Source organism: Podarcis filfolensis (assembly GCF_964270895.1).
Source record: "Podarcis filfolensis genome assembly, chromosome: 4".
Taxonomy (NCBI): domain Eukaryota; kingdom Metazoa; phylum Chordata; class Lepidosauria; order Squamata; family Lacertidae; genus Podarcis; species Podarcis filfolensis.
In genome coordinates, this window is record NC_139607.1 from 83,032,558 (window position 1) to 83,102,888 (window position 70,331).

At 43.5% G+C, this 70,331-nt stretch overlaps 6 protein-coding genes across 6 annotated transcripts in view; 5 read left to right on the plus strand and 1 right to left on the minus strand.

Annotated features, from left to right (window-relative positions):
• The first annotated feature begins 2,650 nt into the window (after nt 1-2,650).
• On the plus strand, nt 2,651-7,579 carry LOC310762125 (vitelline membrane outer layer protein 1-like). The gene is made up of 3 exons (XM_083612609.1): nt 2,651-2,834; nt 4,615-4,718; nt 5,916-7,579. Exons 1-3 carry the CDS (start codon nt 2,664-2,666, stop codon nt 6,208-6,210), a joined length of 570 nt encoding a protein of 189 aa, XP_083468735.1. The 5' UTR covers nt 2,651-2,663; the 3' UTR covers nt 6,211-7,579.
• A 7,860-nt stretch (nt 7,580-15,439) lies between these two features.
• Nucleotides 15,440-17,881, minus strand: LOC310760562 (vitelline membrane outer layer protein 1-like). Its single transcript, XM_083609319.1, is given in 4 exon segments — nt 15,440-15,811; nt 16,630-16,724; nt 17,656-17,850; nt 17,852-17,881. Coding segments are annotated over 4 exon segments (600 nt in total). The 5' UTR covers nt 17,867-17,881; the 3' UTR covers nt 15,440-15,516.
• A 3,580-nt stretch (nt 17,882-21,461) lies between these two features.
• On the plus strand, nt 21,462-24,786 carry LOC310760584 (vitelline membrane outer layer protein 1-like). The gene is made up of 3 exons (XM_083609356.1): nt 21,462-21,635; nt 23,557-23,660; nt 24,473-24,786. The coding sequence occupies exons 1-3, from the start codon at nt 21,465-21,467 to the stop codon at nt 24,765-24,767; spliced, it is 570 nt and encodes a 189-aa protein (XP_083465482.1). The 5' UTR covers nt 21,462-21,464; the 3' UTR covers nt 24,768-24,786.
• An 8,126-nt stretch (nt 24,787-32,912) lies between these two features.
• LOC310760566 (vitelline membrane outer layer protein 1-like) lies at nt 32,913-37,086 on the plus strand. Its single transcript, XM_083609328.1, has 3 exons — nt 32,913-33,434; nt 35,809-35,903; nt 36,715-37,086. Exons 1-3 carry the CDS (start codon nt 33,225-33,227, stop codon nt 37,007-37,009), a joined length of 600 nt encoding a protein of 199 aa, XP_083465454.1. The 5' UTR covers nt 32,913-33,224; the 3' UTR covers nt 37,010-37,086.
• On the plus strand, nt 33,395-48,258 carry LOC310761825 (uncharacterized protein). The gene is made up of 7 exons (XM_083612022.1): nt 33,395-33,446; nt 40,151-40,359; nt 40,992-41,086; nt 41,922-42,207; nt 44,191-44,442; nt 45,992-46,086; nt 47,875-48,258. Exons 2-7 carry the CDS (start codon nt 40,186-40,188, stop codon nt 48,167-48,169), a joined length of 1,197 nt encoding a protein of 398 aa, XP_083468148.1. The 5' UTR covers nt 33,395-33,446; nt 40,151-40,185; the 3' UTR covers nt 48,170-48,258.
• Nucleotides 48,259-56,111: 7,853 nt separating this feature from the next.
• Nucleotides 56,112-70,331, plus strand: part of LOC310760569 (vitelline membrane outer layer protein 1-like) — an 18,317-nt gene continuing 4,097 nt past the window's right edge. Inside the window, exon 1 of the mRNA XM_083609333.1 lies at nt 56,112-56,203. The gene's annotated coding sequence lies outside the window, so the exon portion shown is untranslated. The remainder of the gene's footprint in view (nt 56,204-70,331) is intronic.

A 70,331-nucleotide genomic window follows, 5' to 3' on the forward strand; every position in this document is an offset into this window, starting at 1 on the left:
CTCTAGTGAATTTTCCTCCCATTGTAACTAATGAGAGGGTGGTGGCAATATCACCCCACCAACACGGCTCTTAAAACTGTGGTTGTGTTCACAGTTGTTATTGCAGAAGATCCAACTTATTTTGTGTGTCCTATATCAGACACCTGATCCCAAGGAGCTATTTGCTCCAGGGATATCTTTGAAGGGTCTTACTGGATCTCCTGCAGAGGATGGTTTATTGCTTACTGTGGCATATAAGGCAGGAACTGGTTTGGGGACTCAGTAAAGATAAATAGATTTATAGCGGGTGGATGTGCAATTTCTTAACCAAAAAACAGGCTATGTTTGCTTTTACTACAACTACTACAAATAGTCCAAATTTGCTTAAGAAACTATTTACTGTCCACCTTTACCCCCTTTTCTCTGGGTCCTGAGAGCAAAACCACCCGCAGTGTATAACTGTAGTCCGATAACCAATTTATTACAAGTTTTTTTTAAATCACCCAGCTTTCGAAATATACAGAGGTACCTCGGGTTACAGACGCTTCAGGTTACAGACGCTTCAGGTTACAGACTCCGCTAACCCAGAAATAGTACCTCGGGTTAAGAACTTTGCTTCAGGATGAGAACAGAAATCGTGCGGTGGCACAGCGGCAGCAAGGAGGCCCCATTAGCTAAAGTGGTACCTCAGGTTAAGAACAGTTTCAGGTTAAGAACGGACCTCCAGAACAAATTGAGTTCTTAACCCAAGGTACCACTGTAAATGCTTCCAGGCAGGGCAACTAGGTCAGGCTCTGGCTGTAAGGCCCAGTGACTCAGAAAGACCTCTTATTGGTCTGACCCAACTGTGCCACCTTACTGTCCTCTCAGGGCCAGACTAATACATTCTGGCACTTGAGGTGAACTACAGAATCATGCCCCATTCCCTGCCACCACTTAGAAATATAAGAATAGTAAGTTGGATCAGGCCAATGGCCAACTAGTCCAGCATTTGCTTCTCACAGTGGCCAACCAGATACCTGTGGGAAACAAGGGGGCAGAACATGAGCTTTCCAGCAACTGGTATTTGGAAACATGGCTGCCTCCAGCTGTTGGAAGAAATTTAGTGAGATGGAGGTGATGGTGTGGAAGCAATTCTACATGCTATTAGCCTTCCAATTCTTATACCAAGAAGCTCTTATACCAAGAATCCCAGCTTTCCCATAAAGCTTGCATGGCCAGCTTGAGCAAATTACAACTGCTCATCCTAACCTACCCTACTGAACTGAGTGGGACTTACTTCTGAGTAGACATGTAGACAGTATAAGGCACAATTTACAATAAAGGAATAAACACTCCACACGTTCCCTACAAAACCACCAGCTGCTGAACCATTGCAATTAAATAATTTAAAGTGGATTGGTTATTTTTCCCTTCAAAATTAAAGGGAAGAGTAAATACAAAGTGCTTCGTACGTCAGATTCACAATTTCCCTTCATTTGGTGCCAGTATTTTGTTTTCAGTATAAACAGGACTCCATTTTTGTAGCTGATTGTATGCAGCAATGCCCTCTTTGTGTACTCACATTGTGTAAACATTTCTGTTGTTTGTTAGATCCCAGCTTTAGGCACGTGCATGCATGCAAACACACACACACACACACACACACACACCCCTACACATACAAACACGACACACCTAAGCATCAGGGAGAAAATGGGGAGCATCTCCTGACATTGCGCAGGCCAGTGTGGCCTACTGGAAGACTGCACTAGCCTGCGTGGTGTTGGGAGATGCGTGTGACATCACAAAACCTGCAGTGTCTCCTGACATTGAGGGGGCCAGGCACCCTTCAAGCAAAGAAACCTCAGCCCCCTAGAGTCAGTGAGCCTGCTGTGCAGCCACATTGCAGGCAGCAGATTCCAAAGGCACCCTGGCCAGCAACAGTCTTTGTGGTCGTACAGCAGCTTAGTCAGTCAGGGCCATGGCAGTGGTGATGGTACAGGGTGGCCCTGAGAGCAGCAGATGGGGTGTGGGGTGGCACATGATTCACATGATTCACCCTAACCCTAACCCTCACCATCTTCCATCTAATAATTGTAGGTCAGTATGGTTCACGAGGGGACGCGGGTGGCGCTGTGGGTCAAACCACAGAGCCTAGGACTTGCCGATCAGAAGGTCGGCGGTTCGAATCCCCGTGACGGGGTGAGCTCCTGTTGCTCGGTCCTTGCTCCTGCCAACCTAGCAGTTCGAAAGCACGTCAAAGTGCAAGTAGATAAATAGGTACCGCTCTGGCGGGAAGGTAAACGGCGTTTCTGTGCGCTGCTCTGGTTCGCCAGAAGCGGCTTAGTCATGCTGGCCACATGACCCGGAAGCTGTACGCCAGCTCCCCTTAACGCCGTAGTTGCTATTGACACAATGTCACCAAGAGGTCATTTTCTTCTGGTTTACTTTGCCTCAGACCAGTTCCAGCCAAAAAAACCCTTGCAGCTCCGAGAGGTTTAGCAGAATCAAACTGCTTCCTTAATGCCGTAGTCACTACTGACACGTAATGCACATTCAATGCAAATAAACCTACTGGTGGTCTTTTACCTTTTACAAGTTTGGAAAATATTTCCTTGTCTCAGGATATGACCTGGCTCAGACCTCTGGGCTATAAATTCCCAAGGCTGCTTTCCTTCAGCTAGCTTCAGAGCAGAGATACCATGGATCTCACTGCCTCACCTGCGTTCTTCTTGATCCTCTGCTGCTGCCTTGGGTCTGTGGAAGCCCGAGACTTTAATTCCGTCCTTTCTGTGACAAATGGAGGATCTTGGGGTACCTGGGGGGCAATCCAGTTTTGCCCTCAGGGATATGCTTTTGGTTTCTCACTGAAGGTAAGGTTTCCTCCAGGGTTGCTGTCACCATTGGCTCACTTTGAAGTTCCTCCCTCCCTTTCTTTCTGAACACCTTCTGAAGATGGGGAAACAATAGGGAACTGATGGACTCTTAAGTCTATTAGTCCAGAGGACTAATATGGGCAATAAGGGCTTCTTATTGCCCTAATATGGGCAATAAGAGGTTGAGTAGCCAGATGGTAATTTGGGCCACCAAGTGAAATATATTAGCAACTTATGCAGCAGTGCTATTTTTCTAGAAAAAGAGGTGTCTTGTTCTCTTAGAATGGCAATAGTGCCCACTTGAGAGCTGCTGGAACTGAGTTCTGGCGAGTTCTGGCTGAAAAAAAAAAGCCCTGGTATGCGGGCAGATTATTTGGTGGTGGGGCAGTGCATCCTGTTTCACTGCTTGAGGCAAAAGGGGAAGATCCACTTCGTCCAGCTGCTGCTGTCACTTCCACCATGACCTAACTACTCCAGCCGACACCGCCTACTCTGCTTCCACTGTGCTCCCAGCCATTGGGTTATGGGGGCAAGATTATGCCAATTTGGGGTGATATCTTGCCCCAAATGTATGTGGTCTTGCTCAAAATCAGTGCCAATGGTGCTTCTCTGCCAATAGTGGAAACAGCAAGGGACGCGGGGCACCCTTGGCCATGCTACATGGGGGGTTTCTGGCACCTGAAGCAGCAGCCTCACCCTGCCTAATGACTGGGTCGGCTCTGTTTGGTGCGACTGCTTACATGTAGGATGTTTTCCAACATATCTCCAGATATGTTGGACTCCATCTCCCGTCAACCCCAGTCAGCATGACAAATGGTCTGGGATGATGGGTGTTATCATCCAAAACATCTGAGAGGGATCAAAGTTGGGAAGCCTGCAGTATTGGAAGTGATTGCCAGTCTTTAAAAAAAAACATCACTCAAGGTTGATAATTACGGCTGAATGCAGTGTGTTTCATCACCCACCCACAAAGAATTGGATTGTGCAATTCAAAAATAAGCAACAAGAAATACATACACTCACACACATACAAAACAATTGCTTTGCAGCAATGTCATGTTTTGGTTTGCATGGTGTGTTTATCTTTTAGATCTATTAGCATGATTCTTGTTCAAGGTGAAGGATATCCCGATTGAATTCCCTGGCAAGCAGTGAAAAAGTTGTAAAGAAGAGCACAGGACCTTTAACTAATTTTGGCTGTGGGGGAAAGGCAGTTCTTGGAATGAGCTAATTTGGTTTAACCAAGCTGATTGAGTTAATGCAAAAATCTGCACATGAAAGTGATCCCCATAATTGCCAGGAGAACGAAACATGAATTAAACTATTTACATTCCAGTGTTGTTTTTTAAAATGTCTTCATAGTTTACTGAAGTTTGTTTTATACTTCAGGACAGCAGCTTGAAACATTCTGAATGCTTATTTTTTTTTTTTTTTTTTGCTGATGGTCATTTCAAGGAACTTTAATTGAGTTTCACATGGGCTGTATGGCTGGTGTGATAGCTCAGTTGGTTGGGCATGAGACTCTTAATCTCAGGGTCGTGGGTTCAAGCCCCATGTTGGACAAATAATTCCTGCATCGCAGGGGGTTGGACTAGATGACTCTTGTGTCTTAAGAGACTTAAGAGAATGGATAATTCTAGCTGAAAACTGTTGCATCCATGTCACGTTAATTGAACTTAGAACTCATTGAATTCATGATTTACTTTTGACGTTGATTTTTGCAGTCCTTGGTTTATCTTCAGATTTATCTCAGTCTCTTTGTCTCTTCTCCCACCAGGTAGAGCCACACCAAGGTAGTGGTTTCAGAGAGGATGATACAGCCCTAAATGGAATTCGCCTGCACTGCACTGACAGTTCAGTAATTGAGTCTGCAACTGGACCGTGAGCATCTCTCTGGATTTCATTTCTTTTTGGTTGCAATTTTTGGGAAGGTGTTGGTGGGAGGGGCTGAACTGAAATTTGTTATGCTAGGTTAGACCAGCACAAAGAAACCACAGGGTTCACCTTGCTTTTTCTGACCTCTCAAAGGGCACCAACTCTAGCCTTTTGCTGGCTTCCAACTCAACTTTGCAGGACCCCAAAATTGATAGCAGGCCTGGTTTTAGAGGTTGGCACTGTTAGCCACTTGCCAATCCCTGTATCCCATAGGTGACCCAGTACGGACACCTTGAGCTTCCTTTCTTAGCTGCAACTCTTGCTATCTTTACACGTTCACTGAATCTCTTTGAGCAAGGGACAGGAGGAAGGACAGGGAGCAGCAGCATCTGGTTATCTTGCCCTCTCCCTCTTGATCTGCCATAGATGTTGGACTCAAAGAAGCAGCTAAGTGAGAGGGCAGTGATGAGACTTAAGGAGGCAAACGTTTACCCAAGACTAAACTTGGATTTGTCTCTGCCTCATGGAAGCCAAGAAACAAATAGAAATAAATGGAAACTCCAAGTCTGTTAAAGGGAACAAGGATTTTATTTAGAAAACACCTTATTCCAGTCAGGAGGGATCAGATATTTGTTTATTTAATATTTACAATCCCCAACATTTCAAAAAGTTCTATGCAGTATACAGTCTAAAACGCCAAACAGTATATCCTTAAAACATAAAACAATACCTAAAACCAATAAAACGGGAAGGTACTATGCCTCAGAAGAGTTCTCTAGCTCAAAATAAGTTGAGCCCCAATAAATGGATAATTGTGTGCTTTTTGAGACTCTCTCCTCTTTTCTAGTAAACAAATAATTGTTCTGGACCATTTCAGGCCCAGAAGATCTTAGGCTGTGTTGAGCAATATTTATGGGAAATGATACATTAAAGTGATAATTAACTGTTTCACAGACTCAGACAGCTACAATACCTGCTTCTGGGTTCCTGGAGAACTGCTTCTGCCCTCACCGGGAGCAGTGAGTGTTGGGGCAGAAAGGAGGGGCAGAGGCAATTGCTTTGTGAACCTTTGGATGCAACAATGCAGAGCCCTTGAGATATTGGGAGCATCCTCTTGGAATATTCACATGGAGCTGATCCATTTAGGTGTAAGCAGAAGGCTCCCCATGTTTTAATAATTAACACCAGTGTCTTCTTTGGCAGGTGGGGAACCTGGACAGGGATTCAGTATTGCCCTCAAAGCAATCTGATCTCTTACTCTCTGAGAGTGGAAGGAAACCAGGGCGATGGTGACGATACGGCCGCCAACAACATCCAGTTCACCTGTCAAGACGGAACTGGGCTGATGGGCCAGGGACATAACTGGGGTAATTTTGGCGCATGGAGCAATCGCTGCTCCTCTGGTTATATCTGTGGGATCCAGACAAAGGTGGAGTCTCACCAAGGCACTGGTGATGACACAGCACTTAATGATGTGAAGTTCTTCTGCTGTGATTGAACCCAATGTACCTTCGCCCCTTACGGCATATCTCTGCTACTTTTCGGTAGTCATGAAGGTTAACAACAATTAAATATTGTCTTGAGAATTGTGTGTGATTCTTTTGAACAGAATTCTACACCTATCACTTCTGGGTGAGAAGCAATGAAAAATACTAAAGAAGGGGCACAACTATGCAGGTGTTGATTAACAAACAAAGACACAGTGTGCTGAATCACAGTCTGAATCCTTTCTGTTGGCCCCAAGACTTGACTCAAAAAGAGGCCACAGACATAACTGGTTATCCTCCAAATCAAGAGCCAAAACCTGGGTAAATAAAAATGCTTTTGTCTAGCACCAAGAGGGCTTCCTTAGCCGCACATTGACATTTTGGGGTTTCTTTTTTTTGGCCTAGAACGGAACTTGTTTTTTGTGGGAGGGGAAAGCAGTGTCAGGGCTCTGCCAAGGCTTCGGGAAAGCTATTCCTCCCTTGGTTGCAACAAGAGCAGAGGAAACAAGGTAGAGTCCTTGTTAAATGAGTTTTAGTCAATCCTAATAGCGAGAGACAAAAGAAAGCAACAAGCCTCAATATGGCGTTACTCCAAACTGTGCTCCTCCTCCCACCTCCCTTACTGTGGCCACTTGTGGTCAAATGTCTCTGATTCCATTGTTCCTGCCCTTTTAACGAACATCGTGTTCTGGGAGAAGGGGGATCAGAAATACTCTCCAGTGACAGCATGTCATCTGGCTGCCCTGCTACAGTCCCCACCCCTTCTTCTAACACTGCCCAACTCTTTTGTTCATCTATCTCTGAGCTGTGATTTCCCTCAAGCTCCTCAAAGCCCTGCTGTAATTCAACGCTGCCTCCCCCTTCTGACGCTGTAGGAGAAAGGTGTGTGTGTGTGATCTCCACCACTCCTCCACCTCCATCTTGCCCTCTTGAGTCCAATCCCTGACAAGCAGGGAATCACAATGCCTATGTTTCAGATTTGAAAATCACCTGTGAGAGGATGCTTTTAAAGATGGCTTAGAAATGTGAGCTGGCAGAATGCAGCCGCCCGCGGGGAGCCAAGAAGTTGGCACACATAATATCAGTGCTGTATTTGCTGTGTTGCCATGACCTCCAACATTCCTCAGGTGAAAATAGAGACTTTTTTTCTACATCAGTGTGTCCCCTCCCCCGATGGAATATTGGGAAAGAGCAAGGCTGGCTCAGCTGCCCAAATGGCTGTTACCAAGAGGTGTATGTCACAATACCGTACTGGCAAATGTCTTGGTTATATGATGATATATGGTAAAACCACATGGTAAAATCAACCAGCTTTGGGTGTCAGAAGAGGCTTCGGCACCAGATGTTTCAAGGCAGCACTTCTGCGCCAGTGACATAGTCTCTATGGTCAGCAGCTATGACCCCTGCGTAATAATAATAATAATAATAAATTTTATTTATATCCCGCCCTCCCCAGCCGAAGCCGGGCTCAGGGCGGCTAACAACAATCAAATAATCAAACAATCAAATAATCCAACATTCTAAAAATATTCCATTATAAAAATTAATTAAAATCAAGTTGATGGCAACCATTAAGCAAAATTCTGTGCAGGTTGCCAGAGGAGGGAGTCAGGCTGCGCCCTGACCAAAGGCCTGGTGGAACAACTCTTTCTTGCAGGCCCTGCGGAAAGATGTCAGGTCCCGCAGGGCCCTAGTCTCTTGTGACAGAGCATTCCACCAGATTGGAGCCGCAGCCGAGAAGGCCCTGGCTCTAGTTGAGGCCAGCCTAACCTCTCTGAGGCCTGGGACCTTCAGGATGTTTTTATTTGCAGACCGTAGGTTTCTCTGTGGGGCATACCAGGAGAGGCGGTCCTGTAGGTACGAGGGTCCTAGGCCGTATAGGGCTTTAAAGGTTAAAACCAGCACCTTAAACCTGATCCTGTACTCCACCGGGAGCCAGTGCAGCTGGTATAGTACCGGATGAATGTGGTCTCGCAGCGAAGACCCCATTCTGCACCAGCTGGAGTTTCTGGGTCAGTCTCAAGGGCAGCCCCACGTAGAGGGAGTTACAATAATCCAGTCTGGAGGTGACCGTCGCATGGATCACAGTGGCTAGGTCAGGGCGAGAGAGATAAGGGCCAACTGCTTAGCTTGGCGGAGATGAAAAAATGCCGCCTTTGTTATAGCTGTAATCTGCGCCTCCATAGAGAGGGAGATATCGAAGATTACACCCAAACTCTTAACGGACGGTGCTGGCACTAATTGCAGCCCCGCAAGAGATGGGAGTTGCCCCCTCAATCCCATATCGTCCCGTCCCAGCCAGAGGACCTCTGTCTTCGAAGGATTTAACTTCAACCGGCTCCCACGTAACCATCCAGCCACAGCTTCCAGACATTTGGTCAGTGTGTCTGGGGCCGAGTCAGGATGGCCATCCATCAACAGATAGAGTTGGGTGTCATCGGCATACTGATGGCAACCCAGCCCAAAACTCCGGACAAGCTCAGCGAGGGGGCGCATAAAGATGTTAAAAAGCATCGGGGAGAGAATCGCACCCTGAGGCACTCCACACACCAAGGAGTGGCGCGATGACAATTCCCCCCCAAGTGCCACCCTCTGTCCCCGACCAGAGAAAAACGAGCGCAGCCATTGGAGGACTGTGCCCTGGATACCCACGTCGGCAAGGCGGTGGTCTAGGAGCTCGTGATCGACCATGTCGAAGGCTGCTGACAGGTCTAGAAGAATCAGCAGCCCCGACCTGCCTCGATCCAGCTGCCTGCGGAGATCATCTGTTAGGCACACATAGGCCTGTTGGCTAATTGCAGATTAGTTGTGCTGCAGAAGGCATGCTGGGGAGACCACACATTCAAGAAACGCAAAATAACTTTTGCTAGGTTTTAATAACAAAAACAAAAACTCCTTTTACACTAAATTACAATATATCAATAAGCATGACCCATCCACTACGGTACAGGGAGAGCTCCATACTGCTCTTTATATACCATACATCAACAGCTTAATTACCAAAACTTAACAGCACCTGCTATAATGCTTCACAACTGTAATACTAGGTCACATTATTTCCTCTGGCCTTTAAAGAAATACACATCTTGTGACGCAATAATGAACCCTCAAATTTAAAGAGACCATTCAACAAGGCCGGTCCTGCCACTACCATCACCCTGGTCGGATGCGTTGAGCGGTACCAACTGGTGGAGCTGAGAAGTGGAGCAGCAACAACAGCAGCTGATGCCCAAACTCCTCTCCTCCCTGCAGGTCCCAGTGGATCACTGTGAGGGGCTGGGCCATCTCCTTCCCACACACTTGCCCTTCCCCACTCCCTTTCCCTGCTTGTAGAATTTGGGACTCTGTACAAGGCTGGATTAAGTTTTAGGCAAAATAAGCATACACCTATCAGGTACTTCCTGATTCTAAGCAAGGAGGGATTCTAAGTCACCGTCTTTTGAGGACTCTGTGTTGCAACTGCTTCAGGAAATTAAAACAGAAGAAAGAGGAAATCAAAAGTCTATACAGGAATTAAAAAGTGACTTTGCTCAATTAAGACAAGATTTGACGCAAGTTAATTCAGATGTATCAGCACATGAGTCAAGACTGGCGCATTTGGAAACTGTGAGAATTCCTTACTTAGAGGAAAATCAGCGACAATCTCAAATTTCAATTGCGTCTCTGCAGCTAAAACAGAAGGAATGTAATCTGAGATTGAGGGGCGTACCCCAGAAAGAGTGGGATAATTTGAAGAATTGGTTAACTGAAGAATTTGCAGCGTACTGGGGCCTCTCAAAAGAAGAATTAAATTCCTGGATAGACAAGGCCTACAGATTTGGACCTAAAAAAGATACTAAGATCACACATGACTGTATGGTGATTTTTAAAACTAAAGAGCAGAGAGACATTATTTTAGGCCACCATTATAAAAAAGTTTAAAGATAGATGAGAAGGGAATAATTCTGTTTCCCGGAAGGACTATCTTTTAAATTTCAAGGAAGGAAACAAAGAATAACAACTGTCGGAGAGAAAGAAAGATTTTTGGAGAAAAACGCAAAAGAGCTCGGACTGGAAAGTTCTCCTTCATCAGGGGCAGGGGCAGTGGGCCCCTAATAAATCAGGATGTCACTGAAAATCTACTCCTGGAATGTGAATGGTCTAAATTCACGTTTTAAGAGGAACCAAGTTCATCACGTACTGGCAAGACAGAATTTGGATATAATTTGTTTACAAGAAACACATGTTATAAGACTTCATAGAAAAATTCTTCAAAATAAGAAACTTGGGCAGGAATTTATTTCAACCGACAAAGTGAAAAAAAGAGGCGTGATTTTTTATGTTAAAGAAAAATGGAACCCCAAATTGTTGTTTAAAGATGAGGAGGGGAGGTACATTGCAGTTGAAATTACGGCACAAGGCGATAAATTTCTTTTGCTGGGAATTTATGCACCAAATGATGGCAAAGTGGAATTCTTTAAGAATCTGGACTTAAAACTCATGGATTATATGGATTACAAATTGATTTTAATTGATTTTAATGGGAGACCTGAATGGAGTAGCATCAACATTAATGGATAAAACACAGGGACAGAAAAATCCAAGTTCTGGCAGACTACCAAAGATTTTCTTTGACATGACTGATAAATACGATTTCTTGGACATATGGAGGATACGAAACCCAATGGAGAGAGATTTCACTTTTTTCTCAAATTTAAATCGATCTTTCTGGCGAACCGACTACATATGGGTATCCAGAGATTTGGTTCCTAAGGTTACTAAAACAGAAATTGGCCCTAAGACTTGCTGAGATCATAATGCAGTGGTTTTGGAGATGAAATTATACCTGCAGGGTTCCTTTAGATGGAGGATGAATGATGAGTTGTTGATGAATGAACAGATGATTAGTAAGGCCCAAAAGACTCTAAAAGACTATTTTGAACTAAATATGAACACAGAGGTTGAAACAAGAGTCATTTGGGATGCAAGTAAGGCAGTAATGAGAGGTTTCCTCATACAACAGAACTCAATAAGGAAAAAGATACAGAATGAGAAAAAAGAGAAAATTCTGTCTCAAATAAAAGACAAAGAGAAAAGTTTAAGATTAATGCCAAAGAGTCAACAGATACCAAAAGAAATTAAAGCACTGCAGATTCAATTTTCTCAAATTATTAACCAGGAAATAGAATGGAAAATTAAAATGATGAAACAGAGAAATTTTGAATCTGCAAATAAATGTGGGAAATTGTTGGCTTGGCAATTAAAAAAGAAACAGAAGGAAAGTACTATTACAAACATTGTATCTGATGGAAAATCTATGGAAAACCCTGCAGATATAAGAAAATGTTTTCAGAAATACTTTAAACAGCTGTATAAAAAAGGTAAAGAAGATAAGGATAAAATTGAGCAATTTCTTGGGGCGAATGAAATGCAGAAAATTCCCGAGGATAAAAGGTTCCTACTAAATGGCATGATTACGAGACAGGAGGTTGAGATGGCAATAAATAAGATGCAGTTAGGCAAAGCCCCGTGACCGGATGGTCTTTCTGCAAAATATTATAAAATATTGAAAGATTGGCTAATTCAACCATTGGCAGATGTATGTAATAAGATTCTAAGAGGCGACAAAGCTCCCAAAACCTGGAAAGATGCATTTATCACTCTGATTCCAAAAACAAATCACGATAGATCCGATGTTAAAAATTATAGACCAGTCTCATTACTTAATGTGGACTATAAAATCTTCGCAAACATTTTGGCCAATAGATTAAAAAAGGTTCTATCAAATTATATACATAAGGACCAGGCCGGATTTCTGCCTGGGAGACATATGAAAGATAACATAAGAAATATAATTGATATAATAGAAAGGTTGGAAGCGAAAAGAAATTGTAAAGCAATGTTAATGTTTATTGATGCCGAAGAGGCCTTTGATAATGTTTCTTGGTTATTTATGATGAAAAATCTAGAAAGAATTGAGGTTGGCCAGTGTTGGGTTGAAATAACGACAGACAGGTAGCGAGCGTCATCTGGGAGGCATCTCCTGAGCAAGTCTCAAGGAGCCTCTTTTATTGAATATTACAACATTGCCACATATGTGCTTATTGCTGATTGGTTAACACAAGTACAAAGCAAAGGTTGCATTAATCACCAATACATTAAAGGCTGGGAAAGGGTGCACAAAACTAGACAGGCATGAAGACCTTCTAATTAAACTTTTACTAGTGATTGATATAACATTCATCCATAGATGTGGTCAACTATGCATTAAGAACAGGCACGTTACGGTGTTTCATGAACTCAATGTGAACTGAACATTCTGGGGTGGTGAGGGAATGTCTTAGTATTAGAATGACTTGTGCAGAACGATTTATGCAGCATGTACAGAGACGAAACTTAGAAGCAAGACTTTCCCAAACATGTCACAGTCATGTGCAGAATCAAGACTTTCCTTCATCTCCTCCTTTCTTTTTTATTTAAAAGTGAGTGGGACAAAAATACTTCGGGATACGTGGTTTGCCAGCGCATGCCCAAAATAATTCTGCCCACATTTCCCCTAATGTCTACTGTTGGTGCTGCCATTTTGCAAAGTAGGCAGCAATAATTTTATTGGGTGGCTGAGGAGGAGAAAAACACTGAGACCAAAGGCGTATGAGACCAGGGATGCACTGGATGAAACAACATAGCAAAATTAATATACATATTATGATAACAACATATTGAAAAAGATTGCGAAGCCAATTCATATTTGGCAACCAGCCAGTGAGCCACTGGGTAAACGAATCCCAGAGGCCAGAAAGTCCAATGTCCTGTTTGATGTGGTGTGTGAGATTTTGCAAATGAGAAATTTGCGCTTGAATAGCTTTAGAATTGTCCGTAATATTAAAACAACACATGCCATCCATTTGTTCACAACCATAATGATGAAGCATTAGCAAATAATCTATTGCAGCGCGATTCTGTAAGAGTCCGTGACGCAATTTACTCAAAAGGTGAAGAGCTTGTGAAGTAGAATTCAAGGCTTTTGCTGCGGAGCAAGCTAAAGAGTTAATATTCCTGCTATTCCGTACAGCCAATCCAGGGACCCCTAAAAGAGAGACAGCTAGAGAAATATATTCAGATCTGCTAGGGAGAGAAACAGAATCATCACAATCATTAGTCAATTCCACAGAACGTCGATATCGAGAGCGGGATAAATTATGCTTCTTGGGTAATATGATAGACAAACGGCTTAAGCAGCAAGGTGTGCCATGGCTAATATTTGCTGGAATATAATTGAATGTGTAGCCTGGACACGACCAGAACCAGCCTTCAGGCAGCTCTGTATATTTATATACATAGGAAATATTTACATAATCAGAGCAATTGAAATTATCCTTGCCCATTGTCACACAGTTGGGTTTTGTGCAATTGACCATACGGGCGCAAGTGATTGACTTTGGCTGGGTTCCAGCCCGCTCACAGTAGTTCCCTTATCAACTGGCATTCCAAGGGGGGCGGGAGCTAGCTCTCTCTGCTCTTACTCCTGCACGAGAGTTAACCCACTCTGTTCCTGGCTGCTTTCCTCAGCTGACTGCAAATCTTCACTGGAAGTTGGCTCATTCCTGACACCTACACACTGCAGCTGTCACAACACAAAGTTTGGAAAGCTCTTGTTTAGGGCTTCTAAAGGTCTTAATCTGGCCCTGACCCTGTATGACATAATGAAACTCTGTGATGGTTTAAGGGTTTTTGTGGTGGTCTCGGCATTTTCAGGGCAGTTGGAGACTGTGCATTGGTGACCTATTCATTTCTAGACCCCATTTAAAGAACAGGACACCAGCTTTAAAGCTCTAGTAGGTTTGGGACCAGGTTATCTGAAGGACTGCCTGTAGCCATTTGAATGTGTCTAGCCCTAGAGATAGGTTTCTCCCATTGAGATATATTGCATCCATGGGCCCATGCCTGTGGGATTCTCTCATTAGGCACTGCACTAGTGGCCCTAGACAAATTACCGTATTTTTTGCACCATAACACTCACTTTTTTCCTCCTAGAAAGTAAGGGGAAATGTCTGTGCGTGTTATGGAGGAAATGCCTATGGGTGGCATGCCTACGGATTTTCCTCCTCTAAAAACAACGTGCGTGTTATGGTCGGGTGCGTGTTATAGAGTGAAAAATACGGTATTTATAATTCGGGGGGAGGGGGAGAATTATACAGTGTCAGCTAAATTCTACATATCTTGTGTACACTTGAAAGAATGTATGGCGAATTTTATTGAATAGACTTGTCTTTGATTTGTACTTCTTTTCTTTTTTCAAAATACCATATATAATAACCTAATGTTGTCAAGCAAATTTAATAAAATAAACAAACAAACAAAAAGCAAAACAAAAAGCAAAACAAAAAATGGCTTCCTAAGACTATTGCCAGGCAATAAAATCTAAGACAGAAGAGAAGTCAAAACCTCATTGAAGGCTCATGAGGCTCTTTAAGGGAAGCACTCATTCGCATTTAGAAATGGAAAACAAATGAATCAATAAATGTCATTCATTGAGGCCCATATTTCATAATTTACGTTTCAGGACAAAATGGCTTCAAATAAATGAAATAAAATCAGCCCATGAGTACTGAATGAAAACGTTAAAACTGATCCAACTTCCCCTTGGTTTTTATTGTTAGAGGGTATGCTACTCAAGTTTCATAATCTGTATTATATTATACACTATATTCACACGCAAGCAGGAAGTATCTTCTGCAGACAATTTGTGTGTTCCTCCATCATTTATTATCTCTGTGGCTTGCTCCTCCAAACGCCAATCTGTGACGTTACTCACTGGCTAAAAATACTGAAAATTGGAAGCAGGCTTATTTCTCACTAAGTAGTTGGATAGAATAGTACCTCCACTTTCCCCCTCATATCTTGTCTTCTGGATATGCTAGATATGCTAGATCGGAATCCAGACTAGCTAATGGTCTAACAGGAAGTCAGTATGGCCATTGTATCAGATCTTCCCACTTGGCCATGATGCTCACAGCGTGACCTTTGGCCAGTCACTCCCTCTCAGCATAATCTACCTCACAGGGTTGTTGTGAGGATAAAATAGGAAGAGAGAAAAATGTCTGTGCCCCCTTGAGATACACGGAGGAAAGCTTAGAATTGGAGATACTGTGTGTGTGTGTGTGTGTGTGTGTGTGTGTGTGTGTGTGTGTTTCATTGCTTCCCACCCAGAAGTGATAGGTGCAAAATTAAGTAATTAAAATGAAAAGAATCACACACTACTTTCATGCCAATATTTAATTGTGGTTAACATTCATGACTGCTGAAAAGCAGCAGAGATACAGGGAGGTACTTTGGGTTCAGCCACTGCAAAAGAACTTCACATCATTGAGTGCTGTGTCATCGCCCTTGCCTTGGGGAGACTCCACCCTTGTCTGAATGCCACTAATGAATCCAGTGTAGCAGCGACTGCTCCATGCACCAAAATTACCCCAGGAAAGTCCATGGCCCATCAGCCCAGTACCATCTTGGCAGGTGAACTGGATGTTGTTGGCTGCAGTATCGTCACCTTTGCCCTGAGGTTTTTCCACCCTCAGAGAGAAAGAGACTAGATTGCCACGGGGGCAATACTGAATCCCTGTCCAGGATCCCCACCTGCCAAAGAAGACACTGACCGTTAATTAGAAATGGGACAGGAATCTGCTTGCTCCAAAAGGGATCAGGCCATTACTAGCATTACAGAAGGATGCTCATAGTGTCTCAAAGGCTTTGCATTGTATTCAAAAAGCACCTGCTGCTCCTTCCTTCCCTTCTACCTTCCACTCCTGGTGTAGGCAGAGAAACCCATGATCACAGAATCAGGTATTATCGGTGTGTGAGTCTACAAAACTGGTAAATTACACATTGATATTTGCAACAAAATATTGTTTGACACAACCTAAGATCTTCTGGGCCTGAGATGACCCAGAATAATTATCTGTTTACTGGAAAAGAGGTGGGAAACCTGAAATGGGGAGAAGTATCAGTTTATTGAGGCTCAACTTGTTTTGAGCTAGGTAGCTCTTCTGAGGAAACAGAACCCTGAGAGGATGTTAATAGGACATCAGAAGATGCAATGTGGGGCATGGGACTTTGGCCCTCCACTTCTTTCTCAAGAAGAATCAGAAACCAGCAACTAGGGACTGGGCCAGAGGGAGCAGTTGGTCAAATTCAGGGATCTCCTATCAACAGGATCTTGGAGAGGTATGGAATAGTGGGTAAGCGATACTATCTTAGGAAGAGAGGTGGTAGACACTTGACGTTGGTTGCCACTGCTCAACCACCCCCCAAAAGAAAACTGGGTAGCCATGTTGACTTGCCCTCCTATCTGGTGCTGATCTAACCCAGCCTAACAAATTTCAGTTCAGCCCCTTCAACCATTATCTTCCAAAGAATTGAACCAAAGCGGAGAAGAAAGCAAGAAAGCCACTCACGGTCCAACTGAAGACTCAATAACTGAACCATCCGTGCAGTGCAGGCGGATTCCGTTGAGGGCTGTGTCATCACCACGGCCTTGAACTGACTCTACCTAGAGGGAAAAGAGATGCAGAGAGTGTGATAAATTTGAACTGCTGAACTACTGACATCAATCTAGCATATATTTTGGGAAATGGTTTTTCCATTGGTATGCTTTCTATGAGTATGGCCGCCTCTTGAGATAGTGTCACCAAACCTGGCCCTAATCGTTCCTGAGGTGAGGGTCTTTGTGGAATTTCCGGTACCACGTGCCATTTTGAATCCAAATGGCAGACCAAACTATGACTTGGCAATACCGCATTACATTTTTTCTGTGTTCCAAAATTTGAATAATTTCCATTCCATTGAGTTAAAATAACCCCTTATATAACAGCTACAATCTTGTGATTTCAATTATAATAGGTAATTTATAAAGTTTCAAGTGAGGAACTTCAGCTGTAATCCTTATTCTTTCCTGCCTGTGACAATTTTTCCCCATGATGTTTTCCCATCCATATATGGTGTTGTATCCTTTATTCCTGCAACTGTTGGTTGTTCCTGTCATGTCTCGGGAGAAGCTGTTATCTTACAGTTTCCAGAAGTCACTGCTTCGTTTTGTCCTATGATTCAGCTTCCAGTAAACAAGCCGTCTTTGCTGTTTTTCCAGCCTAGGAAGAACGGTCTGAATCCAGAGTGCAGATAGTTAATCCAAAAACTTCTCTTCTTGCAGCTGGCAGACTCCTTTTCTCCCTGCCGCTTATTTATGGCCATTTATCCTTATCTCCTTAACACATTCCTTTGTGGATAACGGAGGTTAGGGAGCATTTGAAAGCAATTCTGGCCATTTGGCCTAGCATCTCCTTAGTTAAGGAAGCAATCGCTGTCCTATTGCTTCCCCACATTTCTTGTTGAGTTCAAAAACTGTGTTCTGGGGAGTGTTCAGACAAAAACGAAGGAAGGAGAGAGACATCTGATTGTGACAGCAACCCAACAGCAAACCTTACCTTCAGTGAGAAGCCATGAGCATATCCCCGTGGGCAAAATTGGATCGTCCCCCAAGTGCCCCATGGTCCTCCATTTGGCACTGTGAGGATAGAATTATAGTTCTTGTCTTCTGCATGGGCAGGGCAGCTGAAGAGGATCAAGAAGAGCATAGTAGTGATGGTGAAGTCCATGGAAAGCAATCTATTCTGAATCAAGGTAGAAAGAATCCATCGAAGAATAACAGCCTTGAGAATTTATAGCCCAGAGACTTGGGCTGGATAACATCTGGAAAACGCGGAAAATATCTCAGAAATAATAAACAAGGCGGCACCACTTGTAGATAGATTTGCATGAAATACCTATTGTGTGTCAATATTGGCTATGGAGTTAAGGAAATAGTTTGATTCTAATAAGCTTCTCAGAGTAGCAGTGTATTTGAGTTGGAACCTCTTCAAGCCAAAATAAACCTGCAAAAAGTAAACTATTCTGTCTTGATGACATCCTGCAACTCACTTGGGTACTATATCCATTCCCTTAGAACTGCTACAATGAGAATTCAGGACAGAGGAACTGTCACTAAATGCTGAAGTTAGGAGGTGTGAACGTTCAGTGGAGACAACCAGGAGTGGCCCCATCTTCAGTCACTTAGATGGTGGCAGACTGAATGGCCAGCCAGCCAGCGGATCATGGGGCCACTGTTGTTGCTGGCCAGTGTGTCTTCTCAATCTGCTGCTTGCAAAGTGGCAGTGCAGGTCTCCTTCAGGTCCTTCCACCCCATAATTACAATGAGAAATCAGGTAGGGGAGCAGTAGGATGTCCAAGACTAGCAACCTTTCTTAACTTCTTACATGCTTATATAGTGCAGCCATTTCGAGCCATTGTATATAAACACTTACATAAAGTGGTGACAAAGGCATTCTTCAGGGCGCCCTCACCCACAATGCCTCACTCTGAGGAAGGACCTGACGGAAACCAGCACTGCCACTTTGCAGACAGCAGATTGAGAAGGCACACTGGCCTACTCTTTCCCCCTTCTAAAGGTAGCGCTGAGTGGTGCAGCGGAAGCGGCAGGGATCTCATGCACTGTCTACCGTTCCCAGTGTAGATCATCCACCAAGGTCATTTCAGTTTGTTTGTGTGACTGAAAACAAGCATAATTCAGAAATCCCTGGAGTTGAGTCTTCACCTCTTGGTTGAACGCCTTCTCCCAAAGTGATATATTGAAGATTGGTCCTGCATAAGCCATGGCAGCAGTTCTAGCAGTAGAAGAACAAATGACATGAAAATGGTCAATTCTGGAGTCAATTTGGGTGTACCGTGGATTCTGTAAAAAGAGCATCTACTTTCTCTCCTCCACACCCTTCCCTCTGGCTGCCAGGAGCTGCAGAGGAGATGTCATTAGATGTGTCGTGCCAGCTGAATTTACAGGTTTCTGCTTGGTGTGCTAGCAGAGATCGTGCTGAAGCACAAAGGATCAGGGAACCAGGGAGCAGAACATGAACACAAGAGCACGCTCCTCTTCCGTGGTTTCCAGCAACTGGTATTTGGAAACATGGCTGCTTCCAGCTGTGGATCAAATTTAGTGAGATGGAGGTGATGGTGTGGAAGCAATTTTGCTTTATCTGAAAAAAGAAAACGAAAACCAGACTTCTACTACTTCTTCTTTTAAATGTTTTATTGATTTTACAAATACCATGTACAAATAAACACAAATTAGTAAAAACATATCTGTATGAGGAGATTCTCTGAATCTTGAGACTTCCCCCCATCCCATCCACGGAGTCTTATTTTAAGTATTTACAACTGCGTAGTCATCCGCCATGAATCCTAAAGACTAACTGACATAAGACAACTTTTACAGTGGATAGTACTAGCTTAATATTTGAACAACATCCTCAACAGGAGAGAGGGAGAAATATTATCAATTTCTGGAAAGATAAAATTATTGCACCATTTTCAGCTGTTGTGAAATATGTTTGCAGAACTTCCTTCCCCATTGAAGGGGGAAAATAATCTTATCAGCAGGATTGCTAAATATGTTTGCAGAACCTCCTTCCCCACTGAAGGGGGAAAATAATCTTATCAGCAGGATTGCTAAATATTTTTATTACTTTTTGAGTTTTGTAAGCCATAGTGACTTTTCATTTTGGAGCAAGCCTCTTAAAACAGGAAACCATGAGCATGATCAGGCAAATAGGGTAAAGGTAAAGGGTAAAGGGACCCCTGACTATTAGGTCCAGTAGTGGCCGACTCTGGGGTTGTGGTACTCATCTCGCTTTATTGGCCAAGGGAGCCAGTATACAGCTTCTGGGTCATGTGGCCAGCATGACTAAGCCACTTCTGGCGAACCAGAGCAGCACACAGAAGGTCGTTTACCTTCCCACCGGAGCGGGACCTATTTATCTACTTGCACTTTGACGTGCTTTCGAACTGCTAGGTTGGCAGGAGCTGGGACCGAGGAGCGGGAGCTCCCCCCGTCGCAGGGATTCAAACCCCTGACCTTCTGATCGGCAAGCCCTAGGCTCCGTGGTTTAACCCACAGCGCCACCTGTGTCCCTTGATCAGGCACATACCAGAGAGTAAATGCTATCAAACTCAGTGGGACCTACTTCTGAGTAGGCATGTAGACAGTATAAGGCACAATTTAGAATAAAGGAATAAACACTCCACATGTTCCCTACATAACCACCAGCTGATGAATCATTGCAATTAAATAATTTAAATAATTTGCCCTTCAAAATGATAGGGAAGGGCAAATACAAAGTGCTTTGTATGTCAGCTTCACCATTTCCCTTCCTTTGGTGTAGGCATTTTATTTTCAGTATAAAACAGGACTTTGTTTTCATAGCTGATTGCATGCAGCAATGCCCTCTTTGTGTACTCACATTGTGTAAACATCTCTGTTGTTTGCTAGATCCTAGCCTTAGGCAGGTGTGTGTGTGCAAACACACACACACACACATCCCTACACATACAAACACAACACACCTAAGCATCAGGGAGAAGTTGGGGAGTGAAGGGTTGCGTGACGTCATGTGTGTCTCTCGACACTGCACAGGCCAGTGCGCCTACTGGAAGGCTGCACCGGCTTGCATGGCATTGGGAGATGCGCGTGACACCACAAAACCTGTGGGGGCCAGGCCCTCTTCAAAAAAATATTGAGAGGGCCAAAGAAACCTCAGCCCCCTCTAGTCAGTGAGCCTGAAGTGCAGTCATATTGCAGGCAGCAGATTCTGAAGGCACACTGGGCCAAGAACAGTCTATGTGGTCAAATGGCTGCTTAATCAGTCAGGGTCATGGCCATGGAGATGGAACAGGGCAGCCCTAAGAGCAGCAGATGGGGTGGTGGCCGTGTAAGATTCACCATCCCTCACCATCTGCCACCTAAGAATTGTAGGTCAGTATGGTTCACGACAGGGCCAGGACCAGCAGTCACTGCTTGAGGTTCACACATCCTTTCCTCAGCTTTTAGTGACAGTTTCTTCCTCCTTTCACTTATTATAGCAGTTCTAAGGAATAATAATGCCCAAGTGAGCAACACAATGTCACCAAGAGGTCATTTTCTTCTGGTTTACTTTGCCTCAGACCAGTTCCAGCCAAAAAAACCCTTGCAGCTCCGAGAGGTTTAGCAGAATCAAACTGCTTCCTTAATGCCGTAGTCACTACTGACACGTAATGCACATTCAATGCAAATAAACCTACTGGTGGTCTTTTACCTTTTGCAAGTTTTGAAAGTATTTCCTTGTCTCAGGATATGACCTGGCTCAGACCTCTGGGCTATAAATTCCCAAGGCTGCTTTCTTTCAACTAGCTTCAGAGCAGAGATACCATGGATCTCACTGCCTCACCTGCGTTCTTCTTGATCCTCTGCTGCTGCCTTGGGTCTGTGGAAGCCCGAGACTTTAATTCTATCCTTTCTGTGACAAATGGAGGACCTTGGGGTAGCTGGGGGGTAATCCAGTTTTGCCCTCAGGGATATGCTCATGGCTTCTCCCTGAAGGTAAGGTTTCCTCCAGGGCTGCTGTCACTTTGAAGTTCCTCCCTTTCTTTCTGAACACCTTCTGAAGATGGGGAAACAATAGGGAACTGATGGACTCTTAAGTTTATTAATCCTCTGCTTTATCTAAATTATGGACAATAAAAGGCTGAGTAGCCAGATGGTAATTTGGGCCACCGAGTGAAATATATTAGCAACTTATGCAGTGGTGCTATTTTCCTAGAAAAAGAGGTGTCTTGTTCTCTTAGAATGGCAATAGTGCCCACTTGAGAGCTGCCGGAACTGAGTTCTGGTGACTTCTAGCTGGGGGAAAAGCCCTGGTATGCGGGCAGATTATTTGGTGGTGGGGCAGTGCACCCTGTTTCACTGCTTGAGGCAAAAGGGGAAGATCCACTTTGCCCTACTGCTGCCACCACTACCTCAACCACCTACCTTGCCCAAAATCAGTGCCAGTGGTGGAGGTGCTTCTCTGCTGATGGTGGAGGCGGCCAGGCAGATGGGGCACCCATGGGCATGCCACCTGGGGGGGGGGGCTTCTGGCACCCAAGCAGCAGCCTCACACTGCCTAATGACTGGGCTGACTCTGTTTGGTGGGACTGCTTACATGTAGGATGTTTTCCAACATATCTCCAGATATGTTGGACTCCATCTCCCATCAACCCCAGCCAGCATGACAAATGGTCTGGGATGATGGGTGTTATCATCTAAAAGATCTGAGAGGGATCAAAGTTGGGAAGCCTGCAGTATGGGAAGTGATTGCCAAACTCTATTTTTTTTTAATCACTCAAGGTTGATAATTATGGCTGAATGAAGTGTGTTTCATCACCCACCCACAAAGAATGGCTGGTGTGATAGCTCAGTTGGTTGGGCATGAGACTCTTAATATCAGGGTCGTGGGTTCAAGTCCTATGTTGGGCAAATAATTCCTGCATCGCAGGGGGTTGGACTAGATGACCCTTGTTTTCCCTTCCAACTCTGATTCTTTAAAAAAACTATGAACGGAACACAGTAATCAGGTTTTACTTGGTGTAGAATTCTTGAAATTAACACACCTGAGTCGTGTTATTACTATCAATAGGACTGCTCTGTACAAATTTTAATGGAATACTACCCTTTATTTTAAGCCTACGCCCTCCCTCTTAGTCATCTGCCCAGGGAAAGAGCTTTATCTCTATTGCTGCATGGTTAGAAAGGGGTTGCATTCCTATCTCAGGCATGGAAAATCTACCCTGGCCATGGTAATAGTATCCAGGTGAGACTGCAGACTTAAGGGCATGGATAATTCCAGCTGAAAACTGTTGCATCCATGCCAAGTTAATTGAACTCAGATCTCATTGAACTCATGATTTTGTCAGGCTTTGGGGAATTGGCTCCCTCCCCTGGTGGCAGTAAATAAGCAGATCAAACGAAAGGAGCGTTCTTACCAGATAAGTTCTTTAATAATCACAGTGAGAAGCAAAGGGCTGTATATCTCTCTAAATATTGGCGTTGCTCCCAGTAAAGGTTCACCCCCTCTGTCCCCATTAATCTACGCCACTCCTACGTTGAGTAATCTGAGCTTGTTGCTGTTGCACTTTCTTTTTTATCACTTTCCAAGCCTTTCTAGTCTTAGGCGAAGTGAGGTCAGGAATGCTGTCCAAGGACATTGAATCTGCCAGCTGTCTCTTTCCTGGTGTTTCCTATTCTAGCTGTTCCTCACCCAGTATTTCCAAGCTTTTCCCCTCTGGGCTATGCCCCTCTGCAAACCACTGTTCTAAATCAATACTGTCCTCCTGCCCTTGGGGGCGGACAGATAAATGGGGGGGGGGGGCTCCCATCATTCCTCCTCAGTCCAGTCCCTGACAGATTTACTTTGACTTTGATTTTTGCAGTCCTTGGTTTATCTTCAGATTTATCTCAGTCTCTTTGTCTCTTCTCCCACCAGGTAGAGCCAAACCAAGGTGGTGGTGTCAAGGATGATGATACGGCCCTAAATGGAATTCGCCTGCACTGCACTGACAGTTCAGTAATTGAGTCTGCAAGCGGACCGTGAGCATCTCTCTTGATTTCATTTCCTTTTGGTTGCAATTTTTGGGAAGGTGTTGGTGGGAGGGGCTGAACTGAAATTTGTTATGCTAGGTTAGACCAGCACAAAGAAACCACAGGGTTCACCTTGCTTTTTCTGACCTCTCAAAGGGCACCAACTCTAGCCTTTTGCTGGCTTCCAACTCAACTTTGCAGGACCCCAAAATTGATAGCAGGCCTGGTTTTAGAGGTTGGCACTGTTAGCCACTTGCCAATCCCTGTATCCCATAGGTGACCCAGTATGGACACCTTGAGCTTACTTTCTTAGCTGCAACTCTTGCTCTCTTTACAAGTTCACTGAATCTCTTTGAGCAAGGGACAGGAGGAAGGACAGGGAGCAGCAGCATCTGGTTATCTTGCCCTCTCCCTCTTGGTTTGCCATAGATGTTGGCCTCAGAGAAGGAGCTAAGTGAGAAGGCAGTGATGAGACTTAAGGAGGCAAACATCTCAGGCCCAGATGATCTTAGGTTGTGTTAAGCAATAATTATGGGAAATGATACATTAAAGTGATAATTAACTGTTTCACAGACTCAGACAGCTACAATACCTGCTTCTGGTTCCTGGAGAACTGCTTCTGCCCTCACCGGGAGCAGGAAGTGTTGGGGCAGAAAGGAGGGGTAGAGGCAGCTGCTTTGTGAAATTTTGGGCACAACAATGCAGAGCCCTTGAGACTTTGGGTGCATCCTCTTGGAATATTCACATGGACCTGATCTGTTTAGGTGTAAGCAGAAGGCTCCCCATGTGTTACTAATTAACACCAGTGTCTTCTTTGGCAGGTGGGGAACCTGGACAGGGATTCAGTATTGCCCCCAAAGCAATCTGATCTCTTTCTCTCTGAGAGTGGAAGCACCCCGGGGCAAAGGTGACGATACGGCCGCCAACAACATCCAGTTCACCTGTCAAGATGGAACTGGGCTGATGGGCCAGGGACTTACCTGGGGTAATTTTGGCGCATGGAGCAATCGCTGCTCCTCTGGTTATATCTGTGGGATCCAGACAAAGGTGGAGGGTCTCCAAGGCAAGGACGATGATACAACACTTAATGATGTGAAGTTCTTCTGCTGTGACTGAACTCTATGTGCCTGCGCCCTTTACAGCGGATCTCTGCTACTTTTCGGTATTTGTGAAGGTTAACAACAATTAAATATTGTCTTGAGAATTGTGTGTGATTCTTTTGAACAGAATTCTGCACCATTCTGGATGAGAAGCAATGAAAAATATTAAAGAACTGTTCTTAACCTGAAGCACCACTTTAGCTAATGGTGCCTCCTGCTGCCGCTGCGCCCCTGGAGCATGATTTTTGTTCTCATCCTGAAGCAAAGTTCCTAACCTGAGGTACTATTTCTGGGTTAGTGGAGTCTGTAACCTGAAGCGTTGTAACCTGAAGCATATGTAACCTGAGGTACCAATGTATTGATTGATATTATCCTTCCTAACTGACACTAGCAAATTTCTTCATATAGCAGAGTACTGTACATTCCCGTATCACACAGCAGAAAGTTGGCTGCAGACTCGTTAGAATCTCTTAAAATAATAAGCAATTCAATCTGGCTTGCCCAGATTGGGATATGTTCCTGGTAAGACCCCTTTAATCCCTCCTAAAAGAATAAAGACACAACAGTCTTATTCATAAGTAACAAAAAGAAGTTTACTCATGATCGGACAGAGCACTGTGTGATTCCTGAAGGAAGGCTTTAGGCTTAAAGTTACAGATACATAGAAATAGGTTTACCCCATATGGGAGATAACCCAGGGACTGCTGGCTGAGAGCTAGCAGTGCAGTCCAGGTGAAGCAGGAAGCAGGCAGGACAAAAAGAAGGGAGGTGGCTACATGACTTGGCCTTTTACCAGGTCTGGAAAGGTCATGCCCACCTACTGGTCATATGCAAAGGAAAGGATGCCCCAGCCAGGTGTAACAGGATGTTTAAACTGGCTGGACCAACATTCCCTTGCATGTCCACTATAGCCAAACAGGTAATGTTGTACTTGACTGCTCCAGTGGATTACATCCCCCTCCACCCCGCATTGGAATATGGGGAAAGAGCAGGGCTGGCTGAGTTGCCCAAACGGCTGTTACCAAGAGGTGTATGTCACAGTACTGTACTGGTAAATGTCTTGGTTATATGCAGCAGCCTTTTATGATATATGGTAAAACCACATGGTAAAATCAACCAGCCTTGAGTGTCAGAAGAGGCTCCCACACCAGAAGTTTCAAGGCAGCCCTTCTGCACCAGTAACATAGTCTCTATAGTCAGTGGCTATGACCTCTGTTCACCTGCGTGAGCCAGGCACCCTTAGGCCGCTCCTGCTACTACCATCACCCCGGTCGGATGCATTGAGCGGTACCAATTGGTGGAACTGAGAAGTGGAGCCGCAACAACAGCACCTGGTGCCCAACCCCCTCTCCTCCCTGCAGGTCCCAGTGCATCACTGTGAGGGGTTGAGCCATCTCCTTCCCACACACTCACCCTTCTCCACTCCCTTTCCCTGGTTGTAGAATTTGGGACATTGCACAAGGCTGGATTAAGCTTTAGGCAAAATAAACACACACTTATCAAGAGAAGGGGGGCACCACAGAAATTTTCCTTTGCCAGATTTACCATGGACCATATATTGCAGCTGAGGGGAAAAGGCTCCCACAATAAATGGAAGAATTACAGGCATATATACTACCACAAGAGCAGTAAATAACAATAAACTAGTAATAATAGAGATTAATGATATACATCAATACAACAAAATTAGATTCTGGTAATTGGTAAAATGCTACTCGGTCCACCAAGGAAGCATTTGCATGACACACCTACACACTGCAGCTGACAAACTAATGCATCATGACACAAAGTTAGGAAAGCTCTCGTTTAGGGCTTCTAACGGTCTTAATCCAGCCCTGACCCTGCATGACATGATGAAAAGCGGTGATGGCTTAAGGGTTTTTGTGGTGGTCCCAGTATTTTCTGGGCAGACTATGCATAATAATAATAATAATAATAATAATAATAATAATAATAATAATTTATTTATACCCCGCCCATCTGGCTGGGTTTCCCCAGCCACTCTGGGCAGCTTCCAACAAAATACTAAAATACAATAACCTATTAAACATTAAAAGCTTCCCTAAGCAGGGCTGCCTTCAGATGTCTTCTAAAAGTTTGGTAGTTATTTTTCTCTGGTGGGAGGGCGTACCACAGGGCGGGTGGTGGGACATCTGGTGGGAGGGCGTACCACAGGGCGGGTGTCACTACCAAGAAGGCCCTCTGCCTGGTTCCCTGTAACTTGTCTTCTTGCAGCGAGGGAACTGCCAGAAGGCCCTTGGCACTGGACCTCAGTGTCCGGACAGAGTGATAGAGGCAGAGATGCTCCTTCAGGTATACTGGACCAAGGACGTTTAGGGCTTTAAAGGTCAGCACCAACACTTTGAATTGTGCTCGGAAACATACTGGGAGCCAATGTAGGTCTTTCATTGGTTACCTATTCATTTCTAGATCCCATTTAAAGAGCAGGACATTAGGTTTAAAGCTCTAGTAGGTTTGGGACCAGGTTATCTGAAGGATTGCCTATAGCATGTGTCTAGCCCTAGAGATAGGTTTCTCCCATTGAGATATATTGCATCTGTGGGCCCATGCCTGTGGGATTCTCTCATTAGGCACTGAACTAGCGGCCCTAGATAATTGGGGGGTGGGGTGGGGTGGGGAATTATACAGTGAGTCAGTCCCGGACTTAGCAACCTTTCTTAACTTCTTACATGCTTATATAATGCAGCCATTTCGAGCCATTGTATATAAACACTTACATAAAGTGGTGACACAGGCATTCTTCAGGGTGCCCTCACCCACAATGCCTCACTCTGAAGAAGGACCTGAAGGAGACCTGCACTGCCGCTTTGCAGGCAGCAGATTGAGAAGGCACAGTGGCCAGCAACAACAATGGCCCCATGATCCGCTGGCTGGCTGGCCATTCAGTCAACAACCATCCAAGTAACTGAAGATGGGGCCACTCCTGGCTGTCTCCACTGAACATTCACACCTCCTTTTTTTAAAAATATAATTTTTATTAACAGGCCAATCAAATCACATTAATTCCAAATCACATTAGTTCCAAATTATACAGCCAGATTTTTAAAATTTTGTTGGGGGTACCCATACTTCAAGCTCCGAAAGGGATCCAAACTTCACTCTTGCTGCTGCTTTAATTAAACAGTTCTATCCAGTTCTGTCCAGATAGTCTCTTTGTTATTTTCCTCATCTTCTTGTTGTTATCATATATTCCTTTCTTTGTGATCTCTGATAATCTTCACAAGTGGGTTGAAAACAAACATATCCTGTGTGGGTTTTGCACTCTCCAAGAGTCATATCATATAAAGGACAGACGCCATTTCCACACCTCCGTAAAGAACATTCCCACAGTCTGTCCGTTGATTTCCACAGGCTTGCCAATCTATGTCTCAGGGGGCCCTGCCAGGTCAAGATCACATTCCGATACCATACATTCACATTCCGATGATCCTGGTCCTCCTCCCCCTCGTCCTCCTATGGGCAAGCCTGTCTTAACGAAACTCCATTTATAACTGCGTCTTAAAACTTTCTTTCCATTCCCTGATGTTTCCACCAGTCCTCTCTTTGATCAGTAATTTATTTCCACACAGTTCTTAACTCCTGCTTGTGATTAGTAATTTGCAACGATTCTTCTCTCTGGAGGGGACGGTTATTAGTACTCACATAAGACAAAAAAAGAAAAGTTTTTTCCTCCCCCCCTTTCCGTTTCACTCCAACATACCAATCTTTTAATGATGATTCTTCACTTGATTTATTTGTCCAGCCCGTCGCTCCGCTCACAGAGATCCCATTAATCAGCAGTCTTTACTCCCGATCTTCACTTGATGTATGTGCATTAGCTTCTTTCCAATTATATATTTCCAATTATATATTTCGAGCTAATGCGAACCAGTGCGCGATTAGAGACAGCGTCAGGGAGAGCCGACCTCACCCGAGGGCTTCGTGCAAAGTGTCCTCACCCCCTTCTTTCGAATCCGGGGGTAAATTATGGACAGAGCTGGCAAGGCAGTCCCCCCCATTCCCTTGGGGGGGGGGCAAGGGAGGCTGCATACTCCCATATCAGCCTCTTAATTACCTCGTGTGGGTCGGAGAGATGTTATTGTCGGCCATCTTCCAATGCGCCCCCTGGTGGCCCCCCGAACATTCACACCTCCTATCTTCAGTATTTGGTGACAGGTCCTCTGTCCTGAATTCTCATTGTAGCTGTTCTTTTTATTATTATTAATTATTTTTATTAAGATTTTGCAACAAATTTTAACATAATCAAAAATTCAAATTACATTTTACATTTTCAATTACATCCCCCTGACTCCCCACAACGTCCCTTTCTGGTTTATTGCAAATTTACTTCTTCTGCTTATAATTTCGTATGCCTTATGTATTAAAATTAAAGTTGTACCTTGTCAGTCAGTTCTTCACATTTTAACCTCATATTTATGTTTTTTATTTGTATTTGTCCATTGTAAGCGTATTACTCAAATCCTGCAAGTGAGTTCATTTCAGTGCATTGTTTCTGTATATACATCATAAGAGGTTCCCAATCTTTTTAAAAAGACCGTATTGCCCTTATCTTTAAGTCTCTCAGTTAGCTTTGCCATTTCAGTGTATTCTATCAACTTTTCTTGCCATTGTTCTTTCGTTGGTATTTCATCGCTTTTCTGTCTTTGAGCTAGTAGAATTCTGGCCGCTGTTGTTGCATACATAAATAAATTCTTGTCTTTTGGTAAATCTTGTCCTATAATACCTAATAAAAAGGCTTCTGGTCTTTTAACAAAGGTTATCTTAAACATTTTTTTTCCAATTCATTATAAATCATATCCCAATAGTTTCTAATTATTTTACAATTCCACCACATATGAAAAAATGTACCTTCCTTTTCTTTGCATTTCCAGCATTTGTTGGAGCTTGTTCTATGCATTTTGGCCATTTTCACCGGTGTAATATACCATATATACATCATTTTCATATAATTCTCTTTCAACAGTATGCAGTCTGTAAATTTTAAATTACTTCGCCATAACTTTCCCCAATCTTCCATGTGTGTATTATGTCCTATATCTTGTGCCCATTTAATCATTACTGATTTTACCTCCTCATCTTTTGTCTCCCATTCTAACAATAAACTATAAGTTTACTTTAATAATTTACCATTCTCTTCTATTATTTCTCTTTGGAATCTAGATGTGGTATAACTAAATCATTTCTTATTGTCTTCCTTAAAAACATCATTTAATTGTCAATGTTGCAGCCAGTTGTAAACCGAATCTTTTATTTTATCATAAACTTTAAGCCTTAGTTTCCCTTCTCTTTCTGCCAATAAATCTCTATATGTTGGGCATTTTGCCTCCATATTTATTCTTTTGATTGACATCGCCTCTGTTGGGGCTACCCACCAGGGTGTTTTTTGCTCTAATAAGTCTTTATATTTTCCCCATACTTTTATTAATGCTTTCCTAATTATATGATTGTAAAATCCTTTATGTATCTTCCCTTTATTATACCATAAATACGCATGCCAACCAAATCTGTTATCATGTCCCTCCAAATCTAATAAATCAGTATTTTCTAACTTAATCCAATCCCGAATCCAAGTAATGCGGCTTGCCTCATAATACAATTTTAAATCTGGAAGAGAGAAACCTCCTCTGTCCTTAACACCTGTTAATATTTTATATTTTATTCTCGGCTTCTTTCCTTTCCAGATAAATTTGGATATATCTTTTTGCCACTTCTTAAAGAAAACTGCATCACTTATTACCGGTGTTGTTTGTATTTGGAAAGCATTCATTTTGATTGCTGCAATTCTTCCTAATAAGGAAAGATTTGTCCCCCCCATATTTCTAGATTCTTTTTTACCTCATTCCAGCATTTTTCATAATTGTCTTTATAGATATTAATATTCCTGGTTGTGAGACAAATTCCCAAATATTTCACTTTTTAATGAGTTTCTATTCCTATGATTTGAGACAATTCTTTTTTATCTGCTTCTTTTAAATTTTTAACTAATAATTTGGTCTTGTTTTTATTTAATTTAAATCCTGCTACTTGGCCAGACTCCTGATTTTTTTCTATAACTTTTGGGAGAGAGTCTTTAGGTTCTTCTACCATAATTACAAGATATTCTGCATAGGCTTTTAATATATATGATTTTTGCCTATTTTAATTCCTTTAATATTTTCATCTGCTCTGATATTTCTAGCAAGTACCTCCAACACTAATATAAATAATAAAGGTGATAATGGACATCCTTGTCTTGTGTCTTTTTGAATTCCTCTGTTATCACCTAATTTACAATTAATTTTGCTTTTTGGTCTGAATATATGGCTTGAATTCCTTTCCTAAATTTATCTCCAAATTTCATTTCTTGAAAATTTCCCCCATGAATTCCCAAGAGACATTGTCGAAGGGGTTTTCCGCATCTGTGAACATCAGTGCTGCTTCCTTTTCATTTCTCAATTCCAGGTATTCTATGATGTCAATAATATTCCTAATATTATCCTTCATTTGTCTTCCTGGAAGGAATCCGGCCTGATCTTGAGGTATATAATCTTTCAGTACTAATTTCATCCTATAAGCCATTATGTTACCAAATAGTTTATAATCATTATTTAATAATGAAATCGGTCTATAATTATTAACTGCTAACACATCAGCCTCTTGTTTTGGAATTAAAGTTATATATGCCTCTTTCTATGTCTCTGGGGCTTTCCCTGAAGTTAAGATTTCATTCATTATCTCCTGTAATGGTTTCATCAATTGATTGTTCAATTTCTTATATTATTTTGCTTTTAATCCGTCTGGTCCTGTCGATTTCTCTATTTTTGCTAAGTTGATTGCATCTAGTATTTCCTGCATTGTTATAGGATATAGCAATTTAAAATTGCTAATTTCTCTTCTGCTATCCTTGGCAGAGTACTACCCTTCAGGTATCGATCTATATCTTTACTTTTTTCTCTTCCTTTTCTATATAGTTCTGTAAAATATTTAACAAAAGCCTTCCTAATTTCTTAGGGGTTGTCTATAATTTTGTCATTTCATTTTATTTTCTTTATAAATTTTTTGCTCATTTTTATCTAACTGCCATGCTAATAATTTCCCTGGTTTGTTTGCATACTCAAAATATTTCTGTTTCATTCTTTTTATCTTCCACTCTATTTCTTGGTTAATAATCATTGAATATTGTGTTTGTAACAATTTTATTGCTTGTTTTATGGACTCTTTATTTGGTCTGTTTATTAGCTATCTTTCATTTTTCATTAATGCCTCTAAAATCTCCCTTTTCTTTTTCTCTCTCTGTTTTCTTCTGTACGTGTTTTGCTGAATAAATAGACCATTCACGATCGCTTTACTGGCATCCCGTACTACTTGAATTTTGGTGTCTTTGTTAAGATTTAGATCAAAATGATCTTCTAAGGTTTTTTGTGCTTTTTCAAAAAATTTAGATCCTCTAACAAGTCCTCATTTTATCTCCAACTAAAAGTGGATTGAATTTCATCTTGCATTTCTAAAAATACAGGGCTATGATCTGATATTGTTCTTGGGATAATCTGTATTTTCCTTACCCTCAACTCTAATTCTTTAGACACCCATATCACAGTGATTCTTGCACTTTTCCCATGTACATTAAAGTGAAATGTGAATTCTCATTGTAGCTGTTCTAAGGGTGTGGATATAGCACCCAAGTGAGTTGCAGGACTTCATCAAGACAGCATAGTTTACTTTTTGCAGGTTTATTTTGGCTTGAAGAGGTTCCAACTCAAATACCCTGCTACTCTGAGAAGCTTATCAGAATCAAACTATTTCCTTAACCCCCAGCCAATATTGATACAAAATAGGTATTTAATGCAAATATATCTACAGGTGGTGCTTTCTTGTAGTGGCACTTTGTCTTGTCTTTCACTTTTCCTGAATTCTCATTGTATCTGTTAGGGTGCTCACTGGAAGGACAGATCCTGAAGCTGAGGCTCCAATACTCATGAGAAGAGAAGACTCCCTGGGAAAGACCCTGATGTTGGGAAAGATGGAGGGCACAAGGAGAAGGGGACAGAGGATGAGATTGTTGGACAGTGTTCTTGAAGCTACTAACATGAGTTTGACCAAGCTGCGGGAGGCAGTGGAAGACAGGAGTGCCTGGCATGCTCTGGTCCATGGGGTCATGAAGAGTCAGACATGACTAAATGACTAAATGACAACAGCAGAATACCCAAGTGTGTTGCTGTACACAGTGGAGGCAGAGGAGATTAATTTTTGCAAGATTAATTTCCCTTGGTTGAGTTCAAGATCAGATTCACAGTAACTCTGGGTAGTTCAGTGGAATCAACCTGTTTCACAATGTTCCTTGCCACTGCTGAAATGATGTGGTTTTAACAAAACTCTGTCTACAGGTGGTGTTACTTAATCTCTTACTATGTTCTGAAGTAAGTGACATAGCTGAAATTTCTGGGCTATAAATTCTCAAGGCTGCTATTCTTTGATGGACTCTTTCCACATTATTCAGAATAGATTGCTTTCCATGGACTTTACCATCAATACTATGCTCTTCTTGATCCTCTTCAGCTGCCTTGCCCATGCAGAAGACGAGAACTATTATTCTACCCTCACAGCGCCAAATGGAGGACCATGGGGCACTTGGGGGATGATCGAATTTTGTCCACAGGGATATGCTCATGGCTTCTCACTGAAGGTAAGGTCTGCTGTTGGGTTGCTGTCACAATCAGATGTCTCTCTCCTTCCTTTGTTTTTTTCTGAACACTCCCCAGAACACAGTTTTTGAACTCAACAAGAAATGTGGGGAAGCAATAGGACAGGGATGGACTCTTAACTAAGCAGATGCTAGGCCAAATGGCCAGAATTGCTATCAAATGCTCCCTAACCTCCATTATCCACAAAGGAATGTGTTAAGGAGATCTCCCCTCTATTGTTGCGAGAGCCCACATTAGAATAATTAGTTTTTATTGTAAATTAATCAATGCCCCAGGCTCCCTACTAGCCAGGCAAGCCTTTTTAACTTGTGCTCATAACAACAAATGGTCCAAATGGTCCAACAAATGGACCGGGCACAGTCCACCACAGCTCGCCTCTCCAAGTGGCTCCCTAAAGTGAAAGTGGTAAGATCACTGGCCAACTACTTGATAGACTTGACGGAGCCCAATTTGAGAAGAGCGTTTACCATGGCCCGTTTCCATTCTATACCCACGGCCTTCTTGCAGGGGATTTACTTTAAGACCCCCATTACTCAGCGTCTATGTCCATGCACAATGAATGAAGTAGAGGACTTCATACATTTCTTTTTCTACTGCCCTATTTATGAGCTAATAAGAACTAAGCTCCTCCTCTTGATCCCGCCCACCATCACATCTAAGGAAGACTGTTTGAAATCGCTTCTTGTGGATGCAAATCCCCAAATTTCACGTGGGGTGGCAATCTTTATAGTGCAGGCTTTGAAACTCAGGGCTACACTGACTGGGTAGTGTGTCCCAGACCTGGACCTGTTTTAATTCTTTGTATTACCTTTTTAACCTAATGTGCCGAGCCTATTTTGGGGCCATTATATGTTTTATATACATCTGCATTTTAGATTCCCGGCGCTGGCAACTAAATTTTTACATTATTGTTTTAGGGTAATTTAAATGTCACAATGCCAGTAATATCGTTTGAATTTTGTTAGGTTGCTTCTCTCTAGCATTTTTGTCTTATCCTGCTATGGCTGTATGCTAATGCAATAAAGGTTTGATGATGGTGTTAAGGAGATAAGGATAAATGGCCATAAATCAGCAGTAGGGAGGAAAGGAGTCTGCCAGCTGCAAGAAGAGAAGTTTTTGGATTAACTATCTGCGGTCTGGATTCAGACTGTTCTTCCGAGGCTGGAAAAACAGCAAAGACAGCTTGTTTACTGGAAGCTGAATCACGGGACAAAGCGATGCAGTGACTTTTAGGAACTATAAGATAACAGCTTCTCCCGAGACATGGCAGAACAACCAACAGTTGCAGGAATAAAGGATACAACACCATATAGTGAGAAGTGAGGTTACAGGGAACCAGGCAGAGGGCCTTCTTGGTAGTGGCGCCTGCCCTGTGGAACACCCTCCCATCAGATGTCAAGGCAATAAGCAACTACCTTACTTTTAAAAGACATCTGAAGGAAGCCCTGTTTAGGGAAGTTTTTAATGTTTAATGCTGTATTGTGTTTTAATATTCAGTTGGGAGCTGCCCAGAGTGGCTGGAAAACCCAGCCAGATGGGTGGGCAGTGCCAGATTTACATATAAGCTAAACAAGCTATAGCTTAGGGCCCCCACTCCCTTTGGGGCCCCTCAAAAAATTAAATGGAAAAAAACCTGGATGTACATTTCCAAAATATAAGTTCAACAATTACTTTGATAAAATACATATTTTGTTATGTGCAAATGGCTTTAGATACATTTAAGTTCCATAAATGACCATATAGCAGATATTCAATGCAAAAAAAGCGACAATTTGTTGTTGACAAAGGACAGCAGGACATATAAAAGGCCCCATTACCTTCAGTAGCTTACAGCCTCATCAAATCTAAATCCGGCCCTGTGGGCGGGGTATAAATTATAAATTATTATTGTATTATTGTATGGATGGGAAAGCGTCATGGAAAAAATTATCACAGCCAGGAAAGAATAAGGATTACAGATAAAGTTCCTCACTTGAAACTTTATAAATTACCTATTATATCAACACTAATTGAAATCACAAGATTGTAGCTGTTATATAAGGGGTTACTTTTACTCAACGGAATGGAATGGAAATTATTAAAATTTTGGAACACAGAAAAAATCCAATGCGGTATTATCAAGTCATGTTTTGGTCTGCCATTTAGATTTAAAATGGTGCCTGATACCCAAAATTCCACAAAGACCCTCACCCCAGGAACCATTAGGGCCAGGTTTGGTGACAATATCACAAGAGGCGGCCATACTCATAGAAAGCATACCAATGGAAAAACAATTTCCCAAAATATATACTAGATTGATGTCAGTAGTTCAGCAGTTCAAATATATTACACTCTCTGCATGTCTTTTCCCTCTAGGTAGAGTCAGTTCAAGGCCGTGGTGATGACACAGCCCTCAACGGAATCCGCCTGCACTGCACGGATGGTTCGGTTATTGAGTCTTCAGTTGGACCGTGAGTGGCTTTCTTGCTTTCTTCTCCGCTTTGTTCAATTCTTTGGAAGATAATGGTTGAAGGGGCTGAACTGAAATTTGTTAGGCTGGGTTAGATCAGCACCAGATAGGAGGGCAAGTCAACATGGCTACCCAGTTCTCTTTTGGGGGGTGGTTGAGCAGTGGCAACCAACGTCAAGTGTCTACCACCTCTCTTCCTAAGATAGTATCGCTTACCCACTATTCCATACCTCTCCAAGATCCTGTTGATAGGAGATCCCTGAATTTGACCAACTGCTCCCTCTGGCCCAGTCCCTAGTTGCTGGTTTCTGATTCTTCTTGAGAAAGAAGTGGAGGGCCAAAGTCCCATGCCCCACATTGCATCTTCTGATGTCCTATTAACATCCTCTCAGGGTTCTGTTTCCTCAGAAGAGCTACCTAGCTCAAAACAAGTTGAGCCTCAATAAACTGATACTTCTCCCCATTTCAGGTTTCCCACCTCTTTTCCAGTAAACAGATAATTATTCTGGGTCATCTCAGACCCAGAAGATCTTAGGTTGTGTCAAACAATATTCATTGCAGACTGTGAAATGTAACAGTTTCATAGACTCACACACCAATAATACCTGACTCTGTGATCATGGGTTTCTCTGCCTACACCAGGAGTGGAAGGTAGAAGGGAAGGAAGGAGCAGCAGGTGCTTTTTGAATACAATGCAAAGCCTTTGAGACACTATGAGCATCCTTCTGTAATGCTAGTAATGGCCTGATCCCTTTTGGAGCAAGCAGATTCCTGTCCCATTTCTAATTAACGGTCAGTGTCTTCTTTGGCAGGTGGGGATCCTGGACAGGGGTTCAGTATTGCCCCCGTGGCAATCTAGCCTCTTTCTCTCTGAGGGTGGAAAAACCTCAGGGCAAAGGTGACGATACTGCAGCCAACAACATCCAGTTCACCTGCCAAGATGGAACTGGGCTGATGGGCCATGGACTTTCCTGGGGTTATTTTGGTCCATGGAGCAGTCGCTGCTACACTGGATTCATTAGTGGCATTCAGACAAGGGTGGAGTCTCCCCAAGGCAAGGGCGATGACACAGCACTCAATGATGTGAAGTTCTTTTGCAGTGGCTGAACCCAAAGTACCTCCCTGTATCTCTGCTGCTTTTCAGCAGTCATGAATGTTAACCACAATTAAATATTGGCATGAAAGTAGTGTGTGATTCTTTTCATTTTAATTACTTAATTTTGCACCTATCACTTCTGGGTGGGAAGCAATGAAACACACACACACACACACACACACACACACACACATACACACACACAGTATCTCCAATTCTAAGCTTTCCTCCATGTATCTCAAGGGGGCACAGACATTTTTCTCTCTTCCTATTTTATCCTCACAACAACCCTGTGAGGTAGATTACGCTGAGAGGGAGTGACTGGCCAAAGGTCACACTGTGAGCATCATGGCCAAGTGGGAAGATCTGATACAATGGCCATACTGACTCCCTGTTAGATCATTAGCTAGTCTGGATTCTGATCTAGCATATCTAGCATATCCAGAATACAAGATATGAGGGGAAATGTGGAGGCACTATTCTGTCCATGTCCATCCTGCTTGCTTTGAACACACATGCACCCCAATGCATCCCAAAAGCGTCAGAAACATGAATACTAATCCAAAACCAGTCCTCCCAAATGTGCAGCATTGAGAGGTGGGGGTGGGGGTGGGAAGAAGAGGGGCAAGAACCCCCCCTGAAGGAGTTAACACCCTACTTACCCCTCCAATTCCTGGTCTCCTTGTGGCTTTTGTAGTCCACCCCCCGCCCTGCTGGAATGTTCTTTTTTTCCGGTAATGCTGCAGCATGATAAATGGAACCAAAATGGATCGACTTTTGCAGATTTACCTTGCTTTGGACTAATTGCAGTACAGATTCACAGAAACTGAGTGGTTTATCTGAATCAAACTATTTCCTAAAGTGTTGACACACAATGTTTACGGCAACTCGTGTCTACTGGTGCTGGGGCTGCACAGGGCCTGGAGAGAGAAAAGGGCTCAGTCTCTTAGATTACTTGAATAATAAAAAAAGAGAGAGCTGTAGGAATAACGAGGACGACAGGAGGTTGGATGCAGGAGAGCTGTGCAGAAACACGCTGGCAAGCGTGCTCCAAGCAGGCTGCCGGCTAGTTCCGCAGAGGCTCCTTTTATTAGCAGAAGTCAAAAATTGGAAACAGTAGTGAAACTGCTCTGAACATGACGTATTTCCATCTAAGCACATTTCCAGCATTATCAAATACACGTGTCAGCAGGTTTTCCCCTAAAATGTTCCCTGATACTTGATTACATCTGCCTCCCTGGTTATGCTCCAGCCAAGCATTATGTCTAGTAATAATAATAATAATAATAATAATAATAATAATTTATTATTTATACCCCGCCCATCTTGCTGGGCCTCCCCAGCCACTCTGGGCGGCTTCCATAGAAACCAAAAATACAGTAAAATATCACACGTTAAAAACTTCCCTGAACAGGGCTGCCTTAAGATGTCTTCTGAATGTCTGGTAGTTGTTTATCGCTTTGACATCTGCTGGAAGGGCGTTCCACAGGGCGGGAGCCACTACCGAGAAGGCCCTCTGCCTGGTTCCCTGTAGCTTTGCTTCTCACAATGAGGGAACCGCCAGAAGGCCCTCGGCGCTGGACCTCAGCGTCCGGGCAGAACGATGGGGGTGGAGATGCTCCTTCAGGTATACTGGGCCAAGGCTGTTTAGGGCTTTAAAGGTCAGCACCAACACTTTGAATTGTGCTCGGAAACGTACTGGGAGCCAATGTAGGTCTTTCAAGACCGGTGTTATATGGTCTCGGCGGCCGCCCCCAGTCACCAGTCTAGCTGCCGCATTCTGGATTAGTTGTAGTTTCCGAGTCACCTTCAAAGGTAGCCCCACGTAGAGCGCATTGCAGTAATCCAAGCGGGAGATAACCAGAGCATGCACCACTCTGGCGAGGCAGTCCGCAGGCAGACAGGGTCTTAGCCTACGTACCAGATGGAGCTGGTAAACAGCTGCCCTGGACACAGTAACCAAATCTAAGAGAGGACAAACGGTCAGGGGAAAAACCCTGTTTGCTAGCCAAGAGGCAGAAGTTCAGGGAGCATGGGCACAAGGCTCCTTGGCACACTGTTGCATGCCGGGTGCGAGGTGTGCCTCAGCACAAGCGGAGCGTTACTTCCATAGAGAGGGAAGAAAGGTCGCCTCTAGGCCCATTAGAATGAAGGTTTTGAAGCAAGATGTGCAGGCAGCTTTCAAAAAATTAAAAAATCCTTTTTATTTGTTGCTGTACTACAACAACCACAATCCCCGAGAAGGCCGTTATGGGCTAACATGCCTTCCTTAACTTCTATAAAGCAGACATTGCAAGTTTATATAAGATCTCAGGACAGGTGTTCTCCAGGCTGACATAATCCATAGAAGTGGCCGCGTGATCAACTGGCATGGTGTTGGTGATGGTAGTGCGTGGTCCTAGGAGCATTGGAGTGGGGCTGCATGGTCCACTAGTGCATGCATGCTGCTTCCTGAGAAACATGGGTGAGAATGGCTCAGGTTGGGGCCAGTCCTGGTTGTCACTATGTGAGATTCACAATCCCATCCTCGGCATGTGGTGGCACTTTCTCTTGTCTGTCACCTTTCCTGAATTCTCATTGTATCTGTTAGGGTGCTCACTGGAAGGACAGATCCTGAAGCTGAGGCTCCAATATTTTAGCCGCCTCATGAGAAGAGAAGACTCCCTGGAAAAGACCCTGATGTTGGGAAAGACGGAGAGCACAAGGAGAAGGGGACGACAGAGGACGAGATGGTTGGACAGTGTTCTTGAAGCTACCAACATAAGTTTGACCAAACTGCGGGAGGCAGTGGAACACAAGGGTGCTTGGCGTGCTCTGGTCCATGGGGTCACAAAGAGCTGGACATAACTAGACAACTAAACGACAACAACAGAATACCCAAGTGTGTAGCTGTACACAGTGGAGGCAGAGGAGATTAATTTTTGCAGGATTAATTCCCCTTGGTTGAGTTCAAGCTCAGATTCGCAGTAACTCTGGGGAGTTCAGTAGAATCCATCTGTTTCACAAAGTTCCTGGCCACTGTTGAAATGATGTGGTTTTAACAAAACTCTGTCTTCTAGTGGTATTGCCTAATCTCTTACTGTGTTCTGAAATAAGTGACACAGCTGAAATTTCTGGGCTATATATTGTCAAGGCTGCTATTCTTCAGCCAGCCTTCTGCATCTTGATTCGGAGCAGATTGTTTTCCATGGATATCACCATCCCTGCTGTGGTCTTCTTGACCCTCTTCTGCTGCCTTGTACCTGCAGAAGCCCAATTCACTTCTTCTCTTCTCACTGTGTCAAATGGAGGAAAGTGGGGTACCTGGGGGCCGCTGAAATTTTGTCCACAAGGATATTTTGCAAATGGCTTCTCATTGAAGGTAAAGTTTGCTCCTGAGTTGTTGTCCCATCTAGCTCTATCTAAATTTAGTTCTCTCTTTCTGAACACTCCACAGGACATAGTTCTAGACCCAGTGTTTTTTCTCTCTAAAAATGTTTAGGGGTACTCTCATTTTGACTCAAGAAAATAACCATTTTATAGTTCAAATTGGGAAAAATAAATACAGTAAATGGAACCTGTGCGTTAGGTAGGGAGGTCCTGAGCCATTGGCACCAGTGACCTTTGGGCCAAATATGGCCAATGAAGTCCTCAGTTTAACTCAGAGCAGCCTTATTGAAATTAATATTCATTAGCAGAGTTCTTTAACATCAGTGTAAAACTTAGCTGAATAACACCCCCTATTTTCAGCAACCCCCCCACTGTAGTGGTCTGAGCTAGAAGACAGGGCATGGATAATTCCAGCTGAAAACTGTTGGATCCACACCATGTTAATTGCATTTGTTAACCATGAGTTCAATGAGATCTGTTTGACTCTGATTTCAATGGGACTAAGCATAACTAACTTGGTGTGGATTCAACCCTGTGTCCCTTAGCCATTATTTATATGAGCAGTACTACAATCCTAGCTTTATCTTCACATTTATTAAATCTCTTTCTGTCTTCTCTCACTAGGTGGAGTCAGACGAAGTTCCTGGTGATCAAACAGGCCTGAATGGAATCCGCTTGCACTGCACTGATGGTTCAACAATTGAGTCTAAAGTTGGACCGTGAGTAGCTTTCTTGCTTTCTTTTTGTTGTAATTGTTTGGAAGGTGGTGGTGGTGGGAAAGGCTGAGATGAAATTATTTATGCTGGGTTAGATAAGCAGCACGAAAAGGTAAATGTCGGGATTCATCTTGCTTGTTCTATGCTCTCAAAGGGTATTAACTCTACAATTTTGCTGTTTCATCTAAGGCCCAGACAATCTTAAGTTTAACCATGTAATACGTATTGCAAATGAAATACCAAAGCAACATTTTACAGTTTGATATACCCATGTAAGGGATGCGGGTGGCGCTGTGGGTTGAACCACAGAGCCTAGGACTTGCCGATCAGAAGGTCGGCGGTTTGATTCCCCGCAATGGGGTGAGTTCCCGTTGCTCGGTCCCTGCTCCTGCCAACCTAGCAGTTCGAAAGCACGTCAAAGTGCAAGTAGATAAGCACGGCGTTTCCGTGCGCTGCTCTGGTTCGCCAGAAGTGGCTTAGTCATGCTGGCCACATGACCCAGAAGCTGTATGCCGGCTCCCTTGGTCAATAAAGCGAGATAAGCACCGCAACCCCAGAGTCGGCCACGACTGGACCTAATGGTCAGGGGTCCCTTTACCTTTACCTATACCCATGTACCAATGATACCTAATTCTGTGCTCCTGGCCAAGGGCCACTACCTTCACTGGGAGGAGAGAGTGTTGGGAAAGGAAGGACAGGCAGAGGCAGGTACAGTGTGAACATGTGAATGAGACTTTTGGAGCATCCAGTTGGAATGCTCATAAAGGCTTCATCCTGTTTTGAGCAAGCAGAGGGATGCTTGTGCATTTCTAATTAGCATTGATGTCATCTTTGACAGGTGGGGATCCTGGACACAGGCCCAATATTGTTCCAGAGGCAATCTGGTCTCTTTCTCTCTGAGAGTGGAAGAAGGCCGGGGCATAGATGATGATACAGCAGCCAACAACATCATGTTCATCTGCAAAGATGGAGAGGTGCTGGAGGGTCATGGACTTAACAGGGGTCATTTTGGCTCACCGAGTCGCCGTTGCACTGGTTCTATCTGTGGGATACAGACAAGGGTGGAGGATAAACAAGGCCTGAGTGATGACACAGCACTTAATGATGTACACCTCTACTGCTGTTTCTGAACCTTCTGAGTCTCCACATCTTACCATGTTTCTCTGCTATTTTCAGTAGCCGTGGATGTTAACTATCATTAAATATCAGCTGGAGAATGGTGTGTGTCAATCCGAATTGTGTAACTCTGCACATTTCCCTTCTGAATGAGAGGAAATGAAAAAAAAATAAAATAAACAAGGGGCACAACTGTGCAGGTGTTGGTTAACCAACATACAGATATTGTGCTGAGTCACAGTCTGAATTCATCTTGCTGGTCCTGAAATCAAACATAGCACACCCTGGCATTTCCAAGCTAGAACTGAAATTATTTTGGTGGGTGGGGAAACACGTTTAAATCCAAATTTAGAAAGTAAAATAGCTTGCATTGCCTGTGGGGCTGCTTTTAAAGATGTCAGCTGGTACAGAGTGCATCTGCTTAGTTGCTGGTGGGGGGCAGGAGTAGCCATACTGACTGTTGGAGGCAATTTGCCTCTGTATAACACTTGCTGTGAATCACCAATGGGGAAAGCACTGGTTTTTGATTTTCCATAGGCACTTGGTTGGCCACTGTGAGAACAGTATGTTGGATGAGAAGGCTGGTGGACAGATCCAGCAAAACTCTTCTTGCGTGGCAATACCCGCCCCCTCCCACAGATGGAGTAAATAAAGACACCGGACACCAGAATTGAGGTTGATGGGCGAAAATGGCCACAACTTTATTGATTACAGGTAAGAGAGAGGTATTGGCCTTAGGCATTGGCCCTAACAGACTATCCGAAGGATAGTTATCTGAAGGACCTCCTGCACCGAAATTTATATGCCCGGGCCTTGAGTTTAGATTCTGAGGCCCTGCAGATGCATCTGTCATTCATATCTATTTGATTAGTCAGCCCAAAAGGGGGTGTGTCTCTCTCCATGTAGGATCCGCATACTTGTGAAATTCCCTCTCTAGGCAACTATCTCATGACTCCAGGGATGTTTCTTATACAGTAGTACCTCGGGTTAAGTACTTAATTCCGGAGTTCCGTTCTTAACCTGAAACTGTTCTTAACCTGAAGCACCACTTTAGCTAATGGGGCCTCCTGCTGCTGCTGTGCTGCCGGAGCACAATTTTTGTTCTCATCCTGAAGCAAAGTTCTTAACCCAAGGTAATATTTCTGGGTTAGCAGAGTCTGTAACCTGAAGTGTATGTAACCTGAAGTGTATGTAACCTGAGGTACCACTGTATCTGCGGGAAGAAATCATAGGGCCACAGTTGAGGTCCTATGTTAAGGGTGAATCAGCTAAACATTGCCTGTTTAGTTCATCAGAGGATTCCCATCTGGCAGTTAGAGAAAAATGTGGAGGCACTATTCTGCCCAACTGCTTAGTAAGAAACAAGCCTGCTACTCACTTTCAGATTATTTAGCCAACGAGTAAAGTCCCAGATTTGTATTTGGGATGGGGGTAGGAAGTACAAACCACAGAGACTATAAATCCCCCCCATCCTATTCCTGGTTTGTGTCATTAACATATACTGTTAATTTTTATTTCGGGGATCTTAACATGTGGCACACAAATCTCCTGCCTAGAACTTATATGTTACCCCTCATCCCACTGGAATTTTCTTTCTTTCTGGTAGTGGTTTTTTCCATGATCTGCAGCCTGCGAACTGTAGGTCAGAATGGCTCATTATGGGGCCACTTTGCGCCCCACCATGTATAATTCACAAATCTAGACTCAGCATTTAGTGACGTTTCTCCCTTCTTTCACATCTCCTGAATTCTCATTGTTGCAGTTCCAAGGATGTGGATATAATACCCAAGTGTGTTGCGGGACATTGCAAAGATAGAGAAGAGGTTAAATTTTTGCAGGATTATTTCGCCTTGGATGAGTTCCAGCAACTCTGAGAGGGTTTGGGGAATCCAACTCTTTTGTAAACTTCCTGGCCACTTTTTGACATGATGTGCATTTAATGCACTTCTGGTGGTATTGCCTGACTTCTTACTGAGTTTTGGAAATAACAGCACAGCTCAAAGTCCTGGGCTATAAATTCCCAATTTTCTTTAACTTTCTGCACCTCGATTCAGAGCAGATTACTTTCCATGGATTTTACCATCCCAGCTGTGGTCTTCTTGACCCTCTCCTGCTGCCTTGCGCCTGCAGAAGCCCGAAACTATAATTCTATCCTCACAGTGTCAAATGGAGGACCGTGGGGTATTTGGGGTGCAATTCAGTTTTGCCCAGCAGGATCTTATGCTCATGGCTTCTCACTGAAGGTAAGGTTTGCTCCTGAGATGTTGTCACATCCAGCTCTCTCTAAAGTTCTTCCCCTCCTTTCTTTCCTTTCCCAGAACATAGTTTTAGACCTCCGTGAGGAGGGGGGGGGGAGCATAGGCAATGGCTGTATTCTTAAGTCTATTATTCTTCCCCTTTGTCTAAAAGGTGGAGAAGTGTTAAGGAATGATGGGCCAGATATCAGCAACCAGGTGATGGGCTGGTTTCCTCTTTCCCTACCCTGAGGTTGATCAGGAGAGGTTTTGTTAAATTCATTTATTTACTGGGAAAGTATTCTAGCATGGTTTGTTTCCGTGTGTGCGTGTATGTGTGTGTGTGTGTTTAGGGGTGCAAGTCCCCCTCAATGCCGCAGGTTGTATGTAAGCGGTTGCATCCTGTTGGCGGCTGGGACCAGTGACCTTTGGGCCAGGTATGGTCAATGAAGCCCTTCCAACTGTCTCACAGGGCAATATCTTTTGGAGGTACTGTATTCAGCTCAGCTTTACTCAAGAGAAGCCTTATGCAATTAATAGACTTTAGCAGTGTTCATTAATGGGACAAATCTGTGTAAAGCTTAGCTGAATACCATCCCCATTTTCCCCACCCCCAGTGATTTGTACAGGGAATAAGAGTTTTTTCTCAATGGTAAGATTGTTTTCTTTCTGTGCTATGTGGTTAGAATGGGACTCCATGATATTAATGAATGTCACCCCAGTGGTGCAAGATTCCAGAGTTTCCAGGCAGCTGGGATTCATGTTTCCTTTTAGAGTGAGGCTGCTCCTCCTGTTCCGCTGGCACACATGGAATAAAGAGATCTATTAGCAGCTGCTCTTCATCTCCATCTTGCAGTTTGTCCTCCAGTGAGGCACTTTTCTCCTGCATTCCGTTTTCCACATCAGGCTCCCAGGGAGTAGAGAAATCAGTCATCATCAGCTCCTCAGGTAGCTGGCCTCACTGCTGCACTAACTGCTCCTGGAACATCTACCTGACCTACTCCAGGGAAGTTGCTGTTCCTCCCTTCATTTTGGCATGGGCACACCTTCCTCACAGGTCCACCTCCAGGAAACACAAATCTCACCTTCTGACACCACTGTTGCATACCAGCCCAATTTCCAAGTGGTGAGAGATTCCAGGAGTTCCAAGTGCTTACCCAGGGTTTGGGTTTCCTTTTAGAATAAGGCACATTGGAGACTGTGGTGTCTTTATGATATATGGTTTAATTTGCACATATATACAACCTGAGCCTACAATGGAGAGGTTTACATCATTACCTACAAAAGGGTTTTGCTTCTCTCATAGCCACAGCCTTGGATTCAAACAGAAATCAAACATTATTCTCTGGCCCTCTGCTTGCTGCTTTTCTTCTACTGCACATCACCAAAAACTCTGCTCTAAAACCCAGGCTTATCTTTCTAACTATCTAAGAGTTGAAGGATGGGTCCCATCCATTTGGTGTCTGGCACAGAGCCCCTTTTCCTTTGTTCTCTGAAAGGGCCACCACCCAGATAATCACCTCATGAGGAAGCTAGCCTGGCATATTTTTCCCAATAGGTAGAGCCAGTTCAAGGCCTTGGGGATGATACAGCCCTGAATGGAGTCCGTCTCCACTGCACTGATGGATCAATAATTGAGTCTTCAGTTGGCCCGTAAGTAGCTTTCTTGCTTTCATTTATTCTTTGGTGTAATTGTTTGGAAGATGGGAGGGGCTGACAGGAAATTACTTACGCTGGGTTAAATCAGCACCACCAAAAGGTGAACATCAGGATTCATACTGCCTGTTCAAAGCTCTCAAGTGGTATCAACTCTAGCATTTTCCTGGTTTCGAACACTACTTTGCAAGACCACAGAATTCATGGAAAATCCAGCCTGAGGGGCTGGCACTGTTGGACACTTGCTGAGGCCTGTACTCCAGTAGGGGACACTGTACCAACCTCTGGCTCTTCCTTGCTTAGCTGCCGCTCCTCCTTGCATGTTCACTTAACCTCTCTGAGCAAGTGAGTAGTGCAAGGAGGAAGGAGGACGAGCAGATTCTGCTCTTCCTGCCCTCCTCTTTTGCCATATGTGTTGGACTCAGAGAAGAAGGCAAATGAAGGGGCAGTGATGACACTTAAGGAGGGAAACATTAAGGCAGAGCTTTCCAAACTGTGTGTCACAACACATTTGTGTGTCAGCTGCAGTGTGTAGGTGTGTCGCGTGAACTCTCCCCACACTCCTTCATGAAAAGTTCGGAAAGCTCTGTATTAAGGGGATCTTACTCAAGGCCAAATCTGGACCTGGCTCTGCCTCATGGAAGCCAAGAAACGAATAGAGACAGACTCCAATTCTATTCAAGAGAACCAGGATGTTGTTAGAAAACACCATATTACTGTCAGGGATTAAATAACTGGAAGGACTAAGTGAAGTTATTTGTTTGGGAGTTGCATTGAGTTCAGTGAGACTTACTTCTAGGTAAAGTGTTTGTCACTGGAAGGACAGATCGTGAAGCTGAGGCTCCAATACTTTGGCCACCTCATGAGAAGAGAAGACTCCCTGGAAAAGACCCTGATGTTGGGAAAGATGGAGGGCACAAGGAGAAGGGGACAACAGAGGACGAGATGGTTGGACAGTGTTCTCGAAGCTACAAACATGAGTCTGACCAAACTGCGGGAGGCAGTGGAAGACAGGAGTGCCTGGCGTGCTCTGGTCCATGGGGTCACGAAGAGTCGGACACAACTAAACGACTAAACAACAACAAAGTGTTTGTAGGATTGCAGCCCAAGCCAGTTATTGTTTTTCCTTACAGGACCACTAATTATTAAAGTACTAGCCCACATTTCCTCCCAAAGAAGTACTTTATTTTAAAAGTACTGTTAAAACAAAACATATTCGAAACATTTGAAAACAATTTTAAACTATCTAAAGCCTACCCCTGTACCCAGGCATATGATACCCTAGTTGTTGGTGTTTTCTTCTTGACAGCAGGGATGGAGGATCATAATCCTATATCCCGCATTACATCTTCTGAAATATACTGGTTGTTTTGCTTCAGGATTGTTCTCTAACTTAAAAAAAGTCGAGCCCTAGTGAACTGATCTATGTGCCCTGTCATCTCTCTCCTTTTCCAGTAAATATATAATTTTGCTAGATCATTCTACCAAGCAAGATTTATTGTAAATGGAACATCAAAATGATATCAAACAGTTTCATAGACTTACTAGCGCTACCTAATTCTGGGTTCCTGGCCATGGACTACTGCCTTCACTGGGAGGCGAGAGTGTTGGGGTAGGAAGGAGGGGCAGAGGCAGGTACATTGTGGACATTTGAAGGCAGCAATGCAAAGGCCTTTGAGGCTTTTGGAGCATCCTCTTGGAATGCTCACAAGTGCTTGATCCCATAAGGAGCAAGCAGAGGGATCCTTGTGCATTTCTAATTAACATTAGTATCTTCTTTGACAGGTGGGGATCCTGGAAAGAAATTAAATACTGTCCCCAAGGCAATCTGCTCTCTTTCTCTCTGAGAGTGGAAGAACACCAAGGCAAAGGCGATGATACAGCAGCCAACAACGTCCAGTTCACCTGCCAAGACGGAACTGCACTGACAGGCCAGGGACTTGCCTGGGGTAGATTTGGCTCTTGGAGCAGTCGCTGCTATTCTGGTTCTGTCTGTGGGATCCAGACAAAGGTGCAGGGTTACCAAGGCGAGCGTGATGACACAGCACTTAATGATGTGAAGCTCTTCTGCTGTCGCTGAACGCTATGGTGTCTCCTTATCATACAATGTTTCTCTGCTACTTTTCAGTTGTCATGGATGTTAACCACAATTAAATATCAGCTTGAGAATGGTGTGTGTCTATTTTGAACCGAATTACTTAACTCTGCACCTATCACTTCCCAATGAGAGGCAATGAAAAATATTAAATAAGGGGCACAGCTCTGCAGGTGTTGATAGTGTTGGAGGCACTATTCTGTCAATTTGCTTAGTAAGAAACCAGTCTGCTGCCAACATTCTGTAATTTCAACCAATGATTGAAGTTACAGATTGATGTTTAGAGGTGGGGTGGGGTGGGGTTGGGTGTGGGGAGAAGTGCAAGCCACAAAGGTAATAAACCAGGCATAGGCAAACTCGGCCCTCCAGATGTTTTGGGACTACAACTCCCATCATCCCTAGCTAACAGGACCAGTGGTCAGGGATAATGGGAATTGTAGTCTCAAAACATCTGGAGGGTTGAGTTTGCCTATGCCTGTAATAAACTATGGGGGAAAGACAACAACTGCCTGCAGAAAGGACTTCCCAGTTGTGCGTGAACATCAGTGTACTTCCTGGTGAAGTGACCACTGTCCCAAAAAGCTGTGTGATCAAGCAGCAACATTTATATTTTACAACCAAGAAGGAGCAGCAAAGGCAGACGTTCATGCTATTTTTAACTTGGGTCTTCCTTCCTTCCAGGTGTACACGTGTGTGTGTGTGTGTGAGAGAGAGAGAGAGAGAGAGTGTCTGTATACATTTTTAAAATCACCCAATCAACACATATATAGTCCACCATTGTACCTATATTGAGGAGTGATGACCTTAGCGTTAATGTTTCATTGTCCAAATGGAAGCCTCTGAACAGGAGACAATCGCCTGCCCTTTCTATCGCCCCATACTGGTTCAAGGTAACTTATTGCAAGCATTGTTACTTTAATCCCAACAATTCTTAGGCTTACCTTCCAACACAACACGGCCAAATCTGGGACACCATGTACCAAGTCTGCACTTGTGTGTGACTCATGTGAGTTGCACCAAATCACCCTCCAAAAGGCCTTTTGGGGGCACAAGGCCTTGAAACATGCATTTTGGAGCACCACACAAGATCACTGCCCCCCAAAAGCATTTTTTTGTGGGGCAACGATCTTGTGTGCTTTCGGGCACTGTGCCTGAAAAAAAGTGTAGTCTGAAATCTCACAAGATTGCGGCGGCCATTTTGGCCTCTGTCCTCTCTTTAAAAAGGATGTCCCATTTTTCCCCCCAGGGCAGTTGATGGATATGCTTAGGCAGAGGAAATTTGTAGTTGACTATGTGTTGGTACGATGGGACGCGGGTGGCACTGTGGGTAAAAGCCTCAGCGCCTAGGGCTTGCTGATTGAAAGGTCGGCGGTTCGAATCCCCGCGGCGGGGTGCGCTCCCGTTGTTCGGTCCCAGCGCCTGCCTAACCTAGCAGTTCGAAAGCACCCCCGGGTGCAAGTAGATAAATAGGGACCACTTACTGGCGGGAAGGTAAACGGCGTTTCCGTGTGCTGCACTGGCTCGCCAGATGCAGCTTTGTCACGCTGGCCACGTGACCCGGAAGTGTCTCCGGACAGCGCTGGCCCCCGGCCTCTTAAGTGAGATGGGCGCACAACCCTAGAGTCGGACATGACTGGCCCGTACGGGCAGGGGTACCTTTACCTTTTTATGTGTTGGTACAAGGATTTTGGATTGTGCCCTTACCAGCTTCCTATCCTTTCCATTCTCCTGAAATCTGGAAATGCAGAGAGGTTCTCATCATCTTTATATGTTTTTAAACTTTAGGTTTTCTGGAAGATCTCCAATAAGGTACCTTCCATAATGTTTGCCTTCCCATCAACATGTTGTGAAGAAAAAAAAAACCCCACTGGTAAACAATATGACTGCGGTTGCTGGTTGCAGGGACAGAAGTTTGTCACAAGCACAGCTGCTCCAAGTTCTGATTGACATACAGACATTTTACAAAACAACAACAACCCAAAAACCAAAAAAACCCAATCTTTTCATGAAGTGTTACAGATGGTGGTGGGAGGTCGACACAAATAAACCTTTGGTACTGCACAGAATGCAGCTTATGTAAATTAGAAACCTGGTTGGTTGTGATTTACCATGTACGTTCTAAGCTTGCCTGCTGTCCACACGTGGTCCTTTTGGCACTAGGTGGTGCTGTGGGTTAACCCACAGAGCCTAGGACTTGCCGATCAGAAGGTCGGCGGTTCGAATCCCCGCGACGGGGTGAGCTTCCGTTGCTCCTGCCAACCTAGCAGTTTGCTCCTGCCAACCTAGCAGTTTGAAAGCACGTCAAAGTGCAAGTAGATAAATAGGTACCGCTCCGGCGGGAAGGTAAACGGTGTTTCCGTGCACTGCTCTGGTTTCACCAGAAGCGGCTTAGTCATGCTGGCCACATGACCCGGAAGCTGTACGCCGGCTCCCTCGGCCAATAAAGCGAGATGAGTGCCGCAGCCCCAGAGTCGGTCACGACTGGACCTAATGGTCAGGGGTACCTTTATAAAATATCTTTTTATTGACACATCCACTTTAGGGTTCCTTCTTTGGGTGCCCCCACCAAGTAAGGTGTGATGGGTGGAAAGAGTCTTTTTTGGTAGTGGCATCCTGGTTATTTCATGCCTTGCCCAGCTAAGCTTATCTGGGTGGCCCCAATACTATAATCCTTTTGGCATTAAATGAAGACCTTTCCATTTTCCCAGGTGTTTTATGTTTTTAAAGATATTTCAGTGCTGTTGGGCTGCTTGGTATGGTTTGCTGCTGTGATTTCTAACTGCGATTATTTGTTTCCGGTAATTATTGAACAATATATGAATGTTGTCAGTAGGATAAAGAAACACATACATTCATGCTTCCTCAAAGGGACTGGTTGTATTCCACTGGTTACTACAGGCTCAGAGCCAAATTCAGGCAAAATGAAGGACAGGAGATTCTCTTCTCAGGGATATACTAGGTACTGTACCTTACTGCAAGTACCTCAGTAATTTATCATTCATTAAGTAGCACAAGGCTGCTCTGGTTTTGGATTTTAAATATATCACACGATGTTCCTTCTTAAATACCAAGGTGTACCTTTTTTTTGAGTGGCTTATCTTCTTTCCTTCCAAAGGAAGCAAATGAGAAAAGGGAAATGTGTGCTTTTCCTTCACAAGACCCATGAATTCATTCAAAGGGTGATTGTTGCTTAAACACATTGTTGATTATTACAGCCTATACTTATTTATGTTTCTTGCAGATACATGTGCCAGAAATCCATAGGCCAATCAAGTCACTGGATGGATAGCAAGAGGGAAATAACCAATTGCATTACGTACAAAAGAATGAAAAGGGAAAGGGTAGAGTGCCAAAGTACACTCTAAGGCTAATTGGTTTTGGAGGCACATACTCAAGGAAACCAGTGTTGGGGATGGGCAAGTCATAGAAACTCTATAGTCGTTCCTCTGCTCTCTGCTCAGCTATGGATAGTGAAAGGTGAACCTGTCCAGACCAGTTTCTCACTATTTCAGTCAAGCTAATTCTTCACACTTCCGTATCAATTTGCATTTCTTTCTTTCTTTCTTTCTTTCTTTCTTTCTTTCTTTCTTTCTTTCTTTCTTTCTTTCTTCCTTCCTTCCTTCCTTCCTTCCTTCCTTCCTTCCTTTCTTTCTTTCTTTCTTTTCAAGAAAATTCACCAGCATTTCAGTACATTTTCCTCCCAATATGCACATGTAAATTTTTGCATGTAATGTTGCCTAATACAGGCAACTCTGCAGAGCAATTTTCCTTAATATAATGTGTTTCTATGTTGTATATGCATTTTTAGACATACTTACCCCAATATATGCTTTTCTTTACATCTTACTTGCCTGGAGAACTGTAGTGCAAAATTCAGAGAAGCGCAAATTTCAAAGGATGGCTGTGTTTTTGTTCTAGTGTTGTTTCAGAAACTCAGTCAGGCAAGTTCACCTTTAAACGCAAACCGAATTGAATTTCTCCCCTATCCCTAGCTATGGGGCAGCCAAGCATGGCAGCTGCTGTTCAGGAGGATGACTCCCACATTGCCCTTCCCTGTTCTGCCCTATGCTCTCTGCCCTGCCTACATCCATATTTTACTGCTTAGCTCAAGGCATCTCCCATTCTGACAACTGAATTGTTCTCCTATCAGCAGCTTGGCAAGGTTAAAGGGAAGTGGTGCAAGGATTGTGACATGGGATTAGACCAGTGACCACACTTGAATGAGGTACAAAGGTGGTGGAGGATCCACCTGAATTGTTCTTGTGGTAAATGTTTTTAGGTGGGGAGGCAAGCCTCAAAATGTGGGGGGCACTTTTCACACTATTTTCCAGCAGTATCTTAATGTGCCATCCCTGTTTTCAGTGACCCACCCTCTTCCTTGAGTTACCCCGAAAGGGGTGGCGGCAGTAAAAGTTTTGCCTATCACATGCCCTCCAACATTCCTCTGAAGAAAACTGGAACCCATGTCTTTAGGTGCTGCACTTCTGTGGGAGCCAGCTGACATGTGTGGCAGCAAGGCAGCAAGTCTTTGGGTGCCATGCTCTTGCTGGACTTGCATGAGAACTCAGCACTACTGCAAGTGTCAACACTGGCTGCAAGTGCCACCTCCTCCCTCCCTGGGCATGGTGGTGGTGCTGGACAGGGGAAATGGGATAGTCCAGAATAAAATCAGAAGCCAGGATAGCTTCTGTAATTCTAGGATATCCCGGGAAAATTGGGACACTTGAAGGGTAAGAGTGAGGGTAATGCTGACCTGCAGATCTCTAACAGCAGAGCCACATGGCTTGATATGCAAGAATGGTTGTAATTCAAAGATAGCTACTCTGGACTAGGGCTGCTTCCCATATCTCTCCACTTTCAGCTTTCAGTAAGCCCCATAGTTGACCGATTGGGATCAGGAGCTCCTTGGTTTGGGTTACAGCACCTAAATGCTTTACAACAGTAAAGCGCTTAATGTTCAATCTGTTCTTGACCAGCTCTTTAGATATGTACAAAGGGTACTTACAGGCTCAGCTAGGGATATTAACTTAACAAACTGGTTTGTTAATCACTTCAGCAATTCTCTTCTACTATAAACTTGCATCTTACACATACAAAATCACAGGCTTGGTTGGGATCCAAAGACTTCATCCAAACCATGGGTTGGCAAACTAAGGCCCAGGGGCTGGATCCGGCCCAATTGCCTTCTAAATCCGGCCCACGGATCAGCATGTTTTTACATTAGAATGTATCCTTTTATTTAAAATGCATCTCTGGGTTATTTGTGGGGCCTGCCTGGTGTTTTTACATGAGTAGAATGTGTGCTTTTATTTAAAATGCATCTCTGGTTTATTTGTGGGGCATAGGAATTCATTCATTTCCCCCCTTCAAAATATAGTCCGCTCCCCCCAAGGTCTGAGGGACAGTGGACCGCCTCTTTGCTGAAAAAGTTTGCTGACCCCTGATCCGAACCAATGCCCCAATCCTATAGCAACACTATAAAACTCAAAGGAATCAAACTGTAATCAGAAAAGCTAGTGGATTTTTTTTTTTTGGGGGGGGGGTTAGTGCATCAACCCAAACTAACCATGGCACCTCCAGGGCAAATTGGATCCAGTGAGATTCTGTTTAGAGAATAAACTTATTCAAAATTCCTGGGATATAAATTAATTCACTGATTTCGAACATTCTCAAGACTTCTTCTTCCTCAGTGTTTCTGCAGCTGTGTCCAGAATTGGCTACCTTTGATGGAGCTCCTCATCAGCTCTGTGCTCTTCTTGACCCTCTCTGGTTGCCTCTGGAAGTCAGAAGCCCAGAAATATCACGACGTGCTTACAGTGCCAAATGGAGGACAATGGGGCACTTGGGGTAACACAGTGTTTTGTCATGAAGGATATGCTTTTGGCTTCTCACTGAAGGTATCTTTTTTGTATTGTCCATTTGCTTTGCTGGTTTACCAGTATGGGTCTTACCTTAAAATTCATGGCCAGCCTGTGCAATGAGGGCAGTATCTTAACAAAACTGTTATTGGAGGGGAGGATGCAGGTGGAAGGGATCAAAGCTCAGTGGCGAACCATATGCTTTTCATGTAGAAGGCCTTACAAATTCAAAATAAAACCCTCCTGCCACACTCAAAATGAAGAAACAGAAGCAGAGGAAATGCAAGCAGGAACTTTTTGATTACAAGTATAGAAGCTCCGAGAAGTCTTAACAGCTCCTTGTAGGTCCACATTTGAAAAAGTGACACCACTGTTATACTTTAACGTTTGGAAAAAATCATGATAAATCCAATCTGGGGAAATAAAAATAATAACTTTTTTGAAAACCCCAGCGGACAATAATATTGTCTGGATCCTCCCTAAAAAGGGATTCAGTGAATAATGGCAACTCCAAACTAATCTGGTGGCAGAAGCCCACGTCAAGCCTGGTTTATTGCTGCTTCTTTTAACAGCAAATTTCATTGGCCGCCAGCCAGCAGATATCCTTCTCCCCTGCCTGTTTCTTAAATGTCTTCATGCCATGCTATAGGATTTTCCCAGGGGCATTCTGGGAGGGAAAATGGTGGCTATGAATTTTGTGTCCACCAGAGGAAGTCCCACTACTACTAAAGAGGGAAGGGAGAAGGGAAAATAAGACAAAAAGTATTACCATAACTGTTACCAGTAAGGCCTCAGGGAACATTTATTACCATTTTGAAGACTCAGCCCCCTGAAAAATCAGTAACGCGGAACCCATATTTTCACAATCTGCTACTGTTTGTGGGTGGGTGGAGGTGTTAAACCAAGGAGCAGTTATGGCTGGGCCCTAGTTTGGCACTTCAATATTACACCTCCTCCAAACAGAGGAAACCTCCTGAATAATATAGAGACATACTGTAGGAACAGGCCTTCAGGGATTCCGTTTTAGATAAGCCAACAGAGTTGTTACATTTCTCATAATGTTGACTCATCTGGGTTGTATTGAACTGTCTGCAGGTTGTCTGAAAGGTGGATTCATTTTTTTGGGGGGGGGGTTTAAAGATTTTATTCATTTTCAATAACAATCTGTCAGGCTTTTAGCGAAACGCTCAGAGTCCCAGGTTTCTTTTCAGTGCAGTCTTTTAATAGCGGTTGCTCACCTTCTTAATCCACGTTTCAAGATGAGAGTCTGTTTGAAGTCTAAATTTCAACATCCAACGACTGTATAATTTGGCAGTTTTTTCCTTTTATCTCCTCCATCTGGAACATGCCTGTTTTTTAAATGCAAATCTTATTATTTTATAAAACAGGTGTCTCCTGCATGTAGGAGTGGCTCTAGAGAGCACCAGCCATGCCGTGCTCTTGGACCCAGCGTCCCTGCCGCTTGCAACTTGATGATCTGTGGGTCTGTGAGATAGTCCTCCCCCACCCTGGGGAGTTTGCCAGGGCTAATTACCCCCATATCAACCCTGAATTACTGGCATTGCTGGGGTCTGTTCATGTGGGAAGCAGCCATTTCCCACAGCAGCAAGCCGGAAGTCAGAAAGGCAGATTCCTAACCCCACCCCATTCTGCCCGCCCTGTTTGTTCATCTGTGTCCCACTGATGGAAAAGTTATTAACATTTGAGGTGAATGTAAATCCTCATCTATGTCCAATAAAGGTAAAGGTGAAGGGACCCCTGATCATTAAGTCCAGTTGTGGATGACTCTGGGGTTGTGGCACTCATCTCGCTTTGTTGGCCCAGGGAGCTGGCGTACAGCTTCTGGCTCATGTGACCAGCACCTGAGGGCAATTGAGTGCACATGACTTGAGCTAGTACTGCTCATTGTGGAGCTAGCTATGCCATTGCAAGCCTTTGCACATAGGAAATTCCCACTGAAAATGTGATACTTTACTCATGCATAAATCTTGGCAGTACTGCAGACATGGACTGCAGCACCAGCTTTAATCGCAGCCTCTTTTTCTGTTCTCCACCAGGTAGATCCATACTCTCCTTTAAAGTTCTGGAAAGATGACACGTCTCTGAATGGTATCCGTCTCCACTGCACTGATGGCAAAGCAATAGAGTCTACCAGTGGATTGTGAGTAGCATTTTTGCTTTCTCTTCCTTTATAACTTTGTTGCTTGGGAGTTTGGGGTAGGAGAAGGAGGGGTAGTTTCACTGGCGTATGGAGGGGGGATGGGGGAGCTCACCGGCCCGGGCAGCATTTGGGGAAAGGGTGCCACCCCCCGGTATGCGCACTGCACCCTGCGGGCAACATGCCACACCCCTGGGACGTGCGCCTGCCACGCCCCCACCTGTTCTCCGCTCCAGGGGCTGCAGCATGTTGCTCTGCCACTGGGTAGTTTGAATTATTTCATGCTAGATTAAAGGCAATGGTAATTTGGACACACTCCAAAACTGTCACAGAATTTAACTGGAAAATATACATGCCTACACAAAGGTAAATCCCACTGTGTTTAGTGGAACTTACAGCTAGGGGTAGGTATGCCCAACTCCATGTTTGTGCTCTTGTCTCAGCGACGTCTATGCTGGCTTGGTCATGTAGACAGAATGGAAGATGGCAGGATTCCCAAGGATGTGCTCTTTGCAGAGCTGGCTTCAGGCACCACCAGACTTGTTGGCAGACCAACTCTGTGTTACATGGATGTCTGCAAATGTGGCCTGAAGGCTGACAACATCAACCCCACCATATGGGAATCCCTTGCAGATGACCATGCTGCCTGAAGGCAGACAGTCAGTTTGTGCATCCATAGCAGTGACCAGAAAGGGAATGACCACTGGGAGGAGCGCAGAAAGAAGAAACACCATGGAGCATCTGCATCGCCACAACCGGATGCCTTCATCTGTCCCAGCTGCAATAAGACAATGAATTTTAACAGGGAGAAATGTAAAGTATTGCACTTGGGCAAAAAAAATAAATGAGAGGCACAAATACAAGATGGGTGACACCTGGCTTGAGAGCAGTACATGTGAAAAGGATCTAGGAGTCTTGGTTGACCACAAACTTGACATGAGCCAACAGTGTGACGAGGCAGCTAAAAAAGCCAATGCAATTCTGGGCTGCATCAATAGGAGTATAGCATCTAGATCAAGGGAAGTAATAGTGCCACTGTATTCTGCTCTGGTCAGACCTCACCTGGAGTACTGTGTCCAGTTCTGGGCACCACAGTTCAAGAAGGACACTGACAAACTGGAACGTGTCCAGAGGAGGGCAACGATGCCTTATGAGGAACGGCTAAGGGAGCTGGGCATGTTTAGCCTGGAGAAGAGGAGGTTAAGGGGTGATATGATAGCCATGTTCAAATATATAAAAGGATGTCACATAGAGGAGGGAGAAAGGTTGTTTTCTGCTGCTCCAGAGAAGCGGACACGGAGCAATGGATCCAAACTACAAGAAAGAAGATTCCACCTAAACATTAGGAAGAACTTCCTGACAGTAAGAGCTGTTCGACAGTGGAATTTGCTGCCAAGGAGTGTGGTGGAGTCTCTTTCTTTGGAGGTCTTTAAGCAGAGGCTTGACAACCATATGTCAAGACGTATCTTGCCCTTATCGGTCTCTACAGCCACAGCAGGCCCTGTAACCTTCCAACAGGCAGCGGTGGAGGAGAAATTCAGTTTGGCTCACATTTGAAAGTGAAGCTACTTTATTCATCCTTTCTGAAACAATACACAAACCAAAACACAGCTATCCTGTGAAATTCACACTTCTTCAGATTTTGCACTACAGTTCTCCAGGCAAGTAATGTGTACTGAAATGCACATACTAGGGCAGAGTGTGTGTAAGGTAAAATGTAAAGGTAAAGGACCCCTGGACGTTTAAGTCCAGTCAAAGGCGACTATGGGGTGCGGTGCTCATCTCACTTTCAGGCTGAGGAAGCCGGCGTTTGTCCACAGATAGTTTTCCGGGTCATGTGGCCAGCATGACTAAACCACTTCTGGTGCAATGGACACCGTGATGGAAACCAGAGCATACGGACACTCCATTTATTTTCCTGTCACAGCGGGACCTATTTATCTACTTATCTACAGAGCAACGGGAGCTCACCTTGATGCACGGATTCAAAATGCCGACCTTCCAACCAGCAAGCCCAAGAGACTCAGTGGTATAGCCCACTGTTTTATTACAACCCAGTCATATATACATAGTTTCTTAGTTAAATAAGAAGAATTGCACTAAAATCCTCACAGATCTTCCATGACGCCTTTAAAAAAATACTGTAATATTCATTCTATAAGACACACCAGACCACAAGACGCACCTAGTTTTGGGAGGAGGAAAACAAGAAAAAAAATATTCTGAATCTCAGAAGCCAGAATAGCAAGAGGGATCGCTGTGCAGTGAAAGCATCAATCCCTTTTGCTGTTCTGGCTTCTGGGATAGCTGCGCAGTCTGCATTCGCTCCATAAGACGCACACACATTTCCCCTTACTTTTTAGGAGGGAAAAAGTGAGTCTTATAGAGCAAAAAATACGGTAATTAAAAACTGACATGGGAACTTAAAGACTGGAAAAATTATGAAATGGAGAGAAACCAGAACTGATAGGTTCACTTATCTCTACTTATTCCCAGGTAAATAAGTTCAGACTGAGGCTTCACAGTGCTAGTTCTGTGTTGGTCTATGTTTCTGACACAATGCAGCAAAACCCCAAACATTGTTAAAATAAAGAAGCAGAGAGAAAGAGACTCAGTATAAAACGCCAATTACAAAGGAGGCAGAATTCCATCCAGAAGAATGGTAAATGCCAGTGCAAATGGAGACTAAATACTTGCAATAGGGAACCAATATGGGTAGTTTTGTGTTTATATCTAATCCCAGAAGTAACTCCTCACCCCCAGAAGGCCACAGGAAGAGAATATTGAGCATGCATACAGGGGAATGTTATAATAACTGAGTAGGCTATGAATTTTGCTCTAATTTGGAATCATTTCTTCAGAAGACGGATCTGTAAGTTTATGTTTCTGACAAAGGGCAGTGTATGAACTTTAATTTGGACATTGCCGTCGTTGTCTTTTCTTTTTACAGGCTTGGAACATGGAGTGAGATTGAGAAATGCAAAAGAGGCAACCTGGTGTCCTTTTCTATGAGTGTGGAACCACCACAAGGGGTATTTGATGATACAGCAGCCAATAACATTCATTTCATGTGTGATGATGGGTCTACACTGAAGGGCAAGTCTCCATCCTGGGAGAAATTTGGCCCCTGGAGCAGCAACTGCACTACGGGCTTCATATGTGGCATCCAAACAAAGGTGGAAGATAACCAAAACAGTTCTGATATGACAGGACTTAATGATGTGCGGATGTTCTGTTGTGACTGATCTGCCACCCTGCTGCACAGCCCTCGTCCGCTGGCAGCAGAGGATGACAGTGTGCAGTGGTGGTGCTTACCTGGCCTCCTGACAGCTGAACTGCTGCTGCTTGCTGGAAGGGAGAGGGGCAAGTCATTGGGGAGCTTGGTGTGGTGCAAACGCACTGGCAGAGCCAATCCAGTACTCCTGCTGGTGTGTTTGCACTGTGCCGACTGCTTCTCTTTCTGTCCTTCCTTGTAAGCAGCAGTGACTCATCTGTTGGAGGGATCACTGATTCCCCTCCCCCTGAATCAGATAAGGCGATTGTATTTAGACAGAATATAGCATGATTTTGGAAATCTCTGGGTTCTCTTTCAATTTTCAACTGCTACAAGCATATGTGGACAACAACAACAACAACAACAACAACAACAACAACAACAACATAAACTTACTTATAATGAAGTAGACATGCACCAGATCATTAAAAAAGCTAAGTAATTCTCTTGTTTCAATTAAGTCTTAAAATATTACACACACTAACCCTCATGTTACGTTTAGGGAAAATGTTTGGTTAATTCTCTGTGTCATTTGATACTTTGTTACAGTTCACTTTTTTGTTGTTATATTAAAACTCAGTGAAAATATTATAAAAAAGATATTCACCAGACAAATTTATTGAAAGATGGAATGAAGTTCATTTATGAATCATTGGAATACCAAATTTTGTGACAACAGAAACTATATATGTTATTTCCTCTTACAGAATTCCTTTTGATTATTTCTCTCATACAGAAAAACACATGAGAGACATCTTTCTATAATACATTCGTTGCAGTGGCGTAGCGTGGGTTGTCAGCACCCGGGGCAAGGCAAGTAATTTGCGCCCCCAACCCGTGGATTTGCGCCCCCTAACCTGTGGATTTGCGCCCCCTAACCAATGGATTTGCCCTAACCCCAGATGTTGCGCCCGGTGCGGCCCGCCCCCCCTGCACCCCCCACGCTACGCCACTGATTCGTTGACCGCCTGTTCTGTTCTTTCACTGTTAAAAAAGAAATAAAATAAGCTGAAGCATATGTTTATCTCTTACACATCCTATGGAGTAAATGTAGGTCTGTGGACTATAACAAGTGTTTCTTGTAAAAATAAAATCTGTCTTGGGACTTGTCCTCATTTGAGCTGTAACTCACTAGGAATCCACGTTTTATCGCTTTGAATTTGCCTTCATTAGTCCAAACAGTCAGGTATTTGGAGTTGACGACCCAGTCAATGAATGTGTGTCTGTGTTGTCAACCATTTCCATTGTTTTTGGTCCCTCTGAGTTTTCATGTTCCTGCCTCCACAGGTTAAAAAGGCAGCACTGCTCTTTTTGCCCTCATATCTTCCTACCTCCACTTGAGAATGTCCATGATCCTCCCTTAAAAAACTTTCTTGAACAAATTTGTGCACATAAGTTATTTAGGAATAGTGAAAATAATAATAGAATCATAGAGTAATAGAGTTGGAAAGGACTATGAGAGTCATCTAGTCCCATCCCGTGCAATGCATTATGTAGGGTTCAAACCCACAACCCTGAGATTAAGAGTCTCATGCTACCCTCTAAGCCAGGCATGTAACAACATGTCAATCATGAGACTCCCAGTCAACCGTGGGGTTGTTTGTGGTCAGTCTCAGGGCCTTTCTCTGCAACATCAGATGCAGAGGTGCAGGCGCAGGAGGCAGGCTTAGCATGGTTTTCCCAATGGGGAAGGGGGTGGCTGCTGGAGACAGAGGGAGGCACGAGGAGGAGCCACGTGGGAAGGGGAGGGGGAGGGGGAGGGGGAGGGCAGGCGCTATTGGGATCCACATCAGCTGCGTGGCTCCTGTTGACAAGGGGGAAGAGAGATCGCATGCTGTTTTGGGGGTGTGGGTATGTTATGTACTAAGCTTGGATCCTAGAACAATAGGCAGGTAGGATCCTAGAATGCAACAACTGATTGGCTTGCAGGAGAAGACCAATCAGGCTCCAGGAGGAAGTTAATCAGCCTATTAGGCTGGTAGGATCGTAGAATGCAACAACTGATTGGCCTGCAGGAGAAGACCCATCATGCTCCAGGAGGGAAGCAGAATCAGCCAATCAGACGGGACTCATTGTGTAAATAATGTATATAAAGACCCGAGGTTGTTGGTTTTTTTGGGGGGAGGGGGAATTCAATCACTGTTTTACAAGCAGCAATAAAGAGCACGAAATCACTGCAGGACTCCAAGTATATTTCAGGGTAGGAGAAGTTTTGCACAGGACAGCTCCGCAGCCCAACTGGTTTGAGTGGGGGGTGGGAGAGAGAGCTGCTGGGGGAGGGAGGGAGAGAGAGAAAGAAAGGGCTGGCTTGGGGGGGGGAGACAGCTAGGTGCTGGCCCACCCTGCATCCATCCCTGCCACCCTCGGGGGAAGCAGCCAGTACCTGCCTGCCCACCCTGCACCCATCCCTGGGTGGTAGATCACTCCCTGTTTTTGATAATGGATCACAGAGCAGCAACTTGCTGAATCCTGTTCTAAAGCACAGTGCACAGTACTGGTCTTTGGCACTGACATGATGTCCTCACCCTTCTGACAGCCCTCCCCACTCCCACAGGCAAATGGGTTCTGGTTGTGGAGGCATTTCCTAAAGGCTACTGGTAATGGGGGGGCAGGACAAAGAAGATTTCATAGCCTGCCCAATGCTCTGCTTTGTGATGGCTCAGAGGAGGTGTTGCTCAGGACAGAGAGTTCCTACACTTCATTGTCCTGCCCCCTTTAAATCCCCTGCTCACATTCATATTTCCTCACTCGGCTCAAGGACGCTTTCATTCTGCCTGGCAGCTGAGAGACAGTAAGTAGAACTACCTTGCTCTGCTCTGAGAAGTTTGGTAAGGGAAGACAAGGGTTGCAACATGGCCAGAATTACAGAGGCCTGATCAGTAGCCAGTAACCAGTGGGGATCCAGTCAAGCATTTTTGTTAGTGTTAATAGGTCCTATGTTTTGTGAAAAGTGTACTCCGCTTTTCACAAAAGATTTCAGGGTATTTAACGATGCATTCCTTTGGAAGTGTTGCAAATCTTTGGCAGCATCCCCCGACCTTGTGATCTCTAGATGTTCTGGACTACAATTCCCATCAGCTGGAACCAGCACCGTGTTTGCTGGCTGGGGATGATGGGAGTTGCAGTCCAGAGCATATGGAATTTACCAGGGTGGGGAAGGTTGGCCTAAGGGGCGCTGCAAGGCTATGCCCTTTCCATGTAAAAATTTGTAGATCAGTGTTGCAGGAGGTCCCGGGTATCCTCCAGCATCTCCTAGTACGGCTGGGAAGTCCCCTGTCTGAAACTTTGGAGAGTAGCTCTAGTGTAGACAGAACTAAGCTAGATAACCAATGGCCTGACTTAGAATAAGGCAATTTCCTGTGTTCCTGATGTTGGAGGCACATAGTCCAAGCTGAATACTTTTTTTTTTGTAGGCAAAAAATGGCTATTATAAAGAGTTCTGCAGAAGAAATATATCTACTCCCTCTGTGTTGTCTATCCCTCTCCCACCAACACCAGACTTTAGTAAGACTAGCAGAATACTGGTGCCTGCAGAAGCTCACCGGTATTTCCCACTGTCCCCTGCAAAGCCATGGGAAAGAGGGCCGGTTCATCTCTTAGGAACAGTTTCCAACTGTTTTTCAAACTGGTGCTCTGGTGTGGAATTAATAATGCTGTGAGTTTGCTACCATAAGTTCCAAGATGCTTAAGGATGGGTTGGCTACAGGGTACCTCTTCCCTGTAGAGCTGGTGGGAAGGTGATTGGCTCTACTATGAGCCTAAGGCATTAGGCAGAGACAGAAGTAAGGAAAACTCACCCACCTTCAGTTAGGCACAAGTCTTTTTTTTTAATAAATTTTTATTGATTTTCCAACATGAATTAAAACACATTACAACTAACAATACATAGACAAACAAACATATAAACACGTATAATTTCATAACCTCTTTTTCTTAAGCCTTATTTCAATGACTTCCCCATACCTCCCTTTTCTGCATCCCTGTTTTAAACTTTTTCAGCAACCCCTAATTTCAATTACTTATAATTCACTTTCTTTAATCCTTTTTCTCTCACCCAATCATTTATCGCTGCAATTCTGTTTTACGTTACCCATGACATTTTAGCACTCATTGATTTTACAACAGTTCTTAAGATAAACTTTAAATTTCTTCCAATCTTCTTCCACCGTCTCTTTTCCTTGGTCGCGGATTCTGCCAGTCATCTCAGCCAATCCCATATAGTCTATCACCTTCGTCTGCCACTCTTCCAGCGTGGGTAGTTCTTGTGTCTTCCAATACTTTGCTAAAAGAACTCTTGCTGCTGTTGTAGCATACATAAAGAACGTCCTATCTTTCCTTGACACCAATTGACCTACCATGCCCAGGAGAAAGGCCTCTGGTTTCTTATGAAAGGTACACTTAAGGACCTTCTTAATTTCATTATAGATCATTTCCCAGAAGACCTTAATCCTTGGGCACGTCCACCAAAGGTGGTAGAAAGTACCTTCAGTTTCATTACATTTCCAGCATTTATTAGTGGGCAAATGATAGATTTTTGCAAGCTTGACTGGAGTCATGTACCACCTATAAATCATTTTCATAATATTCTCTCTTAAGGCATTACATGCCGTAAACTTTATACCGGTGGTCCATAACTGTTCCCAGTCAGCAAACATAATGTCATGACCAATGTCTTGTGCCCATTTAATCATAGCTGATTTAACCGTCTCATCCTGTGTATTCCATTTCAACAGCAAGTTGTACATTCTTGACAAATTCTTAGTATTGGGTTCTAACAATTCTGTTTCTAATTTTGATCTCTCCACCTGAAAGCCAATTTTCCTGTCCTGTTTGAATACTTCATTTATCTGGTAATAATGAAGCTAGTCTCTTACTTTAGACTTCAATTTCTCATAACTCTGTAGTTTCACTTTTCCCCCCTCTTGTTCTATAATTTCCCAGTATTTTGGCCATTTAGATTCCATATTAAGTTTTTTCACTTCCTTAGCTTCCATTGGTGACAGCCACCTAGGGGTTTTGTTTTCCAACAAATCTTTATACCGAATCCAAACATTATATAGTGCTTTCCTGACAATATGGTTTTTGAAACCTTTGTGAGTTTTTACCTTGTCATACCATATATATGCATGCCAACCAAACCTGTTATTAAACCCTCCCAGATCCAAAATGTCTGTGTTCTCAAGAAGTAGCCAGTTTTTCAGCCAGCAAAAAGCCGCTGATTCATAATACAGTTTTAAGTCTGGCAGGGCAAACCCCCCTCTTTCTTTTGCATCAGTTAATATCTTAAATTTTATTCTGGGCTTTTTGCCCTGCCAGACAAATCTAGATATATCTTTCTGCCACCTCTTGAAACAGTCCATTTTATCCACAATCTGTAATGTTTGAAACAAAAACAGCATTCTCGGCAAAACATTCATCTTAATAACAGCCTAACAAGGAAAGTCTCAAATTTGACCATATTTCTAGATCTTTCTTAACTTCTGTCCAACATTTCTCATAATTGTCTTTAAATAAGTTCACATTCTTAGATGTCAAATCAATCCCCAGGTATTTCACTTTCTTTGCTACCATTAATTCAGTTTCACTATGAAACCTCTCTCTTTCAGCAACTGTTAGATTTTTCTCCAGTACTTTCGTTTTCTGTTTATTCAGCTTAAAACCTGCTACTTGACCAAATACTTGTATTAGCTCTAAAACTCTTTTCGTACTAGTGTCTGGCTCTTGTAAAGTTAATACTAGGTCGTCTGCAAACGCTCTCAGTTTATATTGTTTAGCTCCGACCTGAATCCCTTTGACCAGCTGGTCCCCTCTGATCATGTTTAATAAAACCTCCAAGACAGATATAAAAAGTAATGGGGATATTGGGCACCCCTGTCGTGTCCCTTTTTCAATAGCAAATTCTTCAGTAACCACATTATTTACAATTAATTTTGCTTTTTGTTCAGAATAAATTGCACCTATACCATTCTCAAAACCTTGGCCTACCCCCATCCCTTCAAGATTCTTTTTCATAAAGCTCCAAGAGATATTGTCAAAGGCTTTCTCCGTGTCCACAAATATTAATACTGCCTTAGTATTAATATTGGCTTCTAATAATTCCATAATATCTATTATGTTTCTCACATTGTCAGATAAATGTCTTCCTGGAAGAAAGCCAGCCTGGTCTTTGTGAATCTCTCCCACCAAAACTCTCTTCAGTCTTTTTGCCAAAATGTCTGCAAAAATTTTGTAATCCACATTAAGTAATGATATAGGGCGGTAGTTCTTAATCTGGTTCTTCTCAGTCTCAGATTTTGGTATAAGTGTAATATACGCTTCTTTCCACGATTCGGGTGCCTTCTTCCCCTCTAAAATTTCATTACAGACTTCCTTCAACGGTTGTACCAGCCATTCTTTCAGAGCTTTGTAGTATCTGGAAGTCAATCCATCTGGTCCTGGAGATTTTCCCAATTGCATATTTTGAATGGCTCCCTCTATTTCTTGCTCAGTTATCTTCTGGTTCAAAGTCACTTTGCTTTGTTCAGAAATTTTTTGTAATCCATGTTTTTTAAGAAATTCTTCTATCTCTTTTTCATTCACCGGCCCTTGTGCATAAAGTCTCCTGAAATAACTCTGAAAACAGTTCTAATCTCATTTGGTCTATAAATGTTCCTTCCATCAACTTCTAGGCTTGTAACCATATTCAGTTTTTGTCTCTTCTTCAATTGCCATGCCAGAAGTTTCCCACATTTGTCTGCCGATTCAAATGTCTTTTGTCTCATTTGTTTTATTTTCCATTCTATCTCCTGATTCATCAGTTCCATGTACTGCCTCTGATAAAGCTTAATTTCTCTCAAAATTTCATGGGACTTTGGCTTTGATCTCAGTTTTTTTTCTCCTTCTTTTATCCTTTCCAGAATCTTATCCTTCTTCTCATTCTGTCTCTTCCTTTTTATAGCGTTCTGCTGTATTAAAAATCCTCGCATAACGGCTTTACTTGCGTCCCAAATTACTCTTTTCTCCACCTCTGTTCTCAGATTTATCCCAAAATAATCTTTCACCGTTTTCTGGGCCTTTTTGTACACCTCTTCATCTCTAAATAGGGAGTCATTCATCCTCCATCTGAAGGAACCAGCTGTTGCTAAGTTCATCTCCATCTTTACGGCATTAGGCACAAGTCTTTAGGCTTATGCACACATTACACTGGGCAGAAGTGTATCCTTTCTCTATACTTATACTAGTACTTATGTCAAAGAGTGTACACTGATTGATTTGTGCACCTCAGCTATAGTGCACACAGGTACACAAAATTACACTTACAGGAATGCACTTAGGGGACACCCCTTGAGGTGAAAAACAAGAGCAGGCTGGAGCAAGAAAGACAAATGTAGCGGAAGTACTTTCCTCCATTTATTCATTCATTCATTCATTCATTCTTTCTTTCTTTCTACTTGCTAGTATGTGTAGCTGCCAAATAAATTGTGATGATGGCAGGTAGCTGAGTGGAGTCTCCTGTCAATTCTATTTAAATGTTACACCTGTCTTCACCCTAAATCATTTTACTTTATTGAGCTATTTGGGGCTGATAGGAAGTATGTGTTTATTTCTTTAAAGACTATCTACAGAAACATTGTAAAATTAATGAATGTTAGAAGGATGTTGGAATGAAGTTATGTGGTTTTAGCAGAAATGTCATAAAGGTTTAGGAAAAAACAGACTGTTAATTGGTGAAAGGAGGGAAAGTAAAGTTACATTATATTAAGATAAATTACAGGACAAAAATTGGAAAAGATGGAAAGGATTTGCTGAAATGTTAACTGAACTAGAATACAAAAAAGGGAAGTGTGAGGAGGTCAATGAAACAAGTAAATGAAAGATAAATTATGGGAAGAGTTGCTGTGTTTTTTTTTTAATGGATTTTATCTTTTTGTATTTTTTGTATTTTTTTCTTTTTCTTTCTTTTTTTATTGTGATGTGTTGTTTTGTTTTTGCTTACTTTTTCTTTTTGTAACTTTTAAAACTTCAATAAACATTATTTTAAAAAAAGGAAGCATGTGTTTATTTCAAGTTAAATGACAATTTGTATTTCCATCCCTAGGTGTTATAATTTCTCCCTTCTATCTTACACCTGAGACTGTGTGTGTGTGTGTGTGTGAGAGAGAGAGAGAGAGAGAGAGAGAGAGCGAGAGAGAGAGCGAGAGAGCGCGAAATCCCTTTAGAAAAAGAGAAAAAGAAATTGGAGGGGGAGTTTTAATAGGAAGGTCAAATTGCCAAGACATAGGAAATACAACAACTTGGTTGTTGAATGCCTTGCGACTCGAACGTTTTGGCTCCTGAATGCTGCAAACCTGGAAGTGAGTGTTCTGGTTTGCAAATGTTCTTTGGAACCCAAACATCTGACGGGGTTTCCGTGGCTTCCTGTTGTTGTTTAGTCGTTTAGTCGTGTCTGACTCTTCGTGACCCCATGGACCAGAGCACGCCAGGCACTTCTGTCTTCCACTGCCTCCCGCAGTTTGGTCAGACTCATGTTTGTAGCTTCGAAGACACTATCCAACCATCTCGTCCTCTGTTGTCCCCTTCTCCTTGTGCCCTCCATCTTTCCCAACATCAGGGTCTTTTCCAGAGAGTCTTCTCTTCTCATGAGGTGGCCAAAGTATTGGAGCCTCAGCTTCACGATCTGTCTTTCCAGTGAGCACTCAGGGCTGATTTCCTTAAGAATGGATAGTTTTGATCTTCTTGCAGTGCATGGGACTCTCAAGAGTCTCCTCCAGCACCATAATTCAAAAGCATCAATTCTTCGGCGATCAGCCTTCTTTATGGTCCAGCTCTCACTTCCATACATCACTACTGGGAAAACCATAGCTTTTACTATACGGACCTTTGTTGGCAAGGTGATGTCTCTACTTTTTAAGATGCTGTCTAGGTTGGTCATTGCTTTCCTCCCAAGAAGCAGGCGTCTCTTAATTTCGTGGCTGCTGTCACCATCTGCAGTGATCATGGAGCCCAAGAAAGTAAAATCTCTCACTGCCTCCATTACTTCTCCTTCTATTTGCCAGGAGGTGATGGGACCAGTGGCCATGATCTTCGTTTTTTTTGATGTTGAGCTTCAGACCATATTTTGCGCTCTCCTTTTTCACCCTCAATAAAAGGTTATTTAATTCCTCCTCACTTTCTGCCATCAAGGTTGTGTCATCTGTATATCTGAGGTTGTTGATATTTCTTCCAGCAATCTTAATTCCGGCTAGGGATTCATCCAGCCCAGCCTTTCGCATGATGAATTCTGCATATAAGTTAAATGACCAGGGAGACAATATACAGCCTTGTCGTACTCCTTTCCCAATTTTGAACCAATCAGTTGTTCCATATCCAGTTCTAACTGTAGCTTCTTGTCCCACATAGAGATTTCTCAGGAGACAGATGAGGTGATCAGGCACTCCCATTTCTTTAAGAACTTGCCATAGTTTGCTGTGGTCGACACAGTCAAAGGCTTTTGCATAGTCAATGAAGCAGAAGTAGATGTCTTTCTGGAACTCTCTAGCTTTCTCCATAATCCAGCGCATGTTTGCAATTTGGTCTCTGGTTCCTCTGCCTCTTCTAAATCCAGCTTGCACTTCTGGGAGTTCTCGGTCCACATACTGCTTGAGCCTTCCTTGTAGAATTTTAAGCATAACCTTGCTAGCATGTGAAATGAGTGCAATTGTGCGGTAGCTGGAGCATTCTTTAGCACTGCCCTTCTTTGGGATTGGGATGTAGACTGATCTTCTCCAATCCTCTGGCCACTGCTGAGTTTTCCAAACTTGCTGGCCTATTGAGTGTAGCACCTTAACAGCATCATCTTTTAAAATTTTAAACAGTTCAGCTGGAATACCATCACTTCTACTGGCCTTGTTATTTGCAGTGCTTTCTAAGGCCCATTTGACTTCACTCTCCAGGATGTCTGGCTCAAGCTCAGCAACCCCACTACCTGGGGTGTACGAGACATCCATATCTTTCTGGTATAATTCCTCTGTGTATTCTTGCCACCTCTTCTTGATGTCTTCTGCTTCTGTTAGGTCCTTACCACTTTTGTCCTTTATTATGGCAATCTTTGAACGAAATGTTCCTTTCATATCTCCAATTTTCTTGAACAGATCTCTGGTTCTTCCCATTCTGTTGTTTTCCTCTATTTCTTTGCATTGCTCGTTTAAGTAGGCCTTCTTGTCTCTCCTTGCTATTTTTTGGAAATATGCATTCAATTTCCTGTATCTTTCTCTATCTCCCTCGCATTTTGCTTGCCTTCTCTCCCCCGCTATTTGTAAGGCCTCATTGGACAGCCACTTTGCTTTCTTGCATTTCCTTTTCATTGGGATGGTTTTCGTTGCTGCCTCCTGTATAATGTTGCGAGCCTCCATCCATAGTTCTTCAGGCACTCTGTCTAGCAAATCTAAATCCTTAAACCTGTTCCTCACTTCCACTGTGTATTCATAAGGGATTTGATTTAGATTGTATCTTACCGGCCCAGTGGTTTTTCCTACTTTCTTCAGTTTAAGCTTGAATTTTGCTATAAGAAGCTGATGATCTGAGCCACAGTCAGCTCCAGGTCTTGTTTTTGCTGACTGTATTGAGCTTCTCCATCTTCGGCTGCAGAGAATATAATCAATCTGATTTTGATGCTGCCCATCTGGTGATGTCCACGTGTAGAGTCGTCTCTTGTGTTGTTGGAAAAGCGTGTTTGTGATGACCAGCTTGTTCTCTTGACAGAACTCTATTAGCCTTTGCCCTGCTTCATTTTGCTCTCCAAGGCCAAACTTGCCAGTTGTTCCTTTTATCTCTTGATTCCCTACTTTAGCATTCCAATCCCCTATAATGAGAAGAACATCCTTCTTTGGTGTCACTTCT

Bases quoted from the DNA above. Each gene is read 5' to 3' on its own strand.
- LOC310761825 (XM_083612022.1), top strand. From the start codon at position 40,186: ATGGATATCACCATCCCTGCTGTGGTCTTCTTGACCCTCTTCTGCTGC. The intron at 41,087-41,921 runs GTGAGTAGCTTT...CATCTTTGACAG, and splicing joins ATTGAGTCTAAAGTTGGACC to GTGGGGATCCTGGACACAGG. The intron at 44,443-45,991 runs GTAAGGTTTGCT...TTTTCCCAATAG, and splicing joins CTCATGGCTTCTCACTGAAG to GTAGAGCCAGTTCAAGGCCT.
- LOC310762125 (XM_083612609.1), top strand. From the start codon at position 2,664: ATGGATCTCACTGCCTCACCTGCGTTCTTCTTGATCCTCTGCTGCTGC. The intron at 2,835-4,614 runs GTAAGGTTTCCT...TTCTCCCACCAG, and splicing joins CTTTTGGTTTCTCACTGAAG to GTAGAGCCACACCAAGGTAG. The intron at 4,719-5,915 runs GTGAGCATCTCT...CTTCTTTGGCAG, and splicing joins ATTGAGTCTGCAACTGGACC to GTGGGGAACCTGGACAGGGA.
- LOC310760566 (XM_083609328.1), top strand. From the start codon at position 33,225: ATGGACTCTTTCCACATTATTCAGAATAGATTGCTTTCCATGGACTTT. The intron at 33,435-35,808 runs GTAAGGTCTGCT...TTTTCCCTCTAG, and splicing joins CTCATGGCTTCTCACTGAAG to GTAGAGTCAGTTCAAGGCCG. The intron at 35,904-36,714 runs GTGAGTGGCTTT...CTTCTTTGGCAG, and splicing joins ATTGAGTCTTCAGTTGGACC to GTGGGGATCCTGGACAGGGG.
- LOC310760584 (XM_083609356.1), top strand. From the start codon at position 21,465: ATGGATCTCACTGCCTCACCTGCGTTCTTCTTGATCCTCTGCTGCTGC. The intron at 21,636-23,556 runs GTAAGGTTTCCT...TTCTCCCACCAG, and splicing joins CTCATGGCTTCTCCCTGAAG to GTAGAGCCAAACCAAGGTGG. The intron at 23,661-24,472 runs GTGAGCATCTCT...CTTCTTTGGCAG, and splicing joins ATTGAGTCTGCAAGCGGACC to GTGGGGAACCTGGACAGGGA.